Genomic DNA, 70,009 nt, shown 5'->3' with positions numbered 1-70,009 from the left:
ATCCCTTTCATGGTCTTCCCAGTTTCTTTTGAAGCGAGAAGTGGCCATGAGACCCATTTCTGGGCAAAGAACAGGGAAAGTGTGCTGAGGAAGAGAAGATTTGAGGGAGGGTGAAGACAACTTTTGTTTTTCTGGTGGAAAGAACAGATGTCTCCTCTGCCTTCCTTTTTCAAATGTGGATATACCCTGTAATGTCTGCAGCACTGGCAGCCACTTTGAGATGATACAATATGTCCATATGCTAAGGCTGGTGGAGCTTAAAGATAAAAGGAGTCTGGGTCTTTATTAACATCATGGAGCGCTGCACCATGCCTTCGCTGCCTACTCCAGACTCCTTACCATGGAGAAAATAAGCCCCTATTTCTTTAAGCCAGAGGTAGGTAAACCTATTCTGTAAGGGGCTGGATAGCAAATATTTTAGGCTTTGTGGCATAATTGGTCTGTGTCACAACTATGGCCTTCTACTGTTGTAGTTTGCAAGTAACCATGGCAATATGTAAACCAAATTATGTGGCTGTGATTCCAATAAAACTATTTACAAAAACAGGTGGCAGGCCACATGTGACCCATGGGCTGTAGTTTGCCAACCGGTTCCCTGGATGATCTTGTTCCCTTTATTGCCTCTCTGACCTCATCTCCTCCTACTGCCCCAGCTTCTCTCTGCTCTGATCACACTGTTCCTCCCATACACCAGGATTGCTCCTGCCTCAGGGCCTTTGCACTTGCAGCTCCCTCGCCCTGGAAAGCTCTTTCCCCAAGTGTGTGCTGGACTCACTCCTTCACAAATCGCCTTCTCTTTGATGTCTTCCTTGGCCCCTGTGTAAAATGCCCTCCTTGACCCACACGTGCCACTCTCTGGCAGGCTGCATATTTCAATTCTTTATCATGAACTCCTTGAGGGAGGGACACTGTGTTTCCCTAAAACCCAACTCTGCCTGGAATGCATGGTATTTAACCAATATCTGATGTATGATTGATTTCTTTTTTCCTTTTTACTAGATTCAGACAAGAAAACAGACTCAGGAAGTTTCAGTACCTCATCGAAGATGACATGTACGGAAAGTGGTAGAGTTGAGTTTGCACCTGGTGGCCCCATGTAGTTGTGTTTGTTCCACTGGGGATTGAAGGTAGAACAACATCCACCTCTAATGGGAGATTGGGCCTTAGGGGAGCAGAGGCCACACAGAAATTCCTGTAAGACCTCTTGCCCGAGTGCATCGCCCCAGCAAAGGAGGCCTTTGGGAGTCCATTAAGGGAGCAGGGTGTTCTGCTCATCTTGGGCAATCTCATTCTTTGTAGCATTCCTACATCAGAAAGTCTTTAGAAAATGTCGCTATTCCGTGAACAGTCCAGGCTGATTTGTAAGATCCATGAAAAGCCAAATGGAAACACTCATGATCCAATGTTTTTAGTAAAGTGCCACAAAGAATGAATTTATCTTTGATTTGCAAGTTGGGAACCTTAAAGGAGCCCAAGACTCTGATAAAACACATGTGACCTCGGCTGTTAGGTAAGGCGCCATCCGGCAGGTTTTGCTGGTGGCATCTTGGCACCAGGGCGCTGCTCCAAACAGACTGAGAAATTCTTCTTTCCTCTGGTGCTTCCAAGGGAAGGGGAAATGCCTGGGTGCAATCACATGTTGAGATGTCATTTAGATTTCTGAGTCTTGAAAAATAGGTTTAAATATCTTAATGTAAACGATGTTAATAAGGAGAACCATGTTCAAGCCATTCCCTTAAAATAGTAAATGGGATTTTGAATTAAAATTACTGATTCATTGCTTAAGGCCTTTTATGGATGGTTTTGTATGATTTTCCCCCCTTTATCCTCTCCAATATAACGTTCAGAACAAATGACTTTTTCAAGCAGGTTTTCAAAAAGTCTGTGTGATTCCAAATATGTATTCTTTGGAAAACGTTTGGATGATTGCATTTGATTGGCAGGAAGAGGCTGATTACAGAATGCTTCTTGCACTGTCTGCTTTGGTGGGGTCCTGGGGTAATGAGGTCATCCCACTGTGAGATCCTAACACACAGTTTTTAGGGGACTTCTCAAAAAATCTGCATACCGCCTATCCTTCCTTCTTCTGTGAAATGGTTTTCATTAATTTCATTTGTTAGCATGTGAATAATAACTTCAGGTTAAAATATGGAACTCTTCAACCCATACCACAAGAATGCTAATTTATTCCCCAAATGGACATAAATTTCAATGTAGGCTGCATAAGTGCCTTCTCATTAAACATACACACATGCACATGCATGCTTTACATTGTATTTTTCTTTTATGGTTATGCTTTGGGAAAGGTTTTGTATCCCACCCTGTAGAACTAATAAGTGCTTGATCACAGGGTTTCCTGGGAGGGAGGGAGCTTGCTTTAAATGGTGATATGGCTAAAAATTGCTGCTGAAACTTCCTTTTGGGGGAAAATAACTGTTTGACGCAAGCCCTTTCTCCACTTAGTCTCTGAAAAGAGGGTGTGGCTGTCTAACCCACCTGTGCTCCCAAAACATGTGAGGACAAGGATGGCCTGAGAACCCCTAGGCGGAGACCGTCTGTAGACCTGGTTTGGTGATGAGTCAAAAGCTTTTTTTCTTCATCCTCTCCTCCCTATCTTCCCGATACTGAAAATACAGAATTTTTATGGTTCAATAAACAGCACAAATTGGAAGGCGAGGGAAGGGACTACTTCCCTAGACTTCCCAAGCTTCCCCAGGACCTGTGGCACTTCCCCACCCATCCACACTTCACTGTCCTGCCACTTTCGCCTTGAGTTGTGCTCCTATAGGGCGCAGGCAGTGTGGGGCTGCTAGATAGTTGATTATTGTTAAGGGACATTGTAACCATTGTGAGTTGATAACATCTTTAAAAAAAGACAAAAATAATTATGGCGATGCTAGACTCCTGAACAAATTGCACTTTCAACATAATCATAATTTGAATAACATCATAAAGTAGCCTTAGATTATTCAATATTTTGATTCATTTAACAAAAAGCAAGACTGTTTGCTGGACTCGGAGAGCTAGGCATGAGCCAGCACAGGGCAGGGGGGTTTACAGAAGGATGGCGCTTCTCAAAGGAGAATGTCTCAAGAAAGAACTTTCATCCACAAAGCGCCTGGTGTTGCTGCTCAGGCGGCAGAATCCCTACGGAGAGCAAGACCCCGACTGAGATGCAAGGCTGTGAACCAGTAAGCGGTCAGGACCTTCCCTCAAGCCGGGATATGAAACAGCCAAAGAAAGCAGAGACCTCCCAGATGGAAAAGAGGGAAGCTTGAGAGAACACAGCACATTTGCACACACAAGGGCCGTCTGTCCCGCTCCCAGACTGTATTTCAAACAGAACATCCTCAGGGCACTCTGGGAAAATGCACCAGCTAGACCATGTGGCAGCTCCTGTGTCCTGTAGGGAAATGTTGTTCCTCTGTCTCTTCTTCCAAGTATGCAGCTTCCAAGGAATGTAAAACATTCCTCTAGAGGCCAGGGGCAAGCTGGCCCACAGCTAGCCAGACTTGACCCGTTAACCCTGTGTTTAAAAGATGCTTCAGTTGACCTCACTTCCCAGCCTGCCATCAAAGCCACCTCTGTTAAGCCGCCAGCTTGGTGGGGGCTGCCCATGCCCAAGTGCTTTCCCAGTCTTTGTAACTGTGAATTAAGGACCTGTATGTTTAAGGAAGGATAGAGCCATATACTTGCTAAGCTTCTTAAGTTTGATCTCCATTTGGGAATCATCTCTGGCTTTTGATCTTGAAAACTCTCTCAGTAAAAAAAATGAGCTATCAACTTTACAGTGTGGGAAAAATTAGAATGACCAGTGTGTTAGTCAGGGTTCACCAGAGAAACAGCACCAATCGGTATATATATATATATATCCTACTGAGATTGACAGATAGAGGCAGAGAAGTGATAGATAGATAGATAGATAGAAAGACAGACAGATAGATAGATAGACAGATAGAGTTTAAGGACTAATTGGCTCATGTGATCATGTGATTTTGGGGTTGGCAAGTCCAAAATCTGCCAGGCAGGCCCCAGAAGGCTGGAGATCCAGCCGAGAGTTGGCCTTGCAATGTTGAGTGTGCAAACTGCAGGCCAGCACACTGGAAACTGGCAGGGTTTCTATACTGCAGTTTTGAAGCAGAATTGCTTCTTTAGGAAACGTCAACCTTTGCAGTTCGGGCCTTCAACTAATTGGACGAGGCCTGCCCACTTTAGGGAGGGAAACGTCATTACTCAAAGTATACTAAATTATATGTTAAATCTTATCTAAAAAACACCTTCACATTGACATCTAGACTGGTGTTTTACCAAACAACTGAGCATCCAAGTTGATACATAAAATTAACCATCACAACCAGTAGTTGCAGAGAGTTTGACCAATAGCTCATACTCACTTGTGTTCCTGTCTGGACAGGTTACATGGCAGTGTGTGGCCTGATGCCCAGGCATTCCAAGACTCCTCAGCATGTAACAGTGCCTCTTTTTTCTAGGATTTTATGTTTTAATGTACCTATGTAACGTGCGGCAATTTTTGAGAAACTTTTGCTTCTCCGTTGTCCCAATGAGTCTGTGTTAGGGATTGGTAAACACTTTCTGTAAAGGGCCAAAAAATAAATATTTTCATATTTGCAGGCCATACCATCTCTCTTGCAACTACTTAAGCAAAAGCAGCCATAGCAGCCATTCATGTGAATGAATGAGTGTGGCCATGTCCAATACAACTTTGTGTGTACAAACAGGCAGAGGGCCTGACTTGGTCCACAGGTAAAGGAAGGGATTGTGGTGACATCAGACCTTTTCTCTCCCTGCCAAATCTGATGAAGCAAGTGGGTCACCTACACTGTGGGTTAGGGTGCTTTCAGGCGTGAGGAATAAAAAACCCAAACAAAGGGGATTTTATTACCTCACATAATAAAGAGCCCCAGGAATGGGTAGTTCCAGGACTGGGTTGGTTAATTCCGTGTCTCAGGGTCATCTTCAAGGACCCCAGTTCTTTGCGTCTTTGCTCTCTGCCGTCTTCGGCATATTGGTTTAGTTCCCTCGGTGCTTCCCTGCAGACACGCCCATATTCAGTGGAAGAGGAGGAAGTGTGTGCTCCAGGGAGGCTCCTTTCAGTACTGAAGAAGGAAGCTTTCCTCCTGGTCATCTCCCCTCACTTCCCGTTTGCCAGAACGAGGGTGTGAGCACCCTGCCGAGGACGGACCCACCAGGACTGGCTGGATGAAATGCACGTCTGGCCAAGGGGAAGAAGGCTGATGAGCCGTGAGAGTCCAGGCTCTGCCAGTAAGCAAAAGATCAGCGGTGTCCCTGGGAAGAAGCCCAGCAATGCCTGCCATGAGCCTGCAGAGTTCCAGGAGACCGGGGGTCCCTTCCTGAGGTCAAGGTCACTACCTGTGATGGGTGAGCTAGGTCTAAAGGGGAAGAGGAGGGAACAGGCTGGAGAGATGGCGGTGTGGCAGAGCAGTTCCTCGGGAGAGCACCATGCTTGAGAAGTGAGGCTCTGCAAACCAGGAGAGGACCTGGCAAGAGAGAGGTAGCATGACCAGGAGCACAGGGAGCCACCCAAGCCAGAGAAATAGGAACTGAAAATGCCCATGGGGAAATGGAGAGTGACAGCTGGGCCTGAGGCCAGAAAGGCCCCTACCAGCGGCTGGGGGCTGGGGGAGGTGGCCAGCGAGCTCTGGGCTCAGGGAGCAAGAGGCCTGGGAGGCTTCTCTCCACCAACCTTCCCTGTAAGTCCTGGGCACTGGAGCAGAGCGAGCAGGAACAGCAGGAGGCCTGGGCCCCTGGAGGGAAACTGAGGGGTATCCTGGATGTTTGTGCTATGTTCCTAAGCGTCAAGGTGACATTTTTCCTGGCCACTTCTTACTTGTATAGGGCAAGGGAGAAAATACTGAGCCTGGGATTTTTGCCCGGGCTCAGAGGAGACAGAGCAGGGTCTGGTGTGAGGGTTTGACAGGGCTCAAGCTCTTCTGGGGCCCAGATCCGCTCAGGCCTGTCAGCCACCCAGGGGCAATTCAAAGGACACCAGGTCTCTGCAGTGTGGGCAGGGACAGTGCGGATGACCCCGAGGGCAGGCAGAGCCGGGTGTCTGTGTGTGTGTGTGTGTGTGTGTGTGTGTGTGCTGGGTGCAGTTGCTCGGTGTTCAGAGTGGAAAGAGCCCGTGGGTGTAGGAGGCGAAGGGGAGATGGAGTGAGCAGCAGTCACGGCCAAAGCTGCAGCGGCTCCCCTGCTTGCTCCATGTGAGTTGGCGCACCCCATTCTCCCCCTCCTTTGCCACTCCCTATCTGTCATCCTTTCCTCCTCTGCATCCGTATCGCACCCCTCCTCCCCCACCAGCCCAACCTCCAAAAATTAGAGTCCCAGGTGACTTAATTGGCAGGGACCTGCTAAGGACCAAATTATGTCCCTGCTAAATTCATGTGTTGAACCCCTAATCCCCAAAGTGATGGTATTAGGAGGTGTGGCCTTTGGATGGTGATTGGGTCGTTTTCAGGGAGCCCTCGTGGATGAGATTTATGCTTCTCCAAGAAGAGAAACAGGACAGTTGATCTCTTTTCCCCATGTGAGGCTCCGGCAAAGAGGTGGCTGTCTGGGAACCAGGAAGCAGGCCCTCCTGGAACCTGAGCATGCTGGCACTCTGATCGCGCACTTTGAACCTCTAGAACTACGAGAAAGGAATGTTTGTTGTTGTTGAAGTCCCCCCTTCCTCCCCAGCCTCTGGTGTTTGTGATAGCAGCCCAAACTGACTAAGGCAGGACCTAGGGGCCCTGGGCAAAGCCCTCCTCATTTGAATGGTGAGGGGAGAGGCCCAGAGGAAGGGCCCGGCCATTGGCAGGTGAGGTCCGCAGCCATTCCCAGGCTTGGGCTCCTGGTGGCACCAATCACCCTGCTCTGGAGCCGGGATGCACACAGGCTCTCCTGTTTTCAGCTGCATGCCAGTGTGCAAGATGCAAATTCTCCACGCTGCGGCTCCCATCTGTAAACAGGGATTGTACCCAACCCCGCCCCACAGGCTCTGGGGACTGGAGCACATGGAACATGCAAAGCAGCGAATCCCACAGGTCTCAGTTCTCAGTTGTTATTGTTGTTGGTAACAGCTCTTTGCCTTGTACTCTATCGCACAGACACCACCTTTGCTGTGTGTGGAAAATGTATCTGCCCGCTTCAGACTCCGATTGACTTGGCCACGCTCTCCTTGTCTCAAGATAGACAATGATGTGCCCGATAAGATTCTAATCCTGCTTTTGAAGCTCAACTCAAATCTATTTTCCTAGATTTTCTTCTGCCTGAATTCTCTCTCCTAGCACCTGGTTTGCAGTTTTATTGTAGCACTGTGTCTGCCTCATGTCAGCTCCACTTAGGGCCTGTCTATAGGATCAGACAGCATGCTGGACTCACCCCCTCAGCCCTAGCACCTTGAGTGCTGCCTGGGACACACAGTAGGTGCTTAGTAGATGTTTGCTGAGTTAAATTGACTCTTGCCCTTAGCAGTCTATTTTCTAAGTTTATACTGGTGCCACTGGTTTAAAAGAAAGGAACATATTTCACTCTGGAAAGAGGAACCCCAGACTGCGGGCCTGCAAATATATCGCCTGGTTTCCCGGAAGCTGGAAACTGAAGTGATAGTGGGCTGGTGGCACCCTCACCCCATTGGGCCGTGTGCAGCCTCAGACAGAAGCAGCTATCTGGGGACAAATGAATCATCAAAGCATGGCCTGTTCACTTTACTCATTACGTGCTTTTTAAAGGGAACTTTAATTGGAGACTCACGGAGGCTTTCGTATTCAGGAGGTGGCAAATATTCCCTTGGATGGGCTCTTGTACCTGCCCCAATATATTTCCAGTGCAGCCTTCTCTGGTTCTGATGCTCCCACTTCCCCCAGATTGCTGTCCTAAGTGATTATGCAAATTTTCTAGAAGATCAAGCTGTGAAAACGATTGTACAGTGTACTTTTAGACATAGTGTTGAATTTTCTCTGGGCTGCTCTATCGTCTGGGCAAAGGCTCCTGGTTATTGTGCACAGCAGAGCACTCCTGAAGCTTGGTGCTGGCAGGGCCCTTTGGGATGGCTACATCGCTCAGGTTACATATGAGGAATGACCCAAGGTCCCAGAGCCAGGTGGGACCCTACTTCCAGCATGCCATTCTTCTGTCTCTGCCGCTGTGTAATTTTTGTCATAACATGAAACTAAGGATATAACATTCTACTTACTGAAACTTGGCTTATTGAAATTCCTCTTCTCTTCTGTACAAGGATCATGACTTTGTTCTTCCTTCTTCTCTGGATAATGACAAGACATTCAGCCAGCCAGGCAGGTCTCCATTGCACCCAACAGGGACAGGCCCTCTTTATCTCCCGAGAACACTACTCTTTCCTCCCCTCTCCAGGTAGTCAAACAGCTGCCCACCTACCAGCAGCCCAGCAGCTGAGCCCAGGGCTTTGAGTAGCAGATGACAGCTGGATGACTGACCAGCTTGCAGAGAAAGCTTGAAATTTTGTGCACACAGGGGATGGGACAAGAGGTTTTCCCATTTGGACATACCAAAGGGTATGCTTCCTTTGAGAGATCAGTGAGGAGTGGGGTGGGGCAGAACACCAGGAAAAGAGGGTCATGCTTATTTCTCAGGCAAGCATGAGCCAGGTATCAGCTCCAGACTGAGCTGAGAGCAGATGGGGGGCGTGATGAGAGTAACTTGCAGCCTGCAGAGAGAGCTGCGTCCCAGAAGAGCTCACCAAGGAGGGAACAAGCAGTCCCAGAGCAGCTGTAGGCACCCATGTTCCAGGAGAGGAGCAATGAAGGCCAAGAGGACCCTGTAAGCACTTCAATGACATCATCATATTTAATCCTCAGTCATGCTTGGAGCTTGGGACTATTACTATCCCCTCTTTACACAGGTGGGCGTGGAGGCTCAGAGGAGTTACTTAAGCTCTGGCCACACAGCTGGTGAAGAGCAGACAGAGGGCGAGGGGTCTAGGTCTTAAGCACTTGATGGCCAAAGTTCTCATCAATGCACTCCATTTCTGTATGGTCATACCAAAAAAAAAAAAAAAAAAAAAAAAAAAATAGCAGCTCTTCTGGACTCAGTAGCTCAGAGGACGCTCTTTCCAGATAAACAACTATTTAACTGGAGATAATTATAAATATCAATTATTTAAATATCTGGAAATTGTCCTAAGGGCACGTAGCAAATGGAGAAACATCCATGGAAGAAAATCTACTGAATCTTGGCAAGAACCGTGGCAGGGTATCTACAGCATTTGAACCACAAGCCACTCCCTTAACCCCTCTCAGCTCTGCCTATGGAAACTCTGCTACAGGTGTGCTACTCTGGGCAGGTGTGGCCAGGACACAGGGGCTCCCTCTATCCTCAGCTTCCAGCCTAGGCTGTAATTTCACACTGGGAGGAGCAAGGTGCTGGTGTTTCCTACCCCCCTTGGCCTGTGTTGCAGAAGCTCCACTCTGGAGAGGCACAGCCAAGATGACCGAAGCTCCCTTCTCCGACCGAGCCCCCACGCACACGGTGGCAGCTCCACTCCAGGTGAAGCCGGCTTAGAAGAGGATTCTCAGGGTTGCTTCAGCCCAACTCACTCCTAGGGCAGAGGTTCCACAGTGGGAGGGGCAAGCTGAGAACACCAGGGGCGAACCCCTCAGTACCTACTTACAGAGCACAGTTGTCACTCCAGGGAAGCAGTAGCTGTCCCCAGCCTCAGCTCCTGTGCGGTGCTGCCAAGGTGCTGCCCCGGGAGAAAGCCGACAGTGAGGATGAGGAGCTCATAGCTCTGCCTGAGGGGAGCAGCTTTGTTTAGAACAGTATGCAGCCATTCCATGCATCAGGGAGCTAGGCAGGGACCAAATCTGCAGGTGGCAGATACAAGTCAGGACGGCAGTTCCTTGGGGCGGAGAAGCTGGGGACCAATCAGGGGAAGGGACTGCAGGAAACCACAGAACACCAGACAATCATGTATATCAACCCCCTGGTAACAGCCCACACCTCCCGTAAGCCCTCCCATGGACCAGGCCAATAAAAGGAAACCACCTGGGGGTCCTTAACATCTTTCTCCACTCATGGAGACTGACCTGTTCATCTCTCTGGAGTATTTTTGCTTTGTATAGCTTCCTTCTTTTCTGCAGTAAAAGCTGTTTGTGTGGAATTGCTTCCTATCTGTCTCACTGGCCTGCTTGTGATTATTCCAAGCAAGGAGCCAAAGAACCAGGACAATCGTCTGCCAAGAGGCCGGACCTGACAAGGGAGTTATTGAGAACAACCAAGATCCTGGTGAAGAGCAATTAAAAGCGTGCTCACGACTCCATGGCACTGGTAGCAATATGCAAAAGGGTAGGACAAGCAGAAGTTTAACATAGCTGGGAAAAGGGATATCCAAGGAAAGCCCTTTGGCGTTCTCAGTCAGGTCTGCGGGTGGGAAGCGTGTGTGCAAGTACTAGGCTGCACTGCTCAGGAGCGATCAGAGAAGGATGTGGGGGAGACTTGAACACTTCCCCTAGTCTGCACACAGAGCCATCCACAGGAGGTGGATGCCTCACTGGCACGGGGGGCTTGAGCACACCCTCTGACCAAACGCTGGAGCAGGGGGAACTCCTAGAAAGCCAGGCATACCAAGAAAATCACACACATGTCTGGCAACCTGTCACCCAGTTTTGTGTGCTCAAGGTTGTGCCATCTCAGGAGTGATCAGAGAAGGGGCATCCAAGGTACTGGTCCCTGGCTGGACATGGGGACAAGAGTAAACTCGTGCACTGTGATAGAAGCCTCCAAAGCTTCCCTGCAACTGGCAGTGGTAAAAGATAAGTGTATAACTTGTCAAGGGGGCTTAATCACAGCTTTTGATCAATAAATGGCTTTTGTTGACCCAGAGGAAACTCCTAGGTAATGAGGCTGAAAGATTAAAAACAAGGAAAAAAATCTAAGCAGCGACATTAGAGGCTGAACAACGGGGGAAAATTGATTGACTTCATAAAATCAGTCCAGCCAAGTCAAATGAACAAACAATTACAAGAGATCAGGTGGAAAAGGAAGGAGAACCTGTATCCAGAGCTGCTACCAGATATTATTTAAAATGTTCCGTTAACACAACTTTTTGAGATGTGAAAAGAAACAAGAAAGCGTGATACGCAGGGGAAAAAAGTGGGCAATGGACACAGCTTTTGAGGAGGCCCAGAGGTTGAATTTCACTGATAGAGACTGCAAAACAACTCTTACAATTATGTCCAAATAACTGAAGGAAACCATGTTTAATGAATTAAAGAAAAGTATGATGATGTTTTACCACATAGAGAATATCAGTAAAGAGGTAGAAATTATTTTTAAAAAGCACCAAATGAAAATTCTAGATTTGAAAAGTACAATAAGTGACACTAAGAATTCACTAGAGAGACTTAACAGTGGATTTGAGCTAGCAGAGGAAAGAACTGGCAGACGTGAAGATAAATCGAGGGAGATTATGCAATCTGAGAGAAAAAAGAACGAAGAAAAGTGAACACAGCTTCAGACTAATGTGGGACACTATTAAGCACACCAGCATTTGCATAACGAGAGTACCAGAAGGGGGAGAGAGAAAAGGAGCGGAATAAATATTTTAATATATAATGCACAGTGGGCGATTATGGTTAACAGTAAGCTATTGTATATTATGAAATTGCTAGAAGAGAGGCTTTTGAATTTCCTCATCACAAAGGAATGATAAATGCATGAGGTGATGGATACACTAACTGCCCTGGTTTGATCATTATACAACATAGATGTATATTGAAACATCAATTGTACTCCTTCAATATGTACAATTACAATGGTTCAATTAAAAATAAATAAAAATTTTTAAAAAGTACTATACAAATAGCAATCATAAGAGAGCTGGAGTGGCTACAGTAATATCAGACAAAATCAACTTTGAAACAAAAAAAATTAGTAAAAGTAAAGAGAGACACTTCATAATGATAAAACATCAGGGCATCAAAATGATGTAAAATTGTAAACTTACAAACATCTAACATTAGATAAACACGTGAAGCAAAACTGAGAGAACTGAAGGGAGGATCAGACCAGTGAACAATAATGGTCAGATACTTCAGTACCCACTTTGGATGATGGGCAGAGCAGCTGGGCAGGATCAGCGAGGACATGGGAGCCTTGACCAACCCTGCAAACTACGGAGACTTCGCAGACCTCCACCGGGCACTCCGTCAACAACAGGAGAGCACACGTTCGAGTTGAGAGTGTATGGAACATTCTCCAAGACAGACAATAAGGTAGGCCATAAAACAAACTTAATACATTTAAATGGACTAGAATTATACCAAGTATATTCTCCGTCCACAATGGAATTGATTTGAATATGTGTAAATTAAACAACACATTCCTAAATAACCAACAGGCTAAAGAAAACAATCACTAGGGAAACTAGAAATACTTTGAGATGATTGAAAACAGACATGCAACATAGACCATAACATATGGGGTGCAGTTAGCACTGTGCTCAGACAGAAATTGATAACTGTAACTATGTATATTAAAAAAGAAGATATGTCATATCAATAAGCTAAACTTCCTCCTTTTACCTAGAAAAAGAAGAGTAAACTAAATGCAAAGTAAGTAGAAGGAAGAAAAAAACAAAGATGAGAACAGAAATAAATAAAATAGAGACTATAATAATGATAAAGAAAATCAGTAAAACCAAAAGTTGGTTCTTTAAAAAGATCAACAAAATTGACAAAACTTTAGCTAGGTTGACCAAGAAAAAATGAGAGAAGACTCAAGTTACTAAAATTGGGAATAAAAAGAGGGGACGTTCACTACTGATCTTATGGAAATATAAGGGAATATTATGCCAACAAATTAGATAACTTAGATGAAATGGACATATTCCTACAAAGACACAAACTACAGAAATTGATTCAAATGAGAAATTAAAAAAAAAAATCTAAAGATCTATATCTAATGAAGAGTTTGAATTAGGCTCAGGCCCAAATTGCCTCACTGGTTAATTCTATGAAAATGCAAAGAAGAATTGATATCAGTCCTTTACAAACTCTCAAATAAATAGTAGAGAGGAGGGAACATTTTTTGACTCATTCTATGAGGTCAGTATTGCCCTGACACCAAAATAAGATAAAGACATCACAAAAGTAAAAAAACTACAGACCAATACCCTTATAAATAGAGACACAAAAATTCTCAACACAATCCAGCAACACACAAAAGGATTATATGCCATGAGCAAGTAGAATTTATTCCATGAATAAAGGTTGTTAAATATCTGAAAATCAATTAACATAATAAACCTTATTAATAGAATAAAGAACAAAAAGCACATGGTCATCTCAATAGCTGCAGAAAAAGCATTTGACAAAATCCATTACTGTTTCATAATAAAAACATTCAACAAACTAGAAATAGAAGAAAACTTTCTCAGCTGGATAAAGGGCATCTTCAAAAACTCCATCACTAAAATAGTACTCAATGGTGAAAGACTAAATGCTTTCCCCTACGATCAGGAACAAGACAGGGATGTCTGCTCTTGTCACTTCTATTTAACATTGTACTAGAGGCATTAGCCAACCATATTAAACAAGAAAAAGAAATAAAAAGTTTCTGGTTGGAGAAAAAGAAGTAAAACTCTTTATATTTGCAGATGACATGACATTGTATATAGATCATGATAAAGTATCTATTAAAAAACTGTTGTAACTAATAAATTAGTTCAGCAAGTTTGCAACATACAAGATCCACACACATAAAATAATGATATTTCTGCATACTAGCATTTAAAAATGAAATGAAAACAGTTCCATTTACAAAGGCATGAAAAAGAATAAAATACTTAAGAATAATTTCAATAAAAGAAGTTTGAGACTTACACATTGGAAATTACAACACTGTTGAAAGAAATCCAAGAAGATCTAAAGTGGAAAGATGCCCCATATTCCTGGGTTAGAAATACTCAGTATTGTTAAGATGAAAAACTCCCCCAATTTATCTACAGAGTCAAAGCAAATAAACCCCTGTGAACATCTCAGCTTGCTGTTTTTCAGAAATTGACAAACTGATCCTAAAATTGACGTGAAAGTGCTAGGGACCCTGAATAGCCAAAACAATCTTGAAAAAGAAGAGCAAATTTGGGAGGGCTCAGACGTCCTGGTTTCAAAACTTACTACAAAGCTACAGTATTCAAAACAGTGTGGCAATGGGGATGAGAATAGATAAACAGATCAATGGAATAGAGTTGCAAGTTCAGAAATAAACTCATTTATGGTCTGTTAATTGTTGACAAAGATGTCAAGACAATTTGATTCAACAAATGGAAGGTATTGAAACATCAAATTGTACCCATAATGTCCATTTGTTGAACAAATGCTGTAATAACTGGAAATCCACATGTAAAATAATTAAGTTAGAGCCACCTTACACTACACACAAAAATTACCTCAAAAGTGATCATAGATCTAAATGTAAGAGCTAAAATTACAAAACTCTTAACAACACATAAGAATGAATCTTCATGACCTTTGGCTAGGCAATGATTTCTTGGATTTGACCACACACACACACACACACACACACACACACAAAGAAAACCAAGCAAGAAAAGAAAATAAAGATAAATTAGACTTCACCAAAATCAAATCTTTGTGCTTTAAAGGACACTATCAAGAGAGTGAAAAGGGAACCCACAAAATGGGAGAGAATATTTGCAAAGCATATGTCTGATAAGGGCCTCATACCCAGGATATTCTAACAACTCTTACAACTCAAAATAAAAAGACAACACAATTAAAAAACAGGCAAAGCATTTTGAATAGATGCTTCTCAAAGAAGATATTCAAAGGCCAATAATTACATAAAAAGATGCTTAATGCCAGTCATTTGGGAAATGCAAATGAAAACCACAATGGATGAATGACTATAATAAAAAAGATTGACAACTGCAAGTGTTGGCAAGGAGGTGCAGAAACTGCTGATGGGAATATAAAATGGTACAGCCCCTTTGGCAGCTTCTCAAAAAGTTGAACATGGAGTTACCATAAGACCCAGCAATTCCACCCCTAGGTATACATCCAAGTGAACTGAGGACCTATGTCCATGCAAAAACGTGTACACAAATGTTCATAGCAGCATTATTCATTATAGGTACAAAGTGGAAGCACCTCTAAAGTCTATCAGTGGATGAACGGATAAACACAATGTAGTCTTACCATACAATGGAATATTATGCAACCAGGAAGGAAATGAAATAAAGATGCATGCTACAACATGGATGAACCTGAGAAATATCATGCTAAGTGAACAAAGTCACAAAAGGCCACTTATTATATCATTCCATTTGAATAAAATGCCCAGAACAGGAACATTTATAAAGATAGAAAGCAGATTAGTGGTTGCTTAGGGAAGGGGATGGGAGGTGGGGAGTAACTGCTCGTGGGTACTGGGTTGCGTTTCTTTTTGGGGTGATGAAAATGTGAACTTAGATTGTGGTGAACTTAGATCATGAATATACTAAAAACCATTCAGCTGTACACTTTGAATTGATGAATTTTATGGTATATGAATTATATCTCAATAAAGGTATTTAAGAAAACTAAAAGAAGAAGACCAACTTAGGGCTGATGGGAGAGAGGGCGAGGACACATTGTGTGACCTCCAGGGTGTGGCTTCTGGTGACTGTGGGGTCCACTGTGACTCTTTGTCTGTTTTGGAGAATGGGTCCCCCGCTCAAGCCCTGGAATCTGGAGTGGAGAAGGCAGCTCTTGGACCGGCGCTAGCCTTGCTGGTGCGACTCAGGGGGTGTCTCCTCATGGCAGGGCCCTGTGGTGGCCGGATGTGGTGCACTCGCAATGACTTGGGATTTGTCACCTGAAACCACTTCCCCATGTCTTGTTGAGTCACTGCTGTGATTCCCACCTAACAGGGGCACCTGAACCAGGGGGCTTGGCCGAGGTTCAGGACTTGGCATCTGAACCAGGGGGCTTGGCCGAGGTTCAGGACTTGGCACCTGAACCAGGGGGCTTGGCCGAGGTCGACCGGCGTGTCTGTGGTGGACTGAATGGCCCCAGCCTGGTGCTCTTCCTCCGTCCAGCCGCTCCCTTCTGTGTCTGCAACGTTCTGCTCTGCTTTCTGCTGAGCGTGAGGTGGGCCGAGACAGGCCAGCCTTTCTGGTCTTCGTTTTTCAGCAAGGAATTTGTTGTGCTGGGATACCAGTGGCTGAGGGTGTGGCTGTGGACACGTGGTGCTCATTTGCTTATAAGGAGGGGCCCTTTCCTTGCTGGGCCACTGACAGTGAGGTTCGGGTCTATTTAGTAATCTCATTCCAGCCTTTTTTATTTTTGATAGCAGCAAGAGTGTTTGAGAGCCATACTTTGCCAACCTAGGATCATCATCGTCCTCTAATGCCTCGCACCAGCAGACTCTCCCTTAACTGATGACATCACCAGGAGGCCTAGATGTGTCACAATCACCTGCACATCACCTGGAGCTCCCAAAGCACCCTCACCTCCAAGACACATCCTTCTACAAACAACACTCTCACACTTGGGTTTGCACATGTGTTTATTAAACAGGATCTGACAGCTCTGACACCACACTTCCAGGTTTGCTTCTTGTGACCTGGCCATCCGGCGCTGCTGGCTCAGGCTCCGAGGACAGAGCTGCTCCGAAGCTCAGGAACATCCCACTCCCCCGAGGCCGCCCCCATTCATCTGTGGCCGTCACATTCCCCTTCTCCTGGCTCCTCCGCACCGAGGCTCCCAGCCAGCCAGGCATGGGGCACGACGCCCACCCACCACACCCATGCTGTTGACTCTTCTCTGACTGTGAGCTGTCACATCCGGAGGTCCCACCTCAGTGGCAGCTACAGAACAGCTCTGTAGCTCTCACCACTGAGGGCTTGTGGGAATGTGTTGTTGGCCATTTGTCATTTGATCTGAGAGGAGATCTGGGTTCCTGCAGGAAGAGCTCCTCGTCGAGACCACCTGCTGAATTTAGGCACCAGACTGACACCAACTTCTGGCTGGCTGTTATTTGCATCACCTTGGCAAAATAACTTGTAAGGGATGTTGAAAAGTGTCCAAGAACAGATGCAGGTGTCTCACCTAAACTGTGGAGCGGGTGGTCCAAGCTCCTTCCGCAGAGCGCTGGTGTCAGCTTGCTCGCTCGGCCTGGGAGCGGCAGGACTCTGCCTTCGGGTTGCCCAGCACTGCGCTGGCCTAGGAGGAAGTGTCTGCTCTTCCTGGCAACAGTCCTACAGACCAAAGGGCACTTTTCAGAAGTAAAATCTACACTGAAAATCCTTTCACAAGGCATATCTGATTCAAATTTCTTTGTTCTTTCTGGGTTAACTGTCACTTCTGTAGCCCCATGGTGGAGGACCTGCCTTCCTGCCCACTTTTCTCCTACCTGCCCTTCTTCCTGCCTCTGCCCTCACTCCCTCCCATTTTGAACAAACTTATATAACATTTACCACCTACTCTGTTACCAGGTGCCTAAGCGCGGCAGGGCCACTTCTCTGTGGTGTGTGACCCTCCGGGTCACTGCCTCTGGTCCTGCTCACAGTGGGCGCTCACTGCCTTCAGTGCCTTGGCATTCCGTGCTGTAGACAGTCATAGGCGTTCATTATTCCAGTTTGCATCATCTACTTGGCATCTGGGAAAGGCCCACGTGGTGGGGACGCCGGGAGCCCCCAGCGTCCTGCCAGGCTTTCCCGCAGTGAGCACAGAGCGGCATTGTTTGTTGGAGCCGCTCTGGCTCTGCAACTCCTGCGGGTCAGCCCCAGCCCCAGCGCATGCAGAGAATGGGGCCTGCTGCCCAGCTGCTCCCTCCCTCCCTACCCCAAGCCATCTCCATGGGTCCAAGTCCGGCCTTTGAGAGGCTTCAGCTGCCCAGGCATCCCTGGGCCTTGGAGCCGGGTTGTTGCATCAGAGACAGGTGGACCACAGGGGCCTGTATCAGGAGTAAGGCTTTTCTCCTTCTGGGGCTGAAGCAGTGGCACCTGCAGCCTGTGTGAAGTGGCAGTGATGGTCTTTTTGGGGAAAGTACAAGGATCTCCCCACCCGTGGCCAGGAGGGAGGGGCCTGTGCTGGCCTGAGCTGGTGGCGCCCTTTGTGCCTCCCTCAAGGCCTCTGCCAACTGCTGGCCTGTCACACCTCCCGGTGGCCCAGCCGCCTCGGGATGTCTGGTCACCCCGAAAGGACCTGACCTGCAAAGACCCTGAGCTCCCTGGAGGGCCCGAGGACGTCAGGAAACTCCAGGCAGGACCGTCGGTCTCTGCAGACCCCGCAGTAAGCGCCCCCCGCTGGGGCCCGCAGCTCAGAACAGGCCGGTGGCCGTGAGAGAAGACAGGAGGAGCGGGGCCTGGGCAGGAGGGATGATGGGGGTGGTGTCGGAGGTGGTCTCCTCTGCCTCGCTGTCCCCCTCGTCCAGGCCTTCTGCGAGGGACGGGATGATTCGGACCACGTTGTCTTCGAAGTGCACCTGCTTCTTCTTGGCCAGGGGGTCGGCCGGCTCCAGGCTCAGCTCCATCAGGGCGTCTGGGGGCGGGAGGGCGGTGGGTTTCTTGGCCCCCTTCAGGATGCTCTTCATGTGGATGAAGAGGGAGCTGGGCCCCTCCTTGAGGGCCCCATGGAAGGTGTAGGTTTGCTCGGTGTCCCCCGAGCCGGTGGTACTGACGGCGCTGCCGCAGGGGTCTGTGTACTGCTCGGGGGGCGCCGCCACCGCGGGGGCTCCTTTCCTCTTCTTCCGCTTGCTCAGCAGGAAGTAGGCCAGGCCGGTGACGACGAGCATGGAGCCTGGAAGGGAGCTGGGGGTCAGGGTGCCGGACGCGTTGTGGAGAGCGCGAGGGGCCCCGCATCCCGGCCCGACCCCGGCGGAGGGATGCGAGTGGGGCCAGAGCCGCGCGCGGCCGGGGAGCGGCCCCGTTGGAAATCGGGAGGGCTCCGTCTGGGCCTCGGACCCCCCTCTGAGCCCTCAGCGCTCAGCCTTCTTGTTGGCCGTCGGCCCCGCAGCCGCCACCTGGATTCCCGTTGCCACGCTCAGCCTCCTCCTCGGGACAGCGCGGTGGGCTAGACCCGCGCTGCCCTCGGCGGCCGGGACTCCGCGGGATGCTGGCCCGGACTGCGGAACTGGCTTCCCTTCGCTCCCAGAAACGGGCGGGGAGATCCCTTCCATTCCAGCCCCCCAACTCTCAGCCAGTAAACTCAGAGGAAAATGCACGTCTCTTTGGGCGGGGAGGGTGTTGCGTTGGGCTCCCTCAGGGCCCCCTCAGGGCCACAGAGGACGCTGTGGTCTCCAGCCCGAGCCCTGAGCTCTGCTCTCGGTCTGCTGGGAGCGCAGCCGTGTCCAGAGCAGGTGGGGAAGGTGGCTGCGGGTGCCTGCCGGGGCCAGAGCCTCCGCGTGCGTCTCGCTGCCGGAGCAGCGGGGGTCGTGCCTTGCTCTGGCCTGGTCAGTGCTGAGTCCTTCTCCGGAGTCTGCCTGGGGAGGCGAGGACAGGGACGCTGAGAGAAATGGCAGGAAGGATGCGGCTCCCTGGAGGGCTGGCTCCCCAGTGTTTTAGATGGGTTCATAACGAGAGGCACAGTTTTTAGAGACAGGAAGGAGGGAACAGGAAGATACTAGCAGAAAAGGTCATGGACAAAACCAGAGGTGGGAGCAATGAATCCCGGTTCTGCAACCAGCAGCTGGCTGAGCAGCAGGGGACACCAGGCAGGGTAGAAGCAGGAGACGAGGCTGCCAAGTCTTTCGGGTCCCACCATAGGTGCCCTTCAAACCTGGCTCAGGAGTTTGGACCTGGACGGGCAGGCACCGGGAAGAGACAGAAGGGTTTGGGCAGGGAGGGGACCATCTCGTGCCCTCGGACAGCTCGGGTCGCGTGCAGTGAGGGGAGGAAAGGCCGGGTCCCCTTTGCGTCAACAGGCTCTGGATGGCTGTGTGAAGGAAGGACGGCTTCTCCCGACCCTCCTGCTGTGGGTCAGCATGGAGGATGTCGGACAGTTCCTCGTGCTCACACTCCAGACCACAGAGGGCAGTGGGTCTGGTGGGGGCCCTGGAGCTAGCATCGGAGCAGGACTCTGAGGGGCTCAGACCTTCCCGTTCAGAGCCCAGCTATAGTGGGGGCTGCATGCCTGACTACCCTGTCCCCACTCCACCCCATAGTCCTACCTGGGATGGTCACGTGCCAGACCAGGACAGGGTGGAGGAAGCAGGCCACCGACAGCAGCATGTAGGCCAGGAACTTCTGGAAGCAGCCCAGCCAGTGGGCCTTCTCCCTTGCTCTGTCGGCCAGGGACCCTGGCTGACACCTGCTGGGTGGGAGTCCAGGGTTAGCAGGATACAGCCCAGGAGAACACCAGCAACGTGGGAGGCTGGGGACGTGGGGGGCTGGGCCCTGCTCCCTGCTGTGGCATGTTTTCTGCAGTGGCCCTGGCCAAGCACCCTGCAGGGGCTGGAGTCCTGGAGGACTCTACGGTCAGGGGCCTTGTCTGAGTCCCTCCAGAGGGGCCACAGTCTTTCTGGTCAGCAGGGGAAGAAGGTAAATGCTCTCAGGATGCTATAAGAGCCAGTGAGAGGGAGAGTGGGAGGCTCAGGGCTTGCTGGGAAGTCCACAGTGAGGCAGGGAAGGTGTGCAGTATGGGAGCCACCCCGCTGGGACAGTTGTGCAGGTAGTGCACTGCAGAAGGGGCCTGGCCAGATGGGTGAGCAGGCTGGAATCCAGCTATGCCCTGCTCACTGAGCCTTGCCTAGATATGGGACAGCACAGGCCCTAACTGCACCCAGGGACCACACGTGGCCCTGGCAGAGGCCTGATGTTGAGCAGGTTTCTTCAGGGGCACTGCCTCCAGGTTTCAAGAGGAAAGTGCCTGCCTTGAGATTCATCGTCTTCACCCTCTGGCTTGGCCGAGATCAGAGGCCCTGGGCAGGCTAGCTTTACCGGAGCACCGCCCTCCCACAGGCGGGGGCCTAGGCTGCCGTGGCTCACTTGCACCCCCTGGTGGTCATGCGTGTGCACCCTGGTCGTGTGTGTGTGTGTGTGTGTGTGTGTGTTAGAGTCCTGAGGAGGTAAAATGCCCCTTCACATCCAGGGTTCCTTCCTTCCTCCCCTGCCCTAGCCCCCCACCCCATGGAAGTTTCAAGGACCCCTGGCAGTGACTTTCAGCAGAGAAGGGAAAGGCTACTGTCTTGGGGCTGGTGAGCCTGGGAGGCAGCCAGTGGCCTTGCCAGGTGCCAGAACAGCTGGATTTGAGGCCCGGCTCTCTCTGTGGTCCCACCTGAGGACCCAGCCATCTAGGCTCTGGGTTCTGAGAGTTCTGGGCCTGCCGCTCCCCTAAAGCTAGCCTGCGCAGGGCCTCTGCTCTAGGCCAAGTCAGAGGGTGAAGGCGATGGATCTAAAGGCAGGCACTCTCCTCTTTTGAAAGCAGTGGTCTGTGGCCCCAGCCCTTGGCCCCACGCACAACAGCGTCCACATACTGAGTGTCGCCTGGGCAGCAGAGGGGCCTCCGTGGCCACGTGGCCTCAGGGGGTCCTGCCAAGTCTGCACTTCCACCCCCACAAATGGGTATGGGGGCTTGCAGCCCCTGACTTGCCCTGGGTCCTAGCAAGAGGCAGAGCCAGTTCTCAGACTCTGCTCTGCTCACTCCAAGCTGGGCCTTGTGCAGCGTCCTCACCCCATGGTGGGTGGTGTGGGCACTGGGGCTCAGAGACTGGCCATTCTTGGGGAGAGGAGGAGCTGGAATTTCCTGGGGAATTCTGGGCAGGAGCAGGCCATGAGTGAAGGCTCATCTGGTCCCCTTGGTTGGGAACAGGACAAAGAAGGTGGCTGAGCCTCACAGGCCTGAGCCCACCTCTAGGCCGGGGCTCGCTGTACCATGGAGGGGAACCTGTCCACGGTAGCTTCAGGAGCAGGACACCCCCTGGTCATGGCCTCTTGGGCAGAGCGTTTGGGGTGTCTGGGCTGGGGTGGCGGTGGTGGAGGGGCCTCTCTGGAGGCTACTTACCGGAAGCAGATGGCCAGCAGCTGAGCCACAAAGTAGGCCCCTTCGCACACGGAGACGGCGGCTCCTGTAAAGCTGCAGGTAGAGACAGGTGAGCGAGGCTGGCACTTCTCACGCTCCATTCGCTTTCTCCAGGGCTGTGTTCTCGCAGCACCTTGGCCTCCTGAGTGTCTACGGCCAGCAGACTGACCTGGCTGTTTTGACCTAATCGTGTCACCCAGACCACATTCACCCGGGGCTGTCTGGATGTGGGGGCCTGTCCTGGGCCGGGCCACATGGCGGAGGGGGTGAGAGCCGGGCCTCAGAGACGGGCGAGGAGGAAGCTGCGGGCAGCAGCGGGGATGGGCCTCACCCCGGCACCTGTGTGGGCACTGGCAGGTGCGTTCTTCTACCTACTGGCCGCAGGACTGACACCCACTGCCTGGGGTTCCAGGCTTAAATAGGGACCTGCTCCTTGCTCTTCCTTCTCCCTCTTTTCCCATCGTCCAGTCACCAGGACCGTGACTGTACCCCTTCAATGCCTTTGGAACCACACCCATCCTCTCTGGCCTCACCGGCATTGCTTGGGTTCAGGCCCTGCCCCCGGATGGGGCACCAGCTCCCCTGGGTCTTGCTGACCGCCACCCCCCCTGCCCCCGTCTCCTGCTCGTCCACTCTGGCATGCCTGGCTGCCCTCGCACACCCGAATCTGACGGTGTTTCTTCTGACCCAGAATGCTTCAAGGGCTCCTCCTGCTCCCAGTGGGGTCTGGGAGCTGTCCAATCAGCTGGGGAATGTGTGAACCAGACTTCTGGGCCATCCCTGGACTTTGTACATCAGAATCTTTGGGAATGGGGCTTAGATATATGTTTTTGGAGGGTCTCACTGGCTTATGAAATTTCTCAGCCCACCTTTTAAAGGTTTTTAAATCTCTTCATAAACTTCCATATTTCCCTGACTACACAGGAAGTTATCAGGTGCCACAGGGCCTTTGCACAGGGTCCTGAGCCACAAAGAAGACGCCTACTCATTTTGGAAGGCCTTTCCCTCTCAAGTCTGTCTGGTGACCTCTTGCTTCCTGTGATATACTATATGGCTAGAGCCACCAGTGTGTGCACCCCCTCTGTGCAGCCCAGGCCCAACCTGGGTTCAGTGCCCCATAAATGTGCTTGGCCATGAACGCATGAGAGTACATGCTGCTGTCTAGGCAAGGTGGCTCTGTGCCAGGGCTGCCTCAGAGCCACAGGCATTGCCATTTACTGACCAGCTGTGCAAACACGGGTGCAAGGCTTGGCCATTCCATGCCTCAGTTGCCCCGTCTGTAAACTGAGGTTGTTATAGTGCTTCAACAATAAAATTATTACAAGAATTGAGTTGATATTTGTAAAGCCCTTAGGACCACGCTTGGCACATAGTGATTATATAAATGCTAGTTATCACCTGTCTCCCCTCCGTGACCATTTAGTACTTAATCTCAGTTTTCTCTTACTCTCTCTATGCCTATCAGTGTGTGCTGAACTCTTACTGCTCAGTTTTAAAATAATAATAATTAACATTTATATAATGATTCCTTTGGGCCAAGCGTAGTTCTAAAGGCTTTAAAAATAGCAACTCATTTTGTCCTTGCAAAAGTTTTATGAGAAGCACTATAATTACCCTCAGTTTACAGATGAGAAAACTGAGGCTCAGAGAGGTTAAGCCGCTTGCCTGTGGTCACACAGCTGATTAGTAGCAGGGGCAAGATTAGAATCCAGCATTCAGGCTCCAGAGCCTGTGTATCTAAGAGGCACACCAAGGCACATGCTTTGCAAAACAATCAGCATTGCCTTTTTCTATGCCCTGGGACAGAGGGGAAAATTGAGGCTTGGGGAATAAAATGACTCCTTCAGACTTCTTTTTTGGTGCTTGTGTGTGGCTGGCAAGGATGGATTGGGGGGGGGGCCAATCCATCGGCAGGGGTGCCGATCCTGCCAGGGTTAGAGAGAAGGGCATGGGGGAAAACATAAAGTAGTTCACAGTGAGGGGCAGAGACCTGAGGCTGGACTGGGCCACCCAGTGCCCAGATGGGCAAAGCAGTCTGCGTCCACTTGCCATGGACCCCGAGTCGGCCCCATGGGGGAGGAGGAAGGCCCACCTGCTTCTCGATCCCAGGGAGGTAGAGCACAGTGGCTGAGGGCAGAGTCAGTAAGACGGGGAGGGTGCTCAGAACAAGGAGCAGTCACTTCCAGAAACCGGGGGCCCCAAGCTCTGGGCACGGTTCCTAGGGCAGAGTGCTACAAAGGAATGTCCGGCTTCAGGAATGCCGAAATGGGTGGAAGGTACTAGGTGTGCAGTGGAGCATGGCAATGCAGCGAGTCTGTGAAAGAGTGAGAAGCCCCCGGACATAAATGGGTGAGAAGTAAGGCAGGAGCCAGAAAGGGCGCGGTGTGGACTGGAGGGGCGGAGGAGCCAGGGCTGTTGGAAGTTGTTGGAGAGCTCTGCATGTCTAGGTGGCAGGGTGGAAACGGGCTCAGAGGGGGCTGTGGCTGGGATCCACCAAGCACAGCAAAGAACCTGCCCAGGCAAGCAGGGGAGGGAGGGTGGGTAGACACGAACCACTAGAGGAAGGTGTGGGTGGAGCCTGCGGAAGGAGGGCAGAGGAGCAGCCTGGCGACCCCCAGGCAGACCTGGACCAGTCACTGCCATCGTCACCCACCACTTCTGGGCTCAGTAACCCTTTCAGCACCCGGGGGGCTGGAACACTTGGCTTCCTGCATAATCAGGAAGAAACCACTGGCAGCCCCTCAGGACGGGGCTGCAGAGACGCTGGGTCTTTCCTCACCCCTTGGGACACCAGTGGTCTCCTTCCCTGCAGGGGTGTTTGCAGAGGCAGCTGGGGCTGGAGAAGAAAGGACATTGGCTGGGGAATGGAAGGGGACTGGCTGCGAATCTGGGCTCTGCTGCTGCTGAGCTCTGTGACGTGGGCTGACTGCTTCCTCCCTCTGGATTTTCTCACCTGCAAAACCAGGCCAGTATGCACTTCTCCTATGGTGATGTGAGTTAAATAACATAACATAAATACAACATTTAAATGTGTTTGGCATGTAGAGTAACTTAAATATGTATTTCCTTGACCTGATTTTCCTCTTCCTAAAACAAGAGCTCAGTTAATGTTTGCTGAATAAAGAAATGATTGAGATGCATAGATGGGTGGGTGGGTGGGTGGGTGAGTGAGTGAGTGGTTGAGTTAATGGATGAATGAATGAATGAATGAATGGATGAGTGGGTGAATGAGTGAGTGTTTGAGTGGTTGAGTTAATGGATGAATGAATGGATGGATGGATGGGTGGGTGAGTGAGTGCATGAGTGGTTGAGTTAATGGATGAATGGATGGATGGATGGATGGATGGATGGGTGGGCGGGTGAGTGAGTGAGTGCATGAGTGGTTCAGTTAATGAATGAATGAATAGATGGATGGATGGATGGGTGGGTGAGTGAGTGCATGAGTGGTTGAGTTAATGGATGAATGAATGAATGGGTGGGTGGGTGAGTGAGTGCATGAGTGGTTGAGTTAATGGATGAATGAATAGATGGATGGATGGATGGGTGGGTGAGTGAGTGCATGGGTGGTTGAGTTAATGGATGAATGAATGAATGGATGGGTGGATGGGTGGGTGGGTGAGTGAGTGCATGAGTGGTTGAATTAATGGATGAATGAATAGATGGATGGATGGATGGGTGGGTGAGTGAGTGAGTGCATGAGTAGTTGAATTAATGGATGAATGAATAGATGGATGGATGGATGGGTGGGTGAGTGAGTGAGTGCATGAGTGGTTGAGCTAATGGATGAATGAATAGATGGATGGATGGATGGGTGGGTGAGTGAGTGCATGAGTGGTTGAGTTAATGGATGAATGAATGAATGGATGGGTGGATGGATGGGTGGGTGGATGAGTGAGTGCATGAGTGGTTGAGTTAATGAATGCATGAATGGATGGGTGGAAGGATGGGTGGATTGATGGGTGAGTGTGAGTGTGTGAGTGTTTGAGTTAGTGGATGAATGAATGGATGAACGGATGAGTGGGTGAGTGGGTGAGTGAGTGGGTTGGTAAATGGATGGGTGGGTGGATGGAGAAGTGGATGGGTGGATGAATGGGTGGGTGGGTGGATTTAAGGACAAATGCTTGGTTTATGGGATGGTCTGCCCCAATCAGGAGCTACCCTAGAAGCCTGGTTGACTCCACCTCCTGGATGGGATGGAATAATTGTGGGGAGGGGGCTGCTCTGGGTTAGACTAGTAGACAGATGGAGAGTGAGGTGGAGCAGAACTTGCACGCAGGGAGGGGCCCGTGCACATACTCACAGCAGATAGAAAGCCAGGCTTTTGAACTGCCCCTGGAGGAAGGTCTCAGTGCCCACGCCGATCAACACTAAGGGGCAAGAGGAGAGGGGACAGTGGGCCCGGTGCTCCACACCACAGCACTGCCCTGCTGAGGGCTCCTTGGCTGTGGAGTGAGCCTTCTCCCTGCGGACTCAGAGCCAGGGTGGATTCTTCTCCTCTTGGCCAAACAGCTGTGGCTGGAAAGGTGCAAGAGAACAAGAAGCCTCCTGGGTTGGTCCCTGGAAACTCCAAGAAGAGCCCCAGAGGTCTTCTAATCGTCCCTCCCCAGAGCACAGGTGCCTGTCCTCCTCTGCCACATTGGTCATGCAGCCACCCTTAGTGTCCCCAGCCACTTGGTTCCATGGCTGTGCTCCTCCCCATGTTGTGGCCTGTGCCAGTGTGCACCGTGTGTCTGGCTGCAGTGCTTGGCCATGGGGGACCTGCCCCAGTCTGTTTCCTCGCCCAGGTCACCAGACGTGCCGTTTGCGTGGCCTTCCCATCACTTGCCGCCAGGGCAGCTGCAGCTCGCACTCGAGGCTCACTGCTGTGGACCCAGCACTAAGCCCTGGGGTCTCGCCCCAGCCTCAGCCTGGGCTCCCCTCCTGCTCTTTCTTGGCCGTTGGTATGGACCTTCCATTTGCCCAGGGTGAATTTCGTCTCAGACTCGCCTTTTCAGACTTGCTGGCTCCGGGTGCTCTCCTCGTAGGGATTCCCTCGGTCAGCAAAGCTCTGACCCTACCTGGTCACTGATACAAACGTTCCGTGGACAGTGTCTCAGCCCACTGATAACCTCTTTCTGGTCCTGACTGATGCATCTCTCTCTCTGGGCTCTGATGACACACCCTGCTGTGTGCTGGAGTGTGGCGTCACCCTGACCCCCTCCCAGACAGTCCAAGACGGTGGGCAGGGCTGTCACCTCGGCTGCCCCTTTGTTGCTGCTGCTGGGGGTGGAGTGGGGGCTGCTTCCCTGGGCCCTGGCACTTCCCTCCCTGGGTGCTCCAAGCGGAAGGGAACCCTTTGTCCACTGCTGAAACGCTGCTTCAATGAAGCCACCAGCACCCTGCCCCTCGATGCCGGGGGATTGTGGAAATACCTGGGGAGAAGGGAACAGAGTGCTCCGACCTAGGCAGGGGAGGGAGGTGCTTCTGTTTTCTGAGTGGTGGGTGGGGGCTCTGGTGCTCCCCTGTGTTTCAGGCACCACGCTGCCCAGCCTCTCCAGGGTCCAGCCGCCGTGGCTTGTCTTGGGTGAGGGCTGGCTCCAACCTTGCAGAGACTTCAGAGCTCACGTGCGATGCTCACACGCATGGCCCTCTCCTCACAGCAGCCCTGTGGGCCAGGCAGTCCTATTCCCCCATTTTACAGAGGAGGAAAGTGAGGCTCAGAGACCTTGTGTAGTTCACTCACAACCTTGTATAGGATAGAAGCTAGAAAGAGACTAGGCTGGAGACTTCTGGCTCCAGAGGTAGAGTTTCCTGGTGTCCACTGTTTGCCAGTGCGGTGTGTGAATGTGCGTGTGTGTGTGTGTGTGTGTGTGAGCGTGTGAATGTGCATGTGTGTGTGTGTGGGTGTGTGTTAGTGTGGGTGTGTGTGAGCGTGGGTGTGTGTGAGCGTGTGACTGTGCATGTGTGTGTGTGTGAGCGTGGGTGTGTGTGAGCGTGTGTGTGTGTGTGTGTGTGTGTGAGCGAGTGAATGTGCATGTGTGTGTGTGTGAGCGTGTGAATGTGCGTGTGTGTGTGTGTGTGTGTGTGAGCGTGTGTGTGTGTGTGTGGGTGTGTGTTAGCGTGGGTGTGTGTGAGCGTGGGTGTGTGTGAGTGCGTGGGTGTGTGTGAGTGCGTGGGTGTGTGTGAGCGTGGGTGTGTGTGAGTGCGTGGGTGTGTGTGAGCGTGGGTGTGTGTGAGCGTGTGTGTGTGTGAGCGTGGGTGTGTGAGTGCGTGGGTGTGTGTGAGCGTGGGTGTGTGTGAGCGTGTGTGTGTGTGAGCGTGGGTGTGTGAGTGCGTGGGTGTGTGTGAGCGTGTGTGTGTGTGAGCGTGTGTGTGAGCGTGTGTGTGTGTGTGTGAGCGTGGGTGTGTGAGTGCGTGGGTGTGTGTGAGCGTGGGTGTGTGTGAGTGCGTGGGTGTGTGTGAGCCTGGGTGTGTGTGAGCGTGTGTGTGTGTGAGCGTGGGTGTGTGAGTGCGTGGGTGTGTGTGAGCGTGTGTGTGTGTGAGCGTGTGTGTGAGCGTGTGTGTGTGTGTGTGAGCGTGGGTGTGTGAGTGCGTGGGTGTGTGTGAGCGTGGCTGTGTGAGAGCGAGTGTGTGTGTGTGTGTGAGCATGTGAATGTGCGCGTGTGTGTGTGAGCGTGGGTGTGTGAGTGCGTGGGTGTGTGTGAGCGTGGGTGTGTGTGAGCGTGTGTGTGTGTGTGAGTGTGGGTGTGTGTGTGAGCGTGTGAGTGCGTGGGTGTGTGTGAGCATGGGTGTGTGTGAGCCTGGGTGTGTGTGAGCCTGGGTGTGTGTGAGCGTGTGTGTGTGTGTGTGTGTGTGAGCGAGTGTGTGTGTGTGTGTGTGTGAGCGAGTGTGCACACTGTGCAGGCAGATGGCCATCATCTAGCGTTCACTACGTATGCTGTCCTACCCTCAGCACTTAGCATTTATTAGTTTATTAACTTCTTTAATCATTGCAACAGTCCTACATGAAGGTACTATTGTTACTCCCATTTTTCATTAGAGGAAACTGAGGCACAGAGAGTGTAAGTCAAAACAACTGACCAACCACACATGCCAGGGCGGATCTGAGTTTCGGTCTCACATTTGCCAGTTAATAGCTTAGTCGCTCGATTATACGATTACACGATTATACTTCCTGCACATAATGGTCATGAGGGTTCAGTGAGCGTTAGCACATCGCAGGTGCTCAATGAATGGCTTGTTAATTTTTGGTACAAGGGTGCAGCCCCGTGTAGGGGAGGAGGTCTTCCCGCCCAGCCTGGGGAAGGGACCCTGGGCTCAGGGCTGCTGGGTGGCTGTGCGCGGCTGGGCAGGCTGGGCCGGTGCACACGGGGAGTCACGGCAGAGCTGCATGTGCTGTGGCTGTGCTGTGACCAGCAGAGGGCAGGGAAGGGTCTTGGGAACTCAGCTCCTTCGCCTGATTCGCAGCCCTCAGGGATGCAGAGAGCTATTCTGATGCCTTTCATTTTGCACAGTTAAGACAGAAATGGGGGCCAGCAGTCGGAGGGGCATCGGAGGAGCACTGCAGAGGCAGTGCTGGTTTGCATTTAAAAAATCAAAGTACCAGCAACAGAGAAACGAGAGCTGAGTTGGAATCCCAGTTCTGTGCGTTATTACCTGGTTAAACTCCCGTGAGTACTTTACGCATCTGAGCTGGGTTTTCTTGTCTGTGGAATGGGCAGAATAAGTTATAGCTCACAGAGCTCCAACTCTTATTGGAGAAAACATGAGTCTGGAACACACGGCTTTGTGCCTGATAGATGTCAGGTGGCCAATGCCAGGAGGTGGCTCCTCAGTCCCCACAACCTTTACCCTCCCAACTCTGCCCTGCCAGCTCTCCCAGCTTCCAGACGGCCACTGTGCACAAAGGGAGTGTGGTCACTCTCTTCAAAGCTCCCTCTCAACCATAGCCAGCCGAATCCTGCATGCCCAGGGACAGAGGACCACCCTTTGGCTAGAGGAGGAGAGAGTGGCGAGCCAGGAGGATGGTGCTCAGCCCCGGTACAGCTTCAGGGGATCCAGTGGGGCTCCTATGGGAGACTGTAAGGCCCTTGGACACCCAGGCCAAGGGGCCACCCCCTTTCTGGTTGATCCTCCCAGTTCTGGGGTTTGTGTTCCCGGAGGCATGAAGTCCTTCCTCTGTCGCCTGCACTGTCTGCCTGAGGCCTCCATCCTCGGGCTGCTTCTGCCGGGAGCTGCGTGAACATACAACTCAGCGTGCTCCTGGCGGCTCTTCCTAGATGGTGAGGCCGCCTGCTCTTCTGTGGCATCTTGTTGGGATGGTTTGGGGTCAAGCCCAACGGTGGGCTATAGTTGGGCATTGGGTCATCCCCGGGTGTGCTTGGTCCAGCAGGGGAGATGCGATGTGGACGGAGCAAAGTACACACAGTGAGGACAGCGAGCCAGGTTGTAGTGGGGGGGAGGGGAGCTCGCCTAAGAGCTCTGGGGTCAGATGAGCAAGGGGCCCTTCCTGGGCGGGTTGGGAAAGAATGCACAAAGAAGATTAAACCAGGGTGGACTAGGAAGGCATGCGGGAAATGGGCATGTGCCAGTGGAGGGGCCCGGCATTCCAGTAAGGTGACCCCTGCAGCAATGAGTGGTGGAGGCAAGAGTCTGCCTCCGGAGCAGGGACTGCAAAGGTGGGCAATGGGCCGTGCATGTGGACTGAGGTGACTGTGGGGTCCTCACATACCAGACTCCACAGGGTGGTGTCCTCGGGGCCCTCCGTGAGCACAGAAGGGGTCATCTGGAGAGAGGAAGTCCCTGTTGTTATTGGCAGTGGGCTGATGCGTCCCCCTCCAACCAGCTGTGAGTGGATTTTTGTAATATCTGCGTCAGCACAAGGCTGGACACCACCTCTTCACTGCTTCAGTGACCCTCCTGATGCCCAAGCCATGGGGCGGTGTGGAGACTGCCCGCCTGTCCCTCTCCCCAGGCATCCAGCAAGGAGCCCTCACCCCGGGCAGAGCTCTCTTCTGACAGTCAGAAGGGGCTGTGGCACCAGTCCCCCCACCAGGGCAGTTCATCCCACCAGCCCGAGCTGCCCAGTTAGGATCCTAAATCCTCGCAGTCACAGACCCTCGATCCCGGCCAGTCCTCTGTACCAGCTCTGGGGAAAGCACAGAGTTGCAAAGCAAATACCCGCCCGAGGCTGGGAAGACAGTCTGTCCCCACAAAGGGAGAGACGTTGAGGGTGGAAACAGGCCCGGTGCTCTGGGAATAGGACAAGGGTTGTCTCCATTTTGTGTGGGAACCAAGGAAGGCTCCAAGGACAAGGAAGGCGAGGTGAAGTCGGGGAAGGCACAGCGAGCTATGAGTCTGGAACCATGGCTCCGTGCACTGGTCTGAGTGCTTCTCTGTGCAGCACCCAGGGCTGGGCAAGGTCACAGGAGCTGAGGAACCCAGCCAGCAGTCAGAGCCAAAGCACCCAATGAGCCGCCTGAGGCACCCCAGCCACGCCAGCCACGCCACCTGAGCCTACACTCTGACTCTTGAGGAGTGAGCATTTGTCCAAGACCCTGTGGGCCTCTGGCCTCTCTCAGCCCTCAGCTTGGTTGTCATGAAGCCAAAACCCAGGCTCCCAGGTGCTGCAGCACCTGCCCCCAGGCCCAGCGCCCGCACAGCCCTGGGGGTGCAGACTGCCAGCAATGGGGGTGCTATCTGGGCACGTCCAATGGGCCTATTGTGGTTTTCTATCTTAGGACTTCATGGAGGTCCTGTGGGGACCTGCCCCCTCCAAAGCAGGTTCCTTCCGCAGTTTTATTTTGCAAAAATTCCCAGCAGAAAAAGTGAGGAAAGCAGGAAGTGAGAGTTTTTACTGCAGGAATTTTGTAACCCCGTGGCCAGCCTCAGCCTGGACAGCTGTGACGGCCCTGGTGGTGGAAGCCCCCGGCTTGGCGTCCTGGTTGAACTGTGCTGGGAACAAGCTGCCCTTGGAAGGCATCACAGTTACACGTGACACAGGCATAGGACCCCAAAATGTTCTGACCGTGGGCCTGGAGGTTCTAGATGTTCTTCCAGGGGACTGGTCTCTAGAACCAGCATTTCAGAAGCCAAGAAGTGAACACAAAGTGTGGCCTGAAATCCGGGGGAGTGTTGAGTGAAGAATGGGATTGGCACATGTGCGAGAGAGCTTCCCTCCTGTCTGCTGAGTGCCTGTCCCCAAACACTGCACGGTGGACCCCTGCCCTCTCGAAGGCCTCGCATCGGCCCATGGATGAGGACAGCCCACTCTTTGCTTTGTGGCATTGTGCCCCAGGTCTTTCCAGGTTTCCAAATCTACGCAGGGCTCTCTGTAAGACACAGAGGAGCTACGGCACCCAGAGAGCCAGGGCCGTGGGGGGGCAAGAAAGACAGCAAGGCTCAAAATGAAGCGGGTGCCCCCCTAAGGCGAAGGAACACTCATCTGTAATTAAGGAGGATCTCACTCTAAAATTAAAGCGGTGCGATCCCTAGGAGATGCCCCCCCAAATCCAAGGGGTGCTCCCCTAAAATTAAGGAGATACTCATTCTGTAATTAGGTATTCAATATAAAATTAAGGAGGTGCTCATCCTAAAATTGATGTGCCCCTCCTAAAATTAAGGAAGTATTCCCCCATAAATTAAAGAGGGACTCACCTTAAAATTAAGAATATGCTCCCCCTAAAATTAAGGAGGCCCTCATTGTAGAATTAACGTGATGCTCACTCACTCTAGGCTGGGGTGGCACTCAGTCCTGGGCCTGGCAGGAGCAGTGTGGGCCTTTCCTGGCCCTGACAGTAGCTGTGGTCCTGGCATCCAGGGACAGATGGCCCCGGGTTCTAGGGCTTTCAGCTGCTCGTGGAGTTTGGCCTGCACTCTGGCTGCACAGGGCCTTAGTCCCGCCTGAAACTGGCTGGCATGCATCAGCTACGCACTCTAGGAAGTGGCCCTCGGGCGCTGCCCTGAGCCGGGTCCCCAGACAGAGGAGCTGACCTTCTATACTGGGGACAAACAAAGGGACAGCACCTGCCGCCCCCAGGATCAGAGCCTCACAACAAATTCTCCATGAGAAAGTATTGCCCCCAGGCTGCTTGGTCTGGCTGTGCTGTCCTCCCTGCAGGCGGAGGTTGCTGGGCAGCCTGCCCAGCACCAGTTATGCCATCACTAGTGGCCATTAACTCCTTCCCTCCCTTCCTGTCATCCCCACATCAGGCTCCCCGGTTACCCTCAGCCCTGCCCAACAGAAGCACCTCACGGCCCACCCACGCCTCCATCCCACTCCCTGTGCACTGCTGGGAGGCGTTTCGAATTGCACCTGGACGGAGCCATTCGCAGACAAGACTGGCCTGTCTCATGGAGGGGTCTCCTCCTGTCTCTGTCCCTCCTGCCTGGGCTGGGCCCAACCTCAATCAATGCAAGCACTTTCTTCTCCCAGAGGCCAAGGCTTGCTTCCAAGTTGCCTTCCTGAGCTGTCTGTTCCAGTTCAGGCCTGGCAGGGGTCAGAGGTCCTGGGCCAAGAGGCCATGGTGCAGGCCTGGGTGCTGTCTGGGCATCCTTCTTGTCTGGGAGCTCTGGGCTCACAGTGAGGGTGGATGGAGGCTAGGAGGGGGCTGTGCTGTAGCAGAGAGAACATGAGGCTTGCATCAGAAAAGCTGAGTCCTGGGTCCTTAGGAAAGCCACAAACTCTCTGGTCTGCATCAGCTTCTGGAAAACGGGATGATAAAACGGGATGCATAATGGTGGCTACCAGCGCTCAGTGCATGGCTGAGTGCTGTGCAAATGTGGCTGATGGCGAGTAGAACTGTTCTAAGAGGCAGGCTGTTCCCACCAGTATTCTCAAGGGGGAGGAGAGGGTTTATTTTCATCCTCTGCTTCCATTAACACATTTTTTTTTTCTTGTGGACAAAGAGCTCTTCCCTTTGCACTGATGGTATTCATTGATTTTCCTGTCTCGGGTCCCTTCTCAAGGTCTGTCTGGGATGCAAATGACCCAACCTCCCATCTGTCTCAATGTCTCTTTTGTAAGACCCTCTTTAACCCCGCTAGGGACCCAAAGAGGCTCAGGCCAGCGGTTCCTGAGGTTGGGGCTGTCTGTGGTGCTGCCTGCTGTGGGGACATCCCCCTGGCCACGGGCTGGTGATGCTTTTGCCTTGGGGTGACCTCCTGGTTGACTGTTGTTTGTCCTTTCTGACTGTGTGGGTTGCGTTTGAGTTTGCTGAAGGCAGCCTCATAACTCATGGTGTGTATTTATTGCTTCCCTTCTTCTGGTCCCAGAATCTCCAAGGACATCTCAGGTAACGATGCTCTGGGCTGAAGCCAATGGCTGGGGATGGCTCAGAAGTGGTCACGGCCAGTTGCAGAGGGGAAGAGCCAGATTTGTGCCATTTCTAAGAACATGGAGATGTTGGAACCAGTTGCTACAAATTGACTGGGACGATAAGGTAGTAGCCATAATCCTCTGAACTCAGAAGCTGTGGCAGATACTAAGCATGGCTGGGAGTTTTACCTGCGTGTTGAGATCAGTTCAGCTGACACATGTGAGCCAGGGCTCGGAGATAGTGTGAGAAAAGGCAAAGATTTCATGGTAGAAATTTCTGGATATACAGTTGGAAGAGACATCACAGTGTAGTGTGGCACTCGGCATCCTCTAATGCTCTCACAAGCTTGCCTGGGGAGGATGACTCAAAGGTAGTAGAGCCCACCCATGCTCTACTAGGTCTCCAAACACGAGCCGTGGACTAAGGTAGAACAGCCGAGAGGTCTTTTTTGTTTCGGTCCTGCAGAAGTCCCTGTGGTAGATTGCAACGATGCCCCCAAACCTTCACCCCCTTGGTATCCCCCCTTTCATTATGTGACTTTGCAGTCCCTCGAACTAAGGCAAAGTCTGTTTCCCAGCTCCTGAATCTGGGCTCGGCAATGTGACTTGCTTTGGGCAATGGGACGTTATCTGATAGGAGGCAAGTGCGGCCATGAACTGGGCCCAGGAACTGGGCCTGCCCTCCCGTGCCCCTGCCACTACCGTGAGCACAGGCCTGGGCCGGTCTACTGAGCACGAGAGACACAGAAGCAGAGTGTCCCTCATCATCCCAGCCCAGGCCAGCCTCGTGAAGCCGACAGCCGTCTGAGCTCCCGTGGGAGGAGCACACCCAGACAACGTTGGTGCGGCTGCCTGGCCTGCCCAGCTGGACGCGTGAACATGAAAGCTCACCGCGGTATGCCACTGATGTTTTGCGGTTCTTACACAGCATGATTTTGGTGTAGACAACTGACATATCTACTTCTAGGGACAGCTTCATTGAGGGACAGTTGACATAAAACAAACTGCACGTACTGAAAGTGCAATTTTATAAGCATTGACATATGTCTATGTTCATGAAACCATCACTTCAATCAACCCTCTCCATCACCCCCAAATTTTCTTGTATCTTATCATTGTAATTTTGCCCTCCCATCCTTCTGCCCACCCCTATGCACTAATCTGCTTTTTGTCGCTAGAGATTAGCTTGTATTTTTGAGCAGTTTAGATAAATGGAATCATGCAGTAGGTACCTGTTTTTGGCCGTCTGTTTCACCCAATACAATTATTTCCGGATTCCTCCGTGTCGTAGCGTGTATCAACAGTCCATGCCTTTCCATTGCTGAGTAGTATTCCATTGCATGCACATACCTCTGTTTGTTTATAACCCGCCTTCTGATGGGCACTTGGGCTGTTTCTAGTTTTCGGCTATTACGAATTAAGCTGCTATGACGTTCATATGCGATCTTTGTATGGACACATGCTTTTTTCTTGGGTAAATATCTAGGAGTGGAATGGCTGGATCATATGGCACGTGTATGTCTAACTTCCTAAGAAACTGCCAAACCATTTCCAAAATTGATTCTACCATTTTACATTCCCACTAGTAGTTTGAGAGTTTCATACGCTTGCCAACATTTCAACACTTGGTATGCTGGGTCTTTCTTAATTCTGGACATTCTAATATGTAAGCGGTATTATCTCATTGTGGTTTTGATTTGCATTTCTCTAATGACTAGTGATGCAAAACATATCTTCATGTGCTTATTTGTCATCTTATCTCTTTTGTTCACTGTCTTTTTATTCTCCTAATGTTATACTTTGAAGAGAGAAGTTTTAAATTTTGATGATGTCCAACTTATTGATTCTTTTATGGATTGAACTTTTATAATTGTGTCTAAGAAATCTGTGCCTACCCCATTACTGAGGTTTTGTCCTATTGTCTAGAAGTTTTATAGTTTTAAATTTTACATTTAGGTCTATGATCTATTTTTTTTTTTTTTTTTTTTGAGACAGAGTCTCACTCTGTTGCCCAGGCTAGAGTGAGTGCCGTGGCGTCAGCCTAGCTCACAGCAACCTCAAACTCCTGGGCTCAAGCGATCCTCCTGTCTCAGCCTCCCGAGTAGCTGGGACTACAGGCATGCACCACCATGCCCGGCTAATTTTTTCTATATATATTTTTAGCTGTCCATATAATTTCTTTCTATTTTTAGTAGAGATGGGGTCTCGCTCTTGCTCAGGCTGGTCTCGAACTCCTGAGCTCAAACGATCCGCCCACCTCGGCCTCCCAGAGTGCTAGGATTACAGGCGTGAGCCACCACGCCCGGCCTCTATGATCTATTTTGAGTAATTTTTTTGGATATGATACAAAGTATAGATAAAAGTTCATTGTTTTGATAAAAGGATATTCAATTATTCTAGTCCCATTTGTTGAAAATAGTTTTTTCTATTCAAAGTGCCTTTGTACTTTTGTCAAAACTCCAGCTGTTCAAATATGTCTAGGTCTGTTTCTGGGCTCTATTCTCTTCCGCTGATCTACCTGTCCATTTGTGTCAATAATGCACTGTCTTGACTTCCGTAGCTTCATAATCAGTCTTAAAATCAGTAGTGTTAATCTTCTAATTTTGCTCTTTATTTACAAAGTTGTTTTGGTTATGTTAGAACCTTGGCATTTTCATGGGAATTTTAGAAACAGCCTGACAAGTTTTAGGAAAAAAAGCCTGCTGGGATTTTGATTGGAATTGCATTGAAACTTTAGAGCAATTTTCGGGAGAATTTACATCTTGATGATGCTGAGTCTTCTGAATCATGATCAAGGTCCCACTGACTTAGTTGTTCTTTACTATCTCTCAGTAATGCTTTCTAGTTTCTAGTGTATGTGAGTTTTTTACATCTTTTTTCAGATTTATCCTTAAGTACTTCATATATATGATGCTATTTTCTAATTGTTTGTTGCCAGTATCTGTAAACACAATTGATTGCTGTATATTGATCTTTTCTGCAAATCTGCAAATCCCTTTATTAGCTCTAGTAGCTTTTTGGGTAGATTCCAGCAGATTTTCTGCAATCATGTCATCTGTGAATAAAGAGTATTTTATTTTTATTGCCAGTCTGTGTGCATTTTGTTTCTCTTTCTTGCATTCTCGCACTGGCTAGAACCTTCAGTACAACGTTGACTAGAAGTGGTGAGAGTGGACGTCCTTGTCTTGTCCCCAACCTTAGGAGAAAAACATTTGGTCTTTTGCTTTTACATAGACGTATGTTTTCTGTAGATGCCCTTTTTAGGCTGAGGAAATTTCCTTCTGTTCCTGGCTAGTAGTTTCTATTATTTGTCAAAAAGTTTCTCTGTATTTAAGCTGACAGCGAATGGTCAGCTCCACTCATTGGTTTTTCAAATATTAAAACAACTCTGCATTTCCCAGATGAACTTCACTTCATTATGATATATTATCCTTTTTATTTGATTTGCTAAAATTTTGTTTAGAATTTTTGCATCTATGCCAATGAAGGACAATAGTCTATAGTTTTCTTTTCTTGTAATATCTTCATCTAGTTTTGGTATCCATGTAAATCATGATTTTATAGAATGTTGAGAAGTATTCCCTCCTTTCAAATTTCTGGAAGACTGTGCAGAATAGATATTGTTTCTTAAATGTTGGCAGAATTCACCTGTGAGGCCACCTGGGCTGATACACCATTTTTAGTGATGACATCATTTATGAGGATGACTCTGCGGACCGTATGGTTCACCGGTACTACTGGGGATAGTGTCTCCCATGTAGAATGGCACCTTCCTTGTAAGGACCAATGGGAGAGATTTGTTCGAAGTCTTGATGTCAGGGAAACCCGAGGTATTTGCTTCGTATTCTTTCTTGGTGTTCAAAGATAGTGCATCTGCTCGCTCTTCCGCATGGCAGCTTTCTAGAAGGCAATGACCACGCCTCCCTGGGTACTCCATCCACGCCAGCCATGCCACACTTCCTCGCCTGACGTTTGCCTGGTCCATGGTCAGGTTCCTTCTCCACAGTGTTAGCCATTATGTTTGATTATGTCCCTGTCCTTCACAGCCCTCTTCCAAAGGCTGAACAGAACCAAGGGCAATCCTGAGAGAATTGTCAGTACATGAAAAATAAAAGAGGCTGCCGTCTTCCTTCTGCTTGGCTCACTAGATGAGGTGTAGAAATAACCTGGTTCCTGTGGGTGACCTTAACAGCCCAAGCTCAGATGGGAAGGAGAAGGTCACCCAGTATGAGGCTCTTACAGTCTGGCGCCTTCCTCTCTGGCCACATGCTGACCTGCTCCTTTCCTCTGATTTTCCTTCTTTTTCCACCCACAAAAGAAGCTGATCACCCTGCTCTGCAGGTCCTGAGCCCGGCATGTTCCTCCAAAATTAACCCGCGCTGAGCCTGGGTGAGAACGCACCAGGCAGTTTGCTGCTTAGTCACTGTTACGCTGAATCCTACAGCCCAGAGGGTGGGCACAATGGTTATCCGCATTTTGTAGAGGAGGAAACTGAAGTTTAAAGAGGTTAGGTGATGTGTCTAAGGTCATGCAACTGTATGCAGCAGGGCAGGGCACAGACCCGCCCTACCAACCACTACGCGGCAGTGCCTGGTGCTTACACGTGTGTTCAAGCACACTACTGTGCCTCCCTGGTCAGACCCCGGACCATGTGTCCACACTGCATGACTGGGACTCGGCAAACATTTGCCAAGTGAACGAATCATTAGTGCAGTTCCAGATTTTTTATTTTAAATCTAGAAGGAAGACATGAGCACAGAGAAGTCAAGAAAAGAATGCTCCAACCAAATCCTATTGTCTTTCAGTGGCAGGTGGGCAGAACAGGAGGAGGAGATTTTGTTTACTCATGGAGACAATTGCCTCGGAAAAGGAAAACGGTCAACATTCACTTGGAAAATCTGGAAACATGTTGTGGTCTGGCTTGTGTAATAAGTCACTTGCAGACGTGTTGGAGTGTGTGAAGCTTTCTTAAATGGCTGGAGGTTGTCACGGACACACAGTTAAGAGGGTGGAGATTAGCATGGAGGGACCAAGACAGTTGCTTCAGAAACATCAGTTTTCTTGAAGGCTTTAAGCAGGGCTAAGGTCAAACTACATATTTGCCATATCCTTTAAAAAATGATGACAACACCTGGTTTTAAATGCCTCTTATGTCCTAATCTATGTTAATAAGTTCTCCGTGTTGAACAGTGTGTGGCGAGAACTGGGGCCGTTGGGAACGTGGCCGTGTCTGTCATGTGGAGAAGCAGGTTAATGGGTCAAAACCCTGGAACAAAACAAAACCCCTGATTGATCCCAGGTTGACCCCGAGCACTTGACTTGTGGGAAACAGCACATCAGAAGAGGCCAGTGTGCTGGAAAACAGCTTTGCCTCCGTCCCCCACGTCCTTGAGGGCTCTGGGAGCCTTCCCTTGGGAGCCACCTGTCGCCGCTGTGTGCTCCGGCAGAGCACACTTCCAGCACCGGGCGGGCCTCTGCCAATGGCTGTGTGCCTTCTGCCACGCTACCTGAGCATCTGGAGCCCCCGTTTCTTCGCCTGTACAATGGGATTGAGCGCAGCACTCCAGGCCCGACAGACATTTGTGGGGCGGTAGCAAGATAAGGAGCAGGAAGCATGCCGTCAGTCCCGCACCTCGGGACCCATAGAGGCAAGTCGCACTGTGATAGTTCCCTCTGGAAATGTGTGCAGGGTTGTCTGTCCCTGGAGGGGGTCCAGGAGCAGGTTTGGCTGGAGAGCGTCACGGTGGTACCAATTAAAGCATGCATTTCTCATTCAGAGACAGAATGGGCAGCTAGATAGAATATCAGTGTCCTTAGATTTAGGAGTGTTTGGTGACCCTTGACTATGTACTCCACTGTAACTGTCTGTCCTCACCACGACCCCACCTGCCTGAGCCTGTGCATGGTCAGGGCTGACCCAGGGCAGGGGCACCAGGGTGGACTCTGGGCAGCTCCGATCAGGCCTTTCTGGTAGCCTTTGTGTGTTTTGTATCCTGCATCTTGGGGTCATGAAGATACGGAGAGACATGCCCTGTCGCTTGGTTTAGGTGGAGGACACAATGATCAAGAGTGGAGTCTCAGGAGTAGACCATCACTTGGAAACGTGCGTCCTGCTTCCTGGCTTTGAGGCCTTGAGCAAGGAGCTTTGCTCCGCTAAGCCTCGATTCCTGGCTCTGCACAACGGGCATGAGGCTGAGCATGATGATGCTTCAGAGGACAGTTAGGGGGATGAGATGAGATACTGCATTTAAAACCTGTAGCACAGAGCTTGGCCCATGGTAAATACTCAAATAATAATGTCTGTCGTCAGCTACTGCTGCCGAGCAGGGGCTGGAAGAGTGAAGTGAAGCCCTCGAGTGCTGGCAGTGAGAGGCCTCGAGCTTGAGCCCCTGTGCTCTGGGGAACCTTGGGAGCCTCATCCAAGTGCCCGGAGACATTGTCTGGGCCAACGTCTTTTGGGAAGCCCATGCACATCTGTGCGCAAGGACACAGGCTGGAGGGGGGCTTTCAGGGCCTGAGAGGGGTGTCGTCTGCTGCTATGCAGGGAGCTCTTCCCGTCGCCCTCCTGGCCCTGCGGCTGAGGGCGGGGAGGGAGCTACTGCAGAGTCCCGTGAGGATAACAGGCAAGAGGGTGGCTGGTGTGCAAAGGGAGACCAACCCTGCCTGCCCAGCGATGGGGACAGGCCCGTTCTCACTTTATGGAGGAAGAGTGCCTCGGGCCCCTGTGCTCCCATGGCAGTCAAAACCTGCTTCCCAAGTCCCCTTTCCTGACGGAGCTCTGCAGCCTCCCTGGGGCCTGCGTCTCTCACTCAGCAGGTGGACACAGTGAGAACCCACTTGAAGAAGGGACAGGCAGGTGTCCCGGCATCTGCATGGGTCTGTGCGCAGTTTCCCAGCTGTGTCTGCTTCTGTGGGTGGAACCTGATGCCACATCTCAGCAACTGAGCCACTTGGAGGTCACACACGCACGCGTGCACACATCTGCATACACCCAGATGCATTCCCAGGCCAGGGAGGGGATGCAAATGAGCCTAGTGTGGGACAATGGTGGGAGTGGTCTGTGATGACCTGGAAACCACATGACTACACCAAAGGGATGGAATTTTCTAATTTTAGAAACATTTCCGCTGGGTGCAGTCTGCCCATGGCCTGTTTACCCTATTTGGCAGTGCAATGATCCACCTGTGCTCCAAAACCACTTGCGCTGTGGGGCCGGACATCAGGGTGGGGCGGCGGTGGCCCACGGAGTGGGATGTCCTAAGGGGGCTTGGCCAAAGGGGCTGGGAGAGGAGGAGCAGCCAGCTCAGTGCAGCACCTCCACGTCCTGGTGGGGGCACCGGGGCCCTGGTGCTTCAGCACTTCTGACAGCCCTGCGCCCGTCTTCAGGGGGACCAGGGAGAAGGCTCTCAGGAGCTGCCTGGTACCTGCAGGTGACACTCCGGGCACCCCTGGGTCACATGCCTTCCTACCTTTTCAAGAACTCACATGGCCTGCCTGCAGGGAGATGAAGGGGCCACCCTAGATCCCCTCGCCAGGGTTTCTGCAAAGTCAGGGGCTCTGTTTCAAGTTTTATTTCCTCCTTAGCAGCACTGCACCTGTAAATGAAGCCTGAACTTCTCAACAGAGGATTTCAACAAAAAAGAGGCTTAGGAGAATAAGGAATTTGAAAATCTTATGCGCTGGGCATAGGCCAGGAGTTTAGTGATGCTGGAAGAAACTTGAGCTTTGCCCAAGAGCACCAAAGCCCCCCTCTGTTGCTTCCCACTCACTCCCAGCACTCTAGAAAGCCCCAGCGAGATTATCTGAAAGCCTGGCCATTAGAGGGCAACTAGTGGCCTATTTTTAGCCTGGATCTTATATGAAAACCAAGAGGGAGATGCGTCCTCTGCATTAACAGCAATTCCTTGCACAGAGATAAAGGTTTGGTTAAGAGGAGCATTATGAATGTGTGTGTGTGTCTCTGTGTGAGTTTCTATGTGTGTGTATGTATGTGTGTGTGTGTGTGTTGGGGAAGGGGGCCGCAGATCCTTCTGCTCACTGAGATAAATCAGATTCTTAAACTATCTTTGGCTAATCCATTAGAAGGATGGATACATACATCTTAAAACTGCTTCCTGATAGGAGGCAGGCCTCAGATCTGGGTGGATGGTGGCTGGGGAAACAGACACTAGGATTCTTGGCATTTTACATATTTGGAAACCAAGACCAAGAGGGAGCTGGGTGGCCTTAGATCAACAGTGGTAGACCAGGACTCTAAGCCCAGATACGGAAACCTATTTAGGGTGACCTTCCCCTTCCCAGGATGGGCTGTTGGGGACCTCGGTGGCCACTCCCTTATTCATAGGTGACAACGTGGTCTGAGAGAGGCTAGGGCTGGTTCCTCTACCAGCTCACTCACTCAGAGCCTCTGCAGAGCAGCTCTGGACCTCTTCCAGCTGCCTGATGGGCAGGGCTTTCTACCCTGGGAGCAGGGAGGGCTTTGGCCAGAGCCCTGGCCTTTGTGAAAATCAAGGGACCTGGGTTCCACATGGCTGTCCCTCTGACGTGCAGCATGACCTTGCACAATGTCACCACCCCTGCCTGAGCTCAGGTGCTCCATCTTGTAACAGGAGGGGTGGTATTAGACCACCCAGTAGCCCTTCCTGCTCTAACTCACAGCCTAGATGCTGAAGGAGTCTACTGGCCGACACATGGTGAACCCATGTCCTCTCAAAATGATCCAGGTCCTCACTGAGCTCTGGAGTGTTTCATGGGGGCTTCTGCCCAGAGGGTTTCACCCCCCAGTTCCATTTAGCTATACTCAATTCCTGATGTCCTTGATTTCTCAAAATACCTGGCCAACAGGCCCAGCATCTCCACACTACAGATCAGAAAGCATAGTCCTGGGGGGCTAGGTGGCTCCCCAAGGTCACACAGGGGGCAAATGACAGGGCTGGGGTTGGAGCCAGCATGACTTGAGTCTGAGCTGGGTGACCTTTCCCATTTGGCCAGACCCACAAGTAAGCTTTTGCCCAGTGATGGGGAAAGTGTTGGATAGGGAGCGTGTGTCTCTTCTTTGTCCCCCAGAGACGATGGGACCTAGAGCTAAGGGCTCAGAACACTATCTGCTCACTTCCCCAACACAGATACTGGCCCTGTGGGGAACACGGGGCTAGGGTTGGTCTGCCTGGGGCAGTGGGCAGGCCGGGCTCAGGATCACGGTGGTCGGCTCTGCTCTAACCCTCTGTCTTCCTGGCCAGTTGGGCAATCCTGTGGTCATCTGGGGGAGGGAGAGGACTCCAGCAAGGGGACCCTGTCTGGCCCTGGCCCACCATGCATTCCAGCAGTCAGGCCACAGACAGGGCACCTGGGTTCCTCCAGGGTATTCTGTGAATGGGGCCCATGGTGGCCCGGAGGGAAGCCTGCGACCTCTGTGTCCGGGCTAGCTCAGCCCGTCCCCCAGGGCAGAGCTGCCCCGGCTCTGGGAATTCTCTCTCCATGCGATAGGGCTGGGTTTGAGTAAGGAAGGAAAGGCTCAGCTGACCATTTCCATAGTATGCAGCCTTCATCTCCATCCCCATGTCCACCTCAGAACTGAGGGGGGCAGACCCCTTTGACTCATTTCACAGATGTGGACCCTGAGGCTTCCCAAGGTCACAGGGAGGGTGAGCTGCCAAGCAGAGATCCAGCACCAGGCCCTCTGGCTCCTGGCCTGAAGCTTGCCCCACTGCACCTGCTGCTGCTCTGCAAAGCAGTTTTTCTGGGGGTCTTGGGAAAGAAACTGAAGCACAGAAGTCACCAGATGTGCCCGCCATCTCCCAGCCACCTCCCACCGCTCGGGCAGCTCTGTCTGCTGTGCCAGTGTGCAGGGAATGGCAGCCGGGAGGCGGGGTCTTACCTGTAGCAGTGGTGATGCCCAGGAGCCGGCAGGTGTATTCCAGCCCCATCCAGAACACCTGGAGCTTCATGGTGGTGGGGCTGAGGGCAGAGTCCCAGCAGGGCAGGCAGCAGGGGCTCCGGCCCCAAGATGCTCCTAGACGTCCGTGCGCAGGCAGGAGGCTGTGGCTGCCAGCTCGGGGGCCCCCCGTGCCCGGGGCCCTGCCTTTCCAAACCAGTCCTGGCCACCCCAGCCTGGCCGAGGTGTGAACAGGGCTCACCTTCCTGGCTTGTCGGCCCGTGCCCTTGCCAGGCAGTCGGCTTAATCATTACCTTGGAAGAATGCCCCTGCTGCTCTGCGCAGCCCCAACCTGGCCTGGAGCCACTCGGCCGGCCAGCGCAGCCGCCTGAGATGGGGATTAGGGCTGGGCTGGAGGCAGCCTGGAGCTGGCAATTAACCGTTTCTGCTGGGAGGAGGGAGCCAGGGAGCCAGCCCAGGCCCTTCCTTACCAGGCAGTGCCTAGAAAGTGACACCTGGACCCCATGCCGGCTGGTGGCCTGGGGCGTCAATCTCCAGAGGGGACGGTGCACTTGCAGGTCTGTGTTTATGTGCCTGTGGCAGAGGGATGTGTCTTTAAATCTCCAGCAGAAACAACTTTTGAAATGAGTTGCAAGCTTCATTCCTCTGCGTATAGGTGGATTGGAAAGCTTTTCGAGTCCGTGGTAGATCTGGACTCTGACCAGACGTGCTCAGCTCAGGCCACACCACCCAGAGGCCCTCCTTTCTCCTTGACAGGAATCCCTGACACGGGAAGTGGGAAATCACTTCGATTCTTTGGGAGGGGAGTTGCTATGTCAATAATTAACCGGGTGACCTTGGGGAAACCCAAAGGTATCTGTGGGCCTTAGCAACTTTTGCAGAAAATAAATGAGAGGTTTAGGCTGGATTGGTGGTTCTCAAAGTATGAGTGTCCTTGAAGCCGTGCTGAGGAACCCCCAGCCTCCAAAACTGGGTAATGATGGGCTTTCACTAATTCTTTTTTTTTTTTTTTTTTTTTTTTGAGACAGGGTCTCGCTCTATTTCCCAGGCTAGAGTGCCGTGGTGTCAGCGTAGCTCACAGCAACCTCAGACTCTTGGGCTCAAGTGATACTCCTGCCTCAGCCTCCGGGGTAGCCGGGACTACAGGCATGAGCCACTATGCCCGGCTAATTTTTTCTATATATATTTTTAGTTGGCCAGATAATTTCTTTCTATTTTTAGTAGAGATGGGGTCTCGCTCTTGCTCAGGCTGGGAACTAATTCTTAACTTAGTAATTGACATACTGGATTGAATGATATCAAGATTTAGTTTTCCTTCTGGGTGTTTTTCTGAACTCTTTTACCCCCTTTGCTCAAACAGGATGGACAACAAAACATCCACATAAATGAGAAAAAAATAAAACCAAACCAACCCTTGACTTCCAACAGGGTTCTGTTCCGATAAACCCATTGTAAGTTGAAAATACTCTAAGTTAAAAATGCGTTTAATACAACTAACCTATCAAACGTTATAGCTTAGCCTAGCCTACCTTAGCCATGCTCGGAACACTTACATTAGCCTACATTTGGGCAAAATCATGAAAAAAAAGACTGTTTTATAATAAAGTGTTAAATATCTCATATAAGAGTATCATACTACATATCACTAGCCCAGGAAAAATATCAAAATTCAAAATTTGACGTATAGTTTCTGCTGAATGTGTATTGCTTTCATACCATTGTAAAATCGAAAATTATTAAATTAAACATGGTAAAGTCGAGGACTCCCTGTAATAATGGAAAACTCAGGAATAGTCAGTTCTGCTTTTTTCTTTGTTGAGGATGATGCATCCTGATATAACAAACAGATATTTTTAGTTATATTAAAATTATTTTAATTTGATGGACTAACTTGATCAAGAATTATGGCATTCCATAAAGACCACCTTTTTAAAAATATTTTTTACCCTTTATATGAATTTAAGAACCTCTGTGCTCATTTTCAAGATGGAGTTTAAAAATGTATGATTTACATATTTATTTCTTGGGTTAACAGACCGTGTTTGTCTATGAGCAAACTATCTATCAACTCCCACCTTCTCAAACTTTGCCGTGTCTGGAGCTGCACACCCTGCTCCCAGGTGGGTGTGTGGGTCTCCGCAGCACAGCCGAGCGGCGCAGACAGAGCCGCAGGGCCGGGCCCCTCACCCTTGGGAGCTCTTCCTTCCTGTGCCTGCGGGAAGCTCCGCGGGCCCAACAGCAGCCGATTTGGTTTTACATCGGACAGGTGCATGCTCGGAAGGTATGGACTCCTCCAAAGCTGGGATCGGCGGGGTCTGTTCAGTCCGGGGGTCGTGGCCACGGCCTCCCCTTCCCAGAGGCTGTTTTAGGAATGCGGGTGGGACCCAGTTCTGGGCAGACAGCTCAGAAGGGGCGTGTGCTGATGCTCTCGGGGAAAATGTGCTCAGTCTGACAAGGGGGAGAGGATGGGCTGCTCCCCCTCCCTTTGGGTCAGCCCTGCTGGGCTGGGGTGGCGGGGGGGCCGCTGTGTCGTGATGGGGAGGGTCCGGCAAGGGGCATAACCAGCTCACGGCCCCTGAGGTGAGCAACACCGGGCACCGCAGGACGTTTTGCAGCTGCTAAGGTAGCTGGTTGAGGTAGGTTTCCGGCTACAGCCTGACGGTGGATCGTGTCTGAACCGAGCTCTCGCCACAGCCTTTTCTGCAGGAGGGTTTCTCTGTGCCCGGGGCTCAGGCTGGGGCAGACCGAGAACCGGCCAGACGGAGTTTGGGGCTTCACCGGGGCTGCCCTGCTCAGAGGCATTGAAGAGGGGGCTGCTGGGCTGCTGGTGGAAGGAGAACAGGGCCTGTTGCAAAAACAAAGTGAGGAGGAACCCCAGAGAGCGCCCCTCTTGAAGAAACCGCTGAGAGGCCTCTGGCATAGCTGACGCCTCCTCCACCGCCATTAAGCCCATCTGCTGAGCCCCACGGGGCAGGGAGAAGGCTGGTGGGACGGTGTGTTCCTTAGACCTCAGAGTTCAGAGAAAAGGGGGCCAGGAACCCCGAAATAGAACTGGATGAGAGAGTGGTGAAGCCCCAGGCACCCAGGCCGGACCCTGCAGTCACTAATGGGCCCCGAGGAAAAAGAAAGGGGCATTTCCTGGCGAAATCAGTGCGCAGGGCAGCTCTGCGTCCAACAGGCCTGTGTGAGGCAGAGGAGGGGAAGGACAGAGGGAAGGACAGAGGGCCCAGCGGCTGCGAGGGCGTGCGGAAAAGTGCTCTTAGTGGCTGGAAGGGAATCTCAAATTATAGCAGTCTATAAAGCAGAGTGTGCCCAGGGCCTGCTGCTCAGGGTAATGGTGTGACCTGGCTGTTACACAAAGAAAACACAATTTCCGTTGCATCCTAGGAGTACAAACCTAGGCCAGTAGGTACAAGTTGGGGGCAGAGTTTTTAGCTCAAAGTAGGGGAAGATGTTTTAGCAAGTGGCTGCCCAGCCATAGGGTGGGAGGGGAGGACTCCCTGGGGCCGTGTGGGTGCGGGGTTGGGGAGGATGCTCTGATAGGTCTCACGCACACGACTGGACCATTCGGACCTGGGGTCTGATTCCAGACATCTGTGATTCCTGAAAGAACCCAGAGAAATGCTCCAAGAAGTGCTGTGAGAAGACGACTTTTGCTGGCTCCCTGGCGTACGAAGAAGGGAGACGGAAGAGAACTTGGCTTCCCGCCTCGCCTGGCTCCTCTCTGCCCCCCTGCGCCTGGTTCCTGGACGCCCAGCCTGGCAGAGATGCAGTGTGGGGACGGGATGGGAGGGGAGGGAGGGGCACAAAGGTCAGCTCTGCAGTTAGCAGCTGTGTGGCCGGGGACATTCCTTACTCTCTCCCTGCCCTAATTTCCTTATCTGTAAAAGGGTCTGGGCGGTGTCTTACTGGGTCAGATGCACTGGGTCAAAAGCATCTGTCTAGAGAAGATGCCAGGAAATAGGAGCTACTATTAATGTTATAAGGGAACGAAGAAAACCGCCCACCCTGTGGCTAATCCTGTGTAGGTTTTGTTAGCATAGGATTCTACCCACTGAACCGACGCCCCAAATCAGGGGCACAGCCTGGGCTCCTGGCCTCAGGGAGAACCATGGTAAAGGGGGCTGTTCTGTGGCATGACAGGGCTCATCCACAGCATTATTTACCAAATCATTTCCTTTCACTGTATGCTAACCGAGTCTCTGTGTGTTAGAGCAATAGGAAGACGGTTGATTTAATAAACCTACAATAATCCAAGCCATTTAGCAGTACAATGTCTTGCCTCCAGGGCTTGTGAAAACTAGTGATGGTGCCGATGACTATTATAATAGCTGGGGTTTGCTCAGCGTTCACTGCACTGTGCCGAGTGCTATATGGGTGACTCTCTTCTTCTTCTTCATCCCATTTTGCAGATGAGGGAGGGAGCAGAGTCACGTGAGGTTAAGTGCACTTGATCAAGATCACACGGAGAAGCGAAGGGACCATGAGTCCAGCCAGGTCTCCAGCGTGGCCCCTCTGATGCTGCCCTGGTTTGACAGGTGCAGGTGAGAGGAGACCCTCCCAGAAGCCCTGGGGCAGGTGCCTCAGGAGGACTTGATGTCATCCGTGCTCCTAGATCTGGGGTGGGAGTGGGTTTGCTGAGGGCTCCCACCATCTTCGCCTGAGGTGGTCCAGGAGAATGAACGCCCCAGCTCTCCCCTGACCCTGGCCTTGCCTAGAGCTTCTGTTGGGAACTATAAATGGATGCTTTGCAGATATCCCCAGCCATACGGGGTGGATATAAATTGTGCACTGTGGATAGCAGCACAAAAATTCCAGATGCCTGGGGTGGCTCTGGGGAGCTTGAGAAGTCAAAAGAAGATGAAATGTGGGTATTTGCTAATCCTCAGCTGCTGGGCTGAGGCTGCTTCCACAAAATAGTAGGAAGGTCACTGGCATTACTCAAAGCAAGTGCCTGTGCCCAGACCTGGTGATCCAAACCTTTGACCCCTGTGCCACCACCTCACCCCTTCTCTCAGTGTCAGCAGAAGAAAATAGAGACCCTCCAACCAGCACCCTGCAGACCTCCCACATCCCCCCTAACCACACTCTCACCCTTACCTGTCCTTCCCTTCCACTGGAGGAAGAGGGCTTAATCCTCCCAACCTGTGCTTTCAACCACTGTCCTCATATGTCCCCTGGGACCTCAGACCATCAATTACCTTCCCTGTCCTGTATCTTCCAACTTTCCCCTCCACCTCCTGTCTCTGGACAAATAGAACCAAGATCAAAGCTCCTGTGTGTGGCTCTGCTCCCCCTTCAAGCCACATGCAGTCTCTCCTCCATGCACCACCAGGACTTTTGAAAGAGGTCTGCACTTACCACTGCCTGCCATCATTTCTTCATTTTCCACACACTCTTCCATCTGCTAGGATATGACCTCTGCCTGCCTCCACATGCTTGCAGCCAACCACGGGCTGTGCTCATGCAGCTCCACCTCTTAGATGCCTCAGCATTTGAAATCACCCCTTCCTTCTGGACAATCTCCCTCATATATTATCCTTTGGTAATCATCCTACATGCATTACGGCTTGCCTTCTTTCTTTTCTTTTTATGGCGTCTTCTTTCTTTGCTGTTTCTCTGTTTGGTGATCTGCGGTTGGCAGCCTCCAGCAGTCTCCCCTCCCGCTGTTCACCCCTTACGTGGTCCCCTCCCACACTGCACCAGGGTAGGTCTCTGTGACCAAGTACAGCAGAAGTGGTAGAACGTCAATCCCGGCCTTAGGCTGTCCAAGACATGCCCTTGGTCATGCGCTCGCTCATGGATTGCCCTCTCGGGGGAGCCAGTGCTGCCGTGGGGAGCCCTGCAGGGAGGCCCGCACGGTAGGAACTGAGCCCTCCTGCCAGCAGCAGCCATGTGAGGGAGCTCAAAGGAAGATCCCCGGCCACAGTCGAGCCTTCAGATGACACAGCCCCTGCTGACAGTGTGGCTGCAGCCTCACACGAGACCCTGAGCCTTCTAGAACCACCAGCTAAGCTGCTCCCAGATACCTGGCCCTCAGAAACTGTGAGGTCATAGATGTTTGTTGCTTCAAGTTGCCAAGTGTTGGAATACTCCGTTACGCAGCAGAGTTAGCTAATACATCATTTGCCACCCTCTTTTCTCCCATCCCCTCTCCGCCTCTTTCTGGCTATTGTCTGATTCCACGACCCGAGCACCGCAAGTCTGCGATCACTCCCAGCCGAGGCCCCGCACCAGCCCCTCTGCTCAGCCGTGAGCTGCATTTCCACCTGTCTATTTCACCTCGGTGTCAATCTCAGTATGTCCCAAACCCAACTTTGCCCTTCCACGTCAATTCTTTTCCATTTCCTGAATTTTACGTCTTGTTTGCTAGCCTCATTGTCACCCTGTGCACCAAAGGTACCAACACCAAGGTCCGTGTTGACGATGGCTCTACTCCTTCCCAATTCTGCCAAATCCACACTCTCACCCTCCCCGTCCCCATCTCTCGCCGGCTGCTCTGCTCCCTCGGATTTCCTGTGCAGATCCCACCCCGGCTCCTAGTGGGTCTCCCCACATCACCCCACATCACCCCCCTTCAGTCTGTCCTCCATCCTGATGCCTGAGTTGATTTTGGAAACGGCAGATCTCCACACGTTGTGTCTCTGCTTAATACTCTCAAAGATTTTCTACTCCCTAAAGAATAAAGCCTGAGTTCTTACAGTTCTCATGCCCAGAACCCCAGACCGTCTGTGAGCTGCCCCACACCGTCTCTCCACCCCTCATCCTCGCCCTCCTCCCCTCCCCTCCTCCCCACCAGACATATGCTCTCACGTACTTTGCTCAGGTTCTGTCTGCAATATCTGGTTTCCTCCTCCCCCTCCTCCTCCTCCGCCTTCCATATTCTCTCCTTCTCGTCACCATCACACTCATTACTCAAAGTCCGGGTCAGTGCCACCTCCCTGAGAGTGCTCTTCGATCTCCGCAGTCAGAGCCACCACCTCTCCTCCAGCCCCACGGTATCTGAACCACTAACTCAGAGCCGCTGTCCCCCACCAGCTGGCAAGCTTCATGGATGCAGGGTTGGCAGATGCTTGAATGAATAAAGGAGGCTTTCCCCAGGGGCCCTTTGTTTATGTTTCAGTTCCTTAGGGTCAGTTCAGCCAGCACACCGAAGGAAGTGGGCGGAGCCTCATGCCCAACCTTGGGACAGGGTGCAGCTGAGACATTTTCAGGTGGCCTCACCTTTGTCCCTCACCGCTCCTTCCTTCTCTGCGCTAGGTGCAGTCCACCTGTGTGCAGAGTCTGTGCAGGGCTGTGTCCCAGAAGGGAGGAAAGGCCGTGCTATCGTACAGGGGATCCTGACAGTCGCCTGCGAGTCAGCCTTCAGCTCCGGGGATGCTAGGGCTGCCCGGTTCACTGGGCATTGGTCTGTGTGGGTGGGGTGAGATACCTGCTCCTAACGGGGCCAGAAGGAGCTGCGGAGTGGCGGGTCTGCTCACCCTGCAGCCCAGATGAGCTCCAGCAGCTGTCGTTTGCCATCTGGTGCCAGCGGAGGGGTGGCGCAGGGGTCTTCCTGCCACATCACCTGGGGAAGAGTTCCAGCTGGCACTAAAGGTCAGTGTGCTCTTGGACAGCCGTGCCTTTTGGGCATCAGGTTTTCCGTGTTACAAAGAGGCAGGTGAACCCTTCAGATCCCTGTGAATCCCTGAAGCTGAGGTCTTTGTTACCACGAACTCCATTTCAGTTAAGCCTCTGGGAAAGAGAAGACTGACAGAGGGAGGAACTTCCAGGCCAGGCAGGGCAGACAGGGGTCACCTGTTTGACGAGCAAGCCTCACCCGACATCCATCAGGCGCCCCTGCCTGGCGCAGCCCAGGCTCCGGGGATGAGCTGCCCAGGCGCAGATTTACAGGGTGTGGCCGGGGGAGATTTTAAACATTCCCTGGCACTGGCCCTCCAGTGAAGGCAGATCTCTGGAAATCGGTGTTTGACATCAGTCCTCTCTGGGGACACAGTGAGACTAAATACCTGCCTAGGTTTGTAGCATTTAGGACTTAAATCCCCAAGGCTCCCGGGAGCAGATTCCAACATGTGGAGGAAGCAATACTTTGGCCCAAGGCAAAGAGTCGCTGTGCAGTATCCCCTCTGCTCCTGCTGTCAGGAAGGGGCGTCCTCATCCATCAGCGTCTCGAGCGGGCAAGGGTCTGGCTCGGGAGGATGAGCAGGATCTCCACAGGGGTCCTGGCTGTGCTCTCTTAGGGCAGGCCCCCCCCCCCCCGGGAGGTGGGGACTGCTGTACAGTTAGGAGGGGACACTACAACTTCCCGGTCTGTGTCGGTGCTTTTAATGGTCATGTCTCTGAATGTTCTTGGCTTTTTGGTTTAAATTAACTCACAGAAGATGTCTAAGGAAAAATGGGAATCCTGTCAGGAAAATTTGAGAAGTCAATATCGTCATTTGTAAATTCCCTAAGTATTTAAACCATGTTTTATTCATTTGGTTTTGTTAATTCACTCCCTATCAACCAGTTGCTAATCCACATACCAGGAAAAAAAAAAAATATATATATATATAAATATCGTGACATAACTGAGTAAAACAAAAACAGGCTTAGTTTTGAACACACAGGACGTCCCGGTGCGTGTGGCTACTTAGTGACAGCGCTTGGTCTTCTCCATCACACGGAGAGTGAGAATCTGAACACGTTTGCTCCGAGGACACAGACGGGGCAAGTGGGGAATCCTGGGGAAAGAGGGTGGAAGAGGGTAACGTCCCCCCACGGAACAGAGAACGGCGGGAGAGGCTTGTCCGCAGCAGACTGCTCCTGTGGGCAGGGGGCTTGCCACCCGGAGCCCCCTCTGAGGGGCCCAGCACCCGGTACACCCAGATCCAAGGAGCAGAGATAAGGTTTGGGGCTAAAAATGGGGGATAATTGAAAGTCCGTGTGTAGAGCAGCGGGACCCGTAGGCCTTCCCACCACCCTCACAATCCGGGGGCCCCATCCCTCTCCTCCCTGCCTTTCTCCTGCTCCCCCTTCCGAGGGGGCCAGAGGTTCTTCTCCAGCTGGACAGAACGGTGACGGGCCAGGCCGTGGCAGGCTGGGTCACACAGAGGACAGAGACGGGGATTAAAGCCCGACTCAAGCTGACCAATGGGCTCCTCAGCCCCCGTCTCCAGAACAGCAGCGGGTCAGCTCTGTCCCCAGGCAGCTAGAGGACTCTTCCTAGAGAGTGTCAGGAGCCCCCAAAAGACATGGGGACTAATAAAACGTTTGGGGAACCCAAAAGTCTGACAACTCCCTGGTGAAACCCACAAGTCCTTGAAATTCCCATCAACATGCACATGACATTCCCAGTTAGTTTTTCAATGCCTTGTCTTAGGTTTGGGGATAGCCCAGGGCCACCAGGTACTTTTGAGGACAGACTCCGACCTGAGAGAGAGACCACGGCAAACAGAAAATGGGGACCCAGATGGGAGGTGCAGCCAATGTAGGACACGTACAAAAAACTTTAAAAAAATAATAAACCCGATAATTACTATCTTGAGCAATAAATGAGAAGATGTTACACCTATAAAATAGGGATAGAATATAATGAAAAAGTAGCCAGAGCACAAGAATCTCGAAATGAAAAACAAGCAAAAACCCAACAATTCCACGTAAAACAAGCAAACAAACCCCAAACAATAGAACAGTTAGAAGCTAAAATAAAGTAGAACAAAAAGACAAAGAAAGGGAAATAGAAGAGAAGATGTAATGCATATTGGGGGATTCCCCAGGCCCATCTGCTGACATGTGAGAGTCCCAGAAAGACAGGACAGAGGGAAGGAAAGTTGCAAAGATGTAACACAAGAAAATTTCCCAAAAGTGAAGAAAAGGAGTCTTCAGAATGATCGTGTTTTAGGAAAATGGCAGGAGGGGTAGTGATGGGGAAGTCAAAAGTTAATGCCTACAGTTGGTCACTCAAAAATTGCAACATGAATATAGTGCCAAAAAAATTAAAAAAGAACATCAGAAGAATTTTCTAGAAGAGGTGATGATGTTTGTCTTTGGGGAGAACCAGGGGTGGAATGGGTGAAACAAGACAGCTTTTTGTTATTCTTGTTTGTGTTTATTTTTCTCTTTAAGACTTACTATTTCTTGACTTTTTAAACTTCGTGCATGTATTACTTTGACAAAAATAAAAATGTATTTTGAAAAAAGAAACGGGATAAACATTAATACTGCCTCCTCATCCAGATGTTAATATAGTAGAGTACATCCTTCTAGGTATGTTTACACATATATAGAAAAAATATTTTTTACCATAAAAGGATTATAACATGCACATTGCTAAATAATGGATTTTTTAATCCAAAAACATACAAGAATCGTCCACCTGTGAACAAAATATTCAGAGTGCTTATCTATGGCTGGCTCATTGCTAGGTACTGCAGAAGGGAGTGAAGCTGTGCACAGTTAAGAACAACAAAAGCTTCATGAATCGAGTGCCATAGCAGAGAATCCAGGGAGGCTTCTCAGAGGAGGTGTCTCCAGGGGGCACTCCAAGTTGCAATTGTGAGGCTACGTAGTGCTGAACTGAATTGCCTTGAGTGTGCTGAGGTCCCTGTGCTGGAGGTTTCTGAAGAGAGGCTGGGGGCACCTCTCAGAGCTGCTGTCCAGGGATTCTGAGTCGGGGGCGGGGTGGGTGTGCCCACGTGGTCGCCCACCTGGGCTGGCGTCCCTCACCCTGGCCCTCCTGTGCCGGCTGTGCATCCTCGACTTTAAAAGCCAGGCTCCTGCTTTTCCTCTGCCTTTTCCCTTTTCCTGTGATGCCCCCACCCCTCTGCTCCTTCCACCCACAGCTGCTGCCTGTAGAAATCCCACCTGTTTTACCTGGTCCAGAAGAGAACAGAGTGGGGTCCTGGGAGCCTCGGCGCTGAGGGGACAGCACTGGGGCACCAGCACGGGCCCCGGCACAGGGCACACAGAGTCCCGGGGCTGCCTGGAGCCTGAGTTCTGTGCCCACGTGAGGACCAGGGTGCATGGTGCTCCTTCCTGAGCCTGGTGGGAGCTGCTGTGACGACCAGTTACACACAGTTCCTGTGCCTGTCCCCTCTGTAGTAGTTCCTAGTGTTGCCTCAACAAACTCCCACAAACGTAAGGACTTAAAATGACACGTTTGTCATCTCGCAGTTCTGGGGGCCGCAAGTCTCACCCAGGTGCTGCCAGGGCTGCGCTCCTTTCCGGAGGCTCCAGGTGAGGACCTGTGTCCTTGTGCACTCAGGCTGTTGGTAGAATCGGTTCGTCGTGGCTGAGGGCTGAGGGCCCGTTTCCTCGCTGGCTGCCAGGGGAGGGCCGTCCTCAGCTTCTAGAGGGCACCCACACTCCTTCACGTGTGCCCCTTCCTCCGGCTTCGAAGAGAGGTCCAGTCCCTCTCACCCTCGAGTCTCTCCCCGCCTCCTTTGTCTCATTTCTGTCCTCCAGCCGGGAAAGGAGCACCACTGTGGTGACGCCGGGCCCGCCTGCGCGGCTCAGGATGGTTGCACGGTCTTAAGGCCGGCTGATTAGCAACCTAAATTCTATCCGCGGCCTTAATTCCCCTTTTCCATGTGGCACAGCACTCATGGGTGCCAGGGATTAGGACCTGGACATTTTCTGTGCCCCACACCCTCTGTCCTTCCTCTGTCCTTCCTCTGCACACCCTACCTTCTGCTGAAGATGAGGGTGGGAACTCAAGCACAAGGCGTCGGTGCTTTGCTTAGCCTTGCAGAGAACCATTGCTCGCGTCAAGGAGGAGCCACTGCTGTGGGCAAGGCAGAGCGCAGCAGCTGTCAGACCAGTGGCACCACCTCCCCTGGAACTCACCGGACAGGCAGGTCATGGGCCCCAGCCAGACCTGTTGAATGAGAAACTCTGAGGGTGGGGCTCGGCCAGCGAGCAGGTTTAACCAGCCCCCCAAGTGACTCCGGTGAGACCAGAACAGCCATCCCTGCCTCCCTCGCTTTGGTCCTGGGCTGGCCCGTCAGGGAGGCCACAACTGGGCCTTCTCTGCATTGTGCTTGGCCACCAGGGAGTTCTTTCTAGACTGCCAGTGCCTCCCAGCCACTCTGGGCCGTCCCTGGAGGACTGGGAGCTCAATTTCCTCAGAAGTCAGGCTCTAATGCCCTGAAAAGGTAACATGACACAGAAAATCGACCAGGAAGAACTGAAAAGCCTTTGGCGGGGTCTCCCGGGAAGTCTGCTGGGCTCCCAGCTCAGACGGGGATGCAGGAGGGCAGTTGCCCAGGGGAAGGGCCTCAAGACGGCCGCAGTGGGGAACAAGGGTGGCCTGGCCCTGGGTGCCAGCTGCAGGAGCTCTCTCTGTGTGGGGCTGTCCCCCAGGGCCAGAGATCTTGACCCTGGAGGAGAGTGGAACTCTGTGGGGTTGAGCGAGCATCCAGGTAATACGTCCTTCAACCTGAAACCCAGACTCCTTCTCTGCGGCTGTCAGCACTGAGTGAGGTTCACCTCACGGCTGCCAAGGTCAGTGGGCCATTGTCCTTCAGCTACAGGCACCGGTAGGATCGTGGGGTGTGGTGGTTAAAAACAAGGTGGGTGGGCTGTTCAGGTTCAGCTATTTACCGGCTGTGTGACCTTAGAGAAGTTACTCAGCCTCTCTGAGCGTAGGTCACTTCATCTGTTTTTAGTGAGTATGGATTTCAGTCCATAACACTTGAGTATAAGAATTGTTAATTTCTCCAAATTAGATAATCTACTCTAGCTTCTAACCCTGAGCTGGAGGAAGAAGATGCGCTCTGGCCAGTTGAGCAAGAGTCTCAGGGTTTTTAAATGGCCCAGACATTCAGAAGAGGCCCTCTGGTGTTCACTCCACACTGGCCCCTGACAGTCGACATTCTCTTTGTTCAAATCCAGAGGATGCTTGAAGGCAGGTGACTGTGTGTCACCAGGGTCAGCTCATGGGGCTGTGGCAGCAGAGGCCAGGGATGGCCACAGCCCTTCGCTCCTCCCTGGGTCCACATCCTTTACAAGGTGGCTTTGCAGCACCTTCCCCTCCCCCAGCTCCTGTGCTTCTGTTCATGCTCCCCGCCCCACCCCCGCCCCAGCCCCTGGGCCCCAGCTGCCCCAGCAGCAGAGGGACAACAAGAATCAGGTAGCTGAGTCCAGCTCAAATTCCCAACCCGCACAACTGCCAGCTAGTAATTGCCTGGGTTTTAAGTCACTTAGCTCTAGAATGTTTATGACTTAGTCAAAGCTGACACAGGGGCCTTGTGCCTACCCAGGGTTTGCACAGGAGGGTGACAGAGTGGCTGGTACTTGTAGAAAGAAATCCCACCCAGCCCCAGGCTCAGGAGAAACCCGCCCCTCCTTCCTGGGCTCCCAAATTCCCTCTCAGCCTCGGCTGCCTTCAGCAAATGACAGCCTGTGAGGTGGCATCTTTCTTCTAGGCACCACGTGACTGTTGTTGTTCCCAGAACATGAACGCTAGTCACAGCTCCCTGGGGAGGGGGCCCCTTGGTCAGAACACACCCCCCCTCTGGGGATGAGGGGGTGTCGTACCACTCTGGTTCTCTGCAGCCCCTGTAGCCAGGAAAACAAAGGACCATCTTCCCAGACGAAATGGGGAGGGCGTCTGCGGGACCTGATGGGTGACAGCGACCCTGAGGGTGCTGTGGAATGCTGGGGGAGGGGCCGTTGCCATGCCCCTGGCGCTCTGTCCACCCCCGCCTGGGCCCGCCCTGGCTGCAGCTTCAGAGCTGGGCAGGAAACTCTCTCCAGGGCAAAGAGCGAGCTGGGGCCAGGCACTCCTTGCTCCCAGCTCAAAGGGCGGCCCAAACCCACTTCCTTCAGGAGGGGCCCCAAATTCTTCAGGGCCAGCCCTCGCCTAAGCAGCTGGCACGTGTGCTCAAAATGTTTATTGCCCCCCTGCAAACTACTCTCCCACTTGTCCTGTCAGGGGGGAGTCTGGGGGGCCGCGTGGGTCTTGCTGTCTCCCAGCCCAAGCCCATCAGCTGTCGTGGGGTCCTGGGCGACTTTGGCCCCGCTGATCTTTCTTGTGAGGCACAGCCTGCACTAAGTGACAGCCTGGGCCGTCCTCCCAGGGCCTCTGTTGGTCCTGGTGCCCTGGCACCGGGAGGGACTCATGGAGCAGAGTTGGAGCAGCCGCTTAGGACGGCTGTGGGCCCCCCGCAGGGGGTGGTTCCCTCTCCAGTCCCCAGAACTTGACGTGCCTGTGTGTGCGCTGGGGAGGTCAGGCCATGTGCTCCTGGGCAGCAGGCCGTGGCGCCTTGTTCCAAGGATGTTTCCGATGCCCCCAGGGGAGGTTCGGTTTCTGGTCCTGTCTGACTCCCCGCCTTTTGGGGCCTCTGCGGCACAGTGATGAATTTCATATTTCTTTGGAAGTGGATATCATGTCTGAGCCTCAACATTGGCACATAAATGTTTTGTTTTTCCCAAGTAAGTCAGCTGGGGTGCAAATGTCAGTTTCTTTGAAGAGACTTGTCAATGATCTCAGAGTACGCTGGCCGGTTCGAGGAATGGCAGTGCTGCCCTTAGCACTCGCTGCGGGCCTGGAGCGGCCCACTCCCTGGGCTGTGATCAGCTCATCTGCGCAATGAGGATCCCAAACGTCCTTCCAGCTCTGACCCCCCAAGGTTGTAAAATGAGGTGAAAACTTGCTGAGCCGGGAAAGGATCCGTTTTCAAGGACGCGGACCTCCTCCCCCTCCTCTCCCAGTCCTTGCCGGGGTCCCTGAAAGCCTCCCTAAGGGCTGGAGACCTGAGGGTGTGCAACTCTCAGCCAGGAAAAACACCTTCTTGTCCATTCTTCTCAGGCCACAGAATGGTGTCCTACGAACGAGCTGGAATTTATACCCATAGTGCCGGCCGCGGCTTGGCACTTGCTTGGATTTTGAGCTATAAATTACACTTGCGAGGGTGTCCTGCTCCAGGCTAAGGTTATTTATTATCTGAGCTGAGACATGTGAAATATCAGATGGAGGAGACCCGGCGAGGCTGACCGGGGACAGTTTACAGGGCGCCGTGTTCTGTATCCACTCACATTGGTTCTGGTTACTTTGAAAATGAACAGTGGCTGGTTAGTGTGACTGCACGGCCTGGATGACTGCCCGTGGCCCTGCTGTCCTCCCTGGCACCGGTTTGTGCCTTCTCTTCTGGAGCACACAAGCGTGGCAGGCTGGGGTAGGGGACTTTGGCAATGGGATAGTATTGAGACTGATCTTGGCCTCCCTAGGTCTGATGGCAACATCGCCAAGCTCTCTAGACAGGCTGATGGCTCCCAGCACCTCTGTTTCTACGGAAAGAACCAGAGAGACAGTTACAAATCCGTGAGTTTCCTTTGGCAATGCCTTCGGTTGCTGCACAAGCTGGTGCGCAGTACAGAAACGGTGTAAATGAGAAATGCAGAAGGCGACGAGGGCATGACATGGGCACAGACGCAGGGTGCGGTCCGACAGCGTTTCACTGCGATCGCATAAAAGGGAGGCAAGGCCTGCTCCACGCCCATCAGCAAGGCTGCGACCAGAGAGGTGAGAACCAACAAGTGTGGTGAGCGTGCGGAGGAGTCAGGGCCCCGTGTGCTGCGGTGAGGATGGACAGCCGGGCAGTCACTGGGGAGAGCAGAGTGGCTTTTCCTCCGGAAGCTACACGGGTCACTGAACTGAGCCGGTGCAGACAGACAGATGCCCACGCTCTCACTCACGTGAGGGCACTGGAGCAATTCGTCTTATGAAGGCAAAGGACAGGGCCATAGAGATGGGGAAGCGTGGGCGGGCGGGGTGAGGAGGGCTTACTAACGGGCACGAGGATACAATTCGACAGGAGGAGTAAGTTCCAGTGCTCAGCAGCACAGTAGGGTGATGGCAGTTAACTGTAATTTATTGCATATTTCAAAATAGCTCGAAGAGAAGATCTGGAACATTCCCAACACAAAGAAATGACCCATGTTTGAGGCGATGGAGATCCCGACTACCCAGATTTGATCACGTTGCATGCTCACACGTGCCCCATAGGTACGTACAGCTACTGTGTATCCTTAAAAATTAAATAAAATTTAAAACAGCTGACCGTAAGAATTACCCTGCAACCTAGCAATTCCTCTTCTCAGGAAAGCTCAGTGAAATGCGCCAGACATCCAGGGACAAACAGGGCATGGTTACCCGTGTATGGCAACCTCGGACAGGCAGGTTCATAGAGACAAAAGGAAAACTGCGGCCACCAGGAACCGGGGCGGGGAGAATGCGGGGCTGTTGTTTACTGGGGACAGGGCGTCCGCTCGGGGAGACGGAAGACAGCTGGAGGGAGACGGCGGTGTGGTCGCACGGCACTGTGGATGTGCCTAATGCCACTAAACGTGGCTGGAATGGTAAATTTTAGTTATGTACATTTTATTATAATAAAGAAAGAGACTGACTTATTTAATTGGAAAGAGTTATCTTCAATCTCTGAGATTCTTTCCTCTATTTGATCTACCCTACTCTTGAGACTTTCCACAGTGTTTTGTAGCTCTCTGAATAAATTCTTCATTTCTAGAAGTTCAGTTTGGTTTTTCTTCAATATTTCAATTTCTTTAGTGAATTTTTCTTCCAAATCCTGTATTTTTTTTTTTTTTTTTGTGGTTTCTTTGTGTTGGTTATCCATCTATTTAGAACTCAGGAAAATCAGCAAGAAAAAATCAAACAACCCTATCAAAAAGTGGGCAAACGACATGAATAGAAATTTCTCAAAAGAAGATATGAGAATGGCTAACAAACATATGAAAAAATGCTCAACATCCCTAATCATCAGAGAAATGCAAATCAAAACCACAATGAGATATCACTTAACCCCAGTGAGAACGGCCTTTATCAAAAAGTCCCAAAACAACACATGTTGGCGTGGGTGTGGAGAGACAGGAACACTCATACACTGCTGGTGGGACTGCAAACTAGTGCAGCCCCTGTGGAAAGCATTATGGAGGTATCTTAAACAGATTCAAGTAGACCTACCATTCGATCCAGCAATCCCATTACTGGGCATATACCCAAAAGAACAAAGATCATTCTATAACAAAGACACATGTACCCGAATGTTTATAGCAGCACAATTCACAATTGCAAAGATGTGGAAACAACCCAAATGCCCATCAATTCATGAATGGATTAGTAAACTGTGGTATATGTATACCATGGAGTATTACTCAGCTATAAGAAATAACGGAGATACGACATTTCTATGGTTCTCCTGGAGAGAGTTGGAACCCATTATATTAAGTGAAGTATCCCAAGAATGGAAAAACAAGCATCACATGTTCTCACCAGAAAATTGGTTTCCCTGATCATCACCTAAATTCTCATCTGGGAACGATACCAATCGGATATCAGACTGAGGTGGGGGGTGGGGGAGGGGACGGGTGTATGCCTACATGATGAATGCATTGCGCACCGTTTGGGAAATGGTCACGCTTGAAGGTGCTGACTCAGGGAGGGGGGGGATGCGAGGAGGGGATGGGTATATACCTACATGATGAGTGCAATGCTCACTGTCTGGGGATCAGACATGCCTGGAGCTCTGACTTGGGGGGACAGGCAGTACATGGGCAACGTATGTAACCTGAACTTTTGTATCCCCCAAAATAAGCTGAAATAAAAAAAAAAAAGAAAGGGAGCCGAGGCCCCGGTGGTTGACATCCACTCGTTTATCCTGCCTCTCAGTGAACTCCAGCAGGTCCCCTCACTGCTGTCCCCTGGTCCTGTCGGGTGGGCAGGGCAGGTGGTGTCGCTGGTCCCATTTAACAGATGAGCAACAAGCGCACAGGGACTCTGTCTCGGGTCTGTCACTCTCCCTCGTTCTCTTCACACACATGCACACACACACACACACACACACACGCATGCACACACACGCACACACACATGCACATGCGCACGCACACACACACATGCACACACACGCATGCATCGCCCTGCGCGTTCCTGATGCTTGTCTGTCTCCCTCCACCCGGCTATGTGTTCTCGGGGCAGGGACTTTGCCGGCCACTCACCCCCGGATTCCCAGGGCCTGGCATAGAGAAGGTTTTTGTGCTGAGAGAAGAAGCAAATGACGCTCTCCGTCCGAGGCTGGCCCTGGGCCGGCAAGCAGCAGGCGCAGAGCACTGCCTTGTCCGCTTTCTCCGGCCCTTGCTCTCCAACAGCTCAGGCTGCCTGGTAGGCGAGTGGGGACCCCGTATGCGCGAAGGCCCTTCCTGCTCCACACCAGGGTAAATGGACTCTGAATAGCTGCCCTTGGAGCAACAGTCCCCCCTTTGGGGTCACCCCATTTTCTTGGCTAGAACTCCTTCCAGCTCCCACCCAGTCCCACCTCGACCCCGTCCCAACCAGAGCAGGTGTACCTGCCCAGGCGTGCCCCCTTCTCTGACTTGGTCCTCCCTGGCCCAGTTCCTTTTAATCCGGTAATCTACTCCCAACTGTGTTTGTGATATATTTACCACAGCCGGTGCAAGCCCTGCCATGGGCCTATGCGGGGGCCCTCCATGGGGTTCAGCGTTGCCTGACCACCAATTTCATCTGCAGCATCATTCTTGCAGAGCTGGAAGGTGGAAGCTCCGTTCTGTGTGCAGTGTGGTGGCCTGGACAGCCTGTGGCCGGGGCCCTGTGACTCACAGCTCTTTTGCTGCACTATATGCATGTCGTTTGACTTCGCTTGACTGCATGCTAGAAGAAATTAGGGGCTCTAGACTTCTTCCTACAAGATGACAGTGTATGAAAAACCCAACCAATCAAAAGAAGCTCTGAGTGTGCACATCAGGGTATATTGTCTTCTGGGAATGCAGGAAGTTGGAAAAGGCCAGGGAGATGAATGAGTGGAAGAGAAGGAAGAGGGAGGGAGAGGCCTGTCGCCTATTGCACCCATCCTCTTAGGAAGTCAGTCTCTTGCAGGACAGCTACGCTTGATTCTACAGTCAGCATAGGCCCCAGGGACCTTCATCCCTGCATAGGGACCCTCTGAATAGAGATCACATCCTTTTCTCACAAGGAGGGGCTTCAGCACACTTGGGGAAGCTGCACTCAGATTTGGATCCAGACCAATCTGGATTACAGAGACTGAGAACCTAAGAACAGACCATCCTGAAACATCAGGATGGAGACAACTTTCCATGGAAATGAAATGCAAACACCACACACTCAACGTTCAGTCTTTAATTCATGCTTCCTTTTCATTTACGGAAACCAGAGTGCAGATGGCTTTGGGAAGCCCCTGGAATCTGATAAAATGCCATTTTAAATTGTTCTGTGGTTTTTCATTATGAGAAGTCCAAGGAATTGGTAAGATTTATGATAGACATTGTACAGTGCAGAAGCAATTTTCTTTGCAATCAAGAGACCTTTATTTCTGCTATTCACATCAAATACATGAGGTGGACATGGGAAGGGGCCCTTGCTGGGGGGAAAACAACAACCACATCGCTTTTCTTGAAGATCACTCATAGCAGTGGTGCCAGTGCAAGCGTCAATGTGAACTGACCTGATTCTAAGTCCTTGGCCTTGATCCTTGGTCCCCTTCATCCTCCAGAAGGGCCTCAGAACCGCCAGGAGACCTCGTAGGCCCTTTGCAGTTGGCCCAGGTACTTTCCTGGTCCTCTGCATCTTGTCTCTTTGTTTGCCCACCTGTGAGCCCTTCCCTGACCACCCTATAGAAGTGGTCACTCATCGTCTATCTTCTGTGCTGCCAGGGAATCTCATCTGTCCCCCAATGGTTGCCCTTATCTCACTGTAAACAACATCATCGTCATCGTCGTCATCATTGTCACAGCCACTCATGTTTCTGATACTTACAAGGTGCTAAGCACAGGGCTGAGCAGCTTGAGTGTTTACCGGTCTGGAGCCCCATCCCTTGTTCTATGAGCTCCTGGGAGGCAGGACAATGTTTAATACAACTCAGTCCCCTTTGTCCAGTGCCTACCACAGTGCTTGATTTATAGCAGGTATCCTATAAGTATTTGTTAAAAGAACCTACATGAATTGATATGTAACAATGTCTTTTACAAAATCGATCTCATTTCTATTTAATATTCTAACAACTTTAGTTGTTTGTCTTTTGCAAGAAGGTCTTTCTCTCACTGGGGAGCTCACACGTGTAACAGATCTGATACATCCACAGGATGCTTACTCAGGTCCGCAAGCTCAGCCCAGCTCCTCTGCCCTTCTGCTGGGCTGGCTGGAGGAGTCCACGGCTGGGGCCAGAAGCTGTTTCCTGTGAAGCGGCAGCAACGTGTCTTGCTGATCTTGTTCCTGTTGCCGTGGGCTGTGCCTATCACTGGGTGTTTCTGTGGCCCCTGGGGCCTCCCTCAAGTGGTGAGGGGATTAAAGTCACATAATCGAAGTTCAACATATGTACCCCAGGATAGGTGGGTGTCTTAGTCCGTTTCTGCTGCTATGACAAAATACCACAGACTGGGTAATTTATGAAGAACAGAGACTAATTTCTCACAGTTCTGGAGGCTGGGAAGTCCAAGGTCAAGGCATCTGCAGATTAGGGCCCCATCTCATTGCTTCCCAGGTGGCACCTTGCATGCTATGTCCCCCCACGGCAGAAGAGCAGAAGAGAGAGAAATCCTTTTTAGCAGCAGAACCCTCACGACCCGAACACCCTCCCAAAGGCCCCACTTCCCAACACTGCTGCATTGGCGAGTAAGTGTCCAACAAGTGAATTTTGGAGGGGACACATTCAAACCATAGCAAGATGTTTCCATGGTGATACTAAAAATCATGCAGACACCGTCAGCTCTAACCTACCTAAGAGACACGTCAGGCCAGCTGAATGGGGGTCTGACTTGGGGCCAGTGGGTCTGAAGCAGGAGTTATAAACCTCCTGCCGTCTCCTCCCTGTACTTCGTTGCGAAAGAAAGTTGGTGAAAGCAGAAGTTAGTTGGATGAGAGAGAAAGACTTCATATGGCTTTTTTTCTCCCTAATAAATCATTTCACAAAATACACACATTATTGGAATTTCTTGCAGCAGAGAAGGAGGGTGGGGGAAAGAGACTGAGAGAGAACTGGAGCATCACCCTGCAGCCGCCATCCCACTTCTCCGCTGCCCTGACAACAGGACCCCTGAGAGAGTGGTCTGCGTGTACTGTCTCTTTGGTGGGTGGCATGAGGGGACATCTATCCCTCCCTCACCACCTTTGGGGTGTAGAAATCATATAATTATGTGGTTAGTATATTCAATGTGTGTTGGCTACCTGGATACTTGGCATATAAGATTGGAATTTTTGAGTCATCCGTAGCTACGGACCTTGGTATTTAGAACAATTCCATATTTATAGAACACCTCTGCCCTGCCTGCCCCGCTGGGCATGGGGGCACAGAGATGAGATAAATGACTGGATTCACTGTGTTCGAGGAATTTCTGGTTTAGGAGCTCGGAACTGGGGTAGGCTGGCTCTGCACAGAGATCCGGAGAAGGCATTGCTTAGATGCCGCCTTTGTAGGATCCAGGGAGAGTCAGGCTGGACCCGTGTCCCAGCAAAGCCCTTCCTTAGCAAGTTACTGGCAACTGATTCAACTCTGGATTTCAAAGTCGGCCCCAGAGGATTGGAACATGGGCCTCATTTTGTCCTTCACCACCCAGGGTGTCCCCCTCTCTCCCGGAGACAGAACTCCATGCAGTTCCTAGACCCGATCCTCACGGAGACGGCTTTTACTCTTTTGTCCTTAAATTTGAGGCACATCCAACACACAATTGTTAAACAAAAATTATAGGAGGCCATTGTTTTGGACTGAACTCCTGCACTGGGCCCCAGCAGACCAGACTAAAGACCAAGCGGAATCAGCTAGGCTCGCCAAACCCACACTGGTTGTTACCTGGCCTCCTGAGAAATCAGGTGAGGTGACAGCCGAACTTCTCAGACAGGCCCCTTTAGTCTTCATGGCAGGATTATAAAGTTCCCTGTGCTTTAATCCCACGACAGAGTAACCTGATGTGACCTGATGTGAACCAAGGGGTTACCTTTCCACCATTCTCGCTCCTTGTCCCGCCTCTCGAGGAAAGTCACCTGAAACGACAGTCTGCTTTGTGTCACTTGTTTCTGCCTCTTGGGCTCTGTTTGTCTACAGAGCCAAGCTCCTCCGCCAGACACATTGGAAGGCTTACTCTAGTCCACGCAGTGAAGTGTCGCCCAATTCTAGAATTGCAAATAAAGCCAACTGAAATCTTTAAACTAAACTAAATTTGTTGTAATTTTGTCTTTTGACACATTAAAATGAACAATTTAAGCTTTCAGCTTTCTGTTAATCACCTACACCTGTGCCACCACCACTCAAGTGTCTTCATACAGGACACTTTCAGCCACCTCTTCCCGATCAGCCACCCAACAACCACGTTCTCATTTCTGTCTCTATAGATTTGTTTTGACTCTTCCAGATTTCATAGAAATGAATCGCAAAATATGTATCCTTTTGTATCTGGCTTTTTAAAATTTTAAGATTCCTCCGTTTGAGTTTTTACATCAGTAGTTCATTACTGTTTATTATACACAATTCATTTATCCATTCACCCGTTGTTTCCAGGGTTTTTGGTTATTATGAAGAAAACGGCTATGAACATCCAAGTATTTAATATAATTCTCTTTTGTAGACAAGTGTTTATTTCTTTGGGGGTAAATACCTACAAGTGGAACTGCCGAGTCATGGCGTCGCCGTCCGTTTTGCTTGGGAGACACTGACCGCGGGCTCTGCGTGGGGTGGGTGTGCCCTTCGCGCTCCCGCGCTGGGAAGGGCAGCTGCAGCTGGCTGCGATTCCAGCAGCGCTGGCGCTGGCGGGCGAGCAGGCTCACCCTGGAGAGCGTCTGTCCAACCACCGGTTTTAGCTCACACTTGTCTGGCAGCCCACAGTGTACACGTGCCTTCCACATGGTCTTCCTGGGTGCACAGCCTTCCTCTCGGGTAGGTTTGGGATGTTTATTTAACAAATCAGGAAACTGACCTTACTGAAACTGACCGTCCAGAGTCAGCCAGGTGAAGCTGGCTCTGCCACTGTAGTATAATAAAATATATACATCTGGTCTTTGTCCCTAGCTCCTGGCACAGAGCTCCTGAAACCATTGTTATTTCCTGAGTGACGGGGTGTCTACTGTTATTCATAATGAGCCCGTCTGCCTACACCTGAGTTTGTGCTAATGAGGTGGCTCTTGGCAGGCCCCTAGATACTTCAGGATGGGCCTGGTCCAACCACAGGAGCAGAGGGTTGGAACCTCCAGCCCCATCCTGTGACCTTCAGGAAAGGGGAAGGGACTGGCGATGGAGGTCAGTGGGCAGGGGCCCATGATTTGATCAATTGTGCCTGCATAACAAAGCTTCAGTAAAACTCTGCAACCAGGAGGCTGACGGAGCTCTGGGTTGGTGAATATGTGGCTGTGCGGGGAGGGTGCTGTGCCTGGAGAGGGCAGAGAGGCCTCGGGTGGCCACCTGCCCCTCGGCCCTGGCCCTCTGCATCTCGTCCAGTTGGCCATTCACTGTGTCCTTTGTAATAAACTGTAACTAAGTAGAGCCGTTCCCTGAGTTTGCGAGTCATTCTAGTGAGTTATTGAGCCTGAGGGTGAGATATGGGAACCCCTCAATTTATAGCTGGCCGGACAGAAGTGCAAGGAGCCTGGGGACTCCTTGTGGGGGCGTCTGAAGCAGGGGCATCCCATGGGCTGAGCCCTGGACCTGTGGGTCTGAGCTAACTCCGGGCAGTGCCCGAATGGAATCCAATTGTTGGACACCCAGCTGGGGTCAGAGAATCAGAGACCTGGTGTTGGAATGATGACTTGTGTCAGGAAAGACCACACATGCAGGCTGGCTCTTAGCGACTGCCTCCCTCTGCCCCTGTGTTTTGTAGGCACAAAATGCTGAGTTGTCCTTTAAATGATGGGACCGAGAGAGGCCTCCTCTGAGGCCTGTAAAATGTGCTGATGCTCGTGTTAGAACAGCAGTCTCAGGATGTGAGCGGGACGTCGCCTTGGATTTGCCAGACGCTATTTATCAATCTTCTCACGACAGACCCTTAAAGAGACCGAATTCCAGAATGTGTCCCAGAGCCGAGGCAGGGAGTGGGGGGCAGAAAACATAAACTGGCAACTGCGAGCAGAGGGGCATGCCAGGGAGAAGTCTTGTGGGAAGGCTTTAATGCACATGTGAATGTCAGCAATGAGTGAGACTAAATGCAATGGGTGACATTTAGGGACCTTTTATGAGTTTTATTATGTTTTGTGCATTTTAAAACACTAACCACAGGAAAAGAGGGACACTTAACAATTTTGGTCTCTCATTATTATTTGCACACAATAAACACATTCATTATCGTTATTTGGACTATTTGCGAGTCCGAATTTTTCCAGAAATGATGTCTCTGCAGAATATGCAGGACGTCCTCTCTCACACCGCGTTGTGGGGCTGGAGTCTGCTGCAGCTCAGGGGCTGAAGCTGACCCTGTCACGAGGATGTCCAGGCCAGAGCGCTAAGCTGCTCCGGCAACCCTTCCTGTCGCCTGCCCACGAGAGCAGCTGGGGACTCCCGGGGCATTGGGGCCACACAGGAACTGGAGCATCTCCTGCAGAGAACCCCGCAATGTGGGGCATTCGGTTCCCTAGATTTTTGCAAGAGGTGTGTCTACACCTCACCTGTCTCTCCACTCACTGCAGAGGGCGGGGAGAACCCGTCTCTCGGGGCATTTGCTGCCCTAAGATTAACAGTTGAAGCCTGTGAAGAAGCCTCTAGAAAGAGGAAAGGAAGAGAGTGGCAATGGCTTGGGAAAATAAAACCACATTTGCTGAGTGCCGACCACGTGCAGCACTTTGTCAGTGTTTTGCCACATGCACGGCCCTGAGGGAGAAGCACGTGGAGCTGCTTCTCCGAGGTGGAGATGGGCGAGCGGATCTGCCAGGGAGCCGGGGCTCCGCTGTGGGGCACCCACATGGTGAGTGCTGCCTCCCCTGGTCCAGGTGGTCTGGTTTGTTCTTGCTGTCTGATGTGGGGTCTTTTCCAGCCTCAGTATTCCAGAGCTTGTTGGCAGCTCCAGTTCAGGCTCCTCCCTGATCACCCAAAGGCCACTCCCCCTTTGCCCTTGTTGGGGGTGCAAAGGCTGGCTCTGACTTAGGCACTTCCATTCCCTCTGGCCTTTGCAGGAGCTCTGACAAGGGACGCCACCCTCCAAGTGCTGCCATTGGGGGTGGGAAGGTGGCTTTCTGTGCACCTGAAACGTTGGCAGTGTCATCTTGGTCTGGCCAACGGCACTGGTTTCCAGTGGCTGAAGGAACAGGTGACACTGTTTTATTGCGTGTTCTGTGCCCTCTGAAGTAGAGGCATCCCATGGGACTGAGCCCTGGACCTGTGGGTCTAAGCTAACTCTGGGCAGTGCAGAATGGAACCCAATTGTGGGATACCCAGCTGGGGTCAGAGAATCAGAGTCAGACTCCCTTGGCCACACTTGGACCTGGGAGCTGCGTCGTCACCCAGACACAGAAAGTCTCTCGGCCTCCGCTAGCCAGCCTTGGAGGGGAACGTCCCTGCGCCATCTATAGCCCCTGCAGCGACCTGTGTCCTCCCAGGTCCCAGTCCCAGGGACCAGAGCACCCCTGCCTTTAACAAGACTTTCCTCACCCGGGATTTAAATCTGCATTTCTGGAGAGGAAAACAGGGGCCCGCAAGGACTCGAGGCCAGAGTGGGTATCTGGTGAAGCTTTCCCGTGTGACTAAGAAGAGACAGACGTGCGTCCCAGGTCTCAGGCTTCCGCCCTCTGGTTTCTCAAGGTCAGTTTCACAGAATGAGATGAAATGACAATGCCCTGTGTGGAGGAAACTCAGCTTC

The 70,009-nt window shown here is 51.5% G+C and overlaps 1 protein-coding gene across 2 annotated transcripts; it reads right to left on the bottom strand.

Moving 5' to 3' along the window:
• Positions 1–18,025: 18,025 nt before the first annotated feature.
• Positions 18,026–44,445, bottom strand: TMEM72 (transmembrane protein 72). Of its 2 annotated transcripts, XM_069460670.1 has the most exons (5): positions 44,189–44,445; positions 26,317–26,383; positions 21,999–22,070; positions 20,167–20,306; positions 18,026–18,797 (listed from the first exon to the last, which is right to left on the bottom strand). In XM_069460670.1, exons 1-5 carry the CDS (start codon positions 44,256–44,258, stop codon positions 18,319–18,321), a joined length of 828 nt encoding a protein of 275 aa, XP_069316771.1. In that variant the 5' UTR covers positions 44,259–44,445; the 3' UTR covers positions 18,026–18,318. The 2 variants fall into 2 exon arrangements, with proteins under 2 accessions (XP_069316771.1, XP_069316772.1); XM_069460671.1 differs by lacking the exon at positions 26,317–26,383.
• Between the last annotated feature and the right edge of the window lie 25,564 nt (positions 44,446–70,009).

The sequence above is a fragment of the Eulemur rufifrons genome, chromosome 28, assembly GCF_041146395.1.
Source record: "Eulemur rufifrons isolate Redbay chromosome 28, OSU_ERuf_1, whole genome shotgun sequence".
NCBI lineage: Eukaryota > Metazoa > Chordata > Mammalia > Primates > Lemuridae > Eulemur > Eulemur rufifrons.
Note: the sequence above shows the minus strand (reverse complement) of the source record. Positions and strands in the feature narration are given on the sequence as shown.

Bases quoted from the DNA above. Each gene is read 5' to 3' on its own strand.
- TMEM72 (XM_069460670.1), bottom strand. From the start codon at position 44,258: ATGAAGCTCCAGGTGTTCTGGATGGGGCTGGAATACACCTGCCGGCTC. The intron at 22,071-26,316 runs GTGAGTATGTGC...CTCTACCTGCAG, and splicing joins AGCCTGGCTTTCTATCTGCT to CTTTACAGGAGCCGCCGTCT. The intron at 18,798-20,166 runs GTAGGACTATGG...GCTCCCTTCCAG, and splicing joins CTGGCACGTGACCATCCCAG to GCTCCATGCTCGTCGTCACC.